The 72089-nt window shown below is 45.9% G+C and overlaps 2 protein-coding genes across 4 annotated transcripts; both read right to left on the reverse strand.

Annotated features, from left to right (window-relative positions):
- Positions 1–19161: 19161 nt before the first annotated feature.
- Positions 19162–25564, reverse strand: LOC123087625 (uncharacterized). Of its 2 annotated transcripts, XM_044509665.1 has the most exons (6): positions 25213–25564; positions 24937–25131; positions 23921–24082; positions 23685–23819; positions 19890–23008; positions 19162–19614 (listed from the first exon to the last, which is right to left on the reverse strand). In XM_044509665.1, exons 4-6 carry the CDS (start codon positions 23712–23714, stop codon positions 19611–19613), a joined length of 3153 nt encoding a protein of 1050 aa, XP_044365600.1. In that variant the 5' UTR covers positions 23715–23819; positions 23921–24082; positions 24937–25131; positions 25213–25564; the 3' UTR covers positions 19162–19610. The 2 variants fall into 2 exon arrangements, with proteins under 2 accessions (XP_044365600.1, XP_044365601.1); XM_044509666.1 differs by lacking the exon at positions 23921–24082.
- A 1624-nt stretch (positions 25565–27188) lies between these two features.
- Positions 27189–33352, reverse strand: LOC123087626 (CTD small phosphatase-like protein 2). 2 transcript variants are annotated; one of them, XM_044509667.1, is made up of 7 exons: positions 33049–33352; positions 31679–32001; positions 31062–31183; positions 30633–30726; positions 29560–29886; positions 28469–28806; positions 27189–27833 (listed from the first exon to the last, which is right to left on the reverse strand). In XM_044509667.1, the coding sequence occupies exons 2-7, from the start codon at positions 31830–31832 to the stop codon at positions 27615–27617; spliced, it is 1254 nt and encodes a 417-aa protein (XP_044365602.1). In that variant the 5' UTR covers positions 31833–32001; positions 33049–33352; the 3' UTR covers positions 27189–27614. The 2 variants fall into 2 exon arrangements, with proteins under 2 accessions (XP_044365602.1, XP_044365603.1); XM_044509668.1 differs by having other exon boundaries at positions 31679–31918; positions 33049–33322.
- Between the last annotated feature and the right edge of the window lie 38737 nt (positions 33353–72089).

Genomic DNA, 72089 nt, shown 5'->3' on the forward strand with positions numbered 1-72089 from the left:
AGATCACTAGTTTCAAGAAAAGGGCACAGGGAAGAAGGGGAACTTTAAGAAGAACGGCAAGCAAGTTGCTGCTCAAGTGAAAAAATCCAAGTCTGGTCCTAAGCCTGAGACTAAGTGTTTCTACTGCAAAGGGACTGGTCACTGGAAGCGGAACTACCCCAAGTGATTGGCAGATAAGAAGGATGGCAAAGTGAACATAAGTATATTTGATATACATGTTATTGATGTGTACTTTACTAGTGTTTATAGCAACCCCTCAGTATTTGATACTAGTTCAGTTGCTAAGATTAGTAACTCGAAACGGGAGTTGCAGAATAAACAGAGACTAGTTAAGGGTGAAGTGACTATGTGTGTTGGAAGTGGTTCCAAGATTGATATGATCATCATCGCACACTCCCCTATACTTTCGGGATTAGTGTTGAACCTGAATAAGTGTTATTTGGTGTTTGCGTTGAGCATGAATATGATTTGATCATGTTTATTGTAATACGGTTATTCATTTAAGTAAGAGAATAAATTGTTGTTCTGTTTACATGAATAAAACCTTATATGGTTACACACCCAATGAAAATAGTTCGTTGGATCTCGATCGTAGTGATACACATAATCATAATATTGAAACCAAAAGATGCAAAGTTAATAATGATAGTGCAACTTATTTGTGGCACTGCCGTTTAGGTCATATTGGTGTAAAGCGCATGAAGAAACTCCATGCTAATGGGTTTTTGGAATCACTTGATTATGAATCAGTTGATGCTTGCGAACCATGCCTCATGGGCAAGATGACTAAAACGCCGTTCTCCGGAACTATGGAGCGAGCAACTGACTTATTGGAAATAATACATACTGATGTATGAGATCCGATGAGTGTTAAGGCTCGTGGCGGGTATCATTATTTTCTGACCTTCACAGATGATTTGAGCAGATATGGGTATATCTACTTAATGAAACACAAGTCTGAAATATTTGAAAAGTTCAAAGAATTTCAGAGTGAAGTAGAGAATCATCGTAACAAGAAAATAAAAGTTTCTACGATATGATCGCAGAGGTAAAATATTTGAGTTACGAGTCTGGCCTTCAGTTAAAACAATGTGAAATAGTTTCACTACTCACGCCACCTGGAACACCACAGCATAATGGTGTGTCCGAACATCATAACCGTACTTTATTAGATATGGTGCGATCTATGATGTCTCTTACCGATCTACCACTATCGTTTTGGGGTTATGCATTAAAGACAGTTGCATTCACGTTTAAAAGGGCACCATCTAACTCCGTTGAGACGACACAATCTGAACTGTGGTTTGGCAAGAAACCAAAGTTGTCGTTTCTTAAAGTTTGGGATTGTGATGCTTATATGAAAAAGTTGCATCCTGATAAGCTCAAACCCAAATCGGAGACTATTGGGTACACCTTCTATCACAGATCCGAAGGCAAGACATTCGTTGCTAAGAATGGATCCTTTCTAGAGAAGGAGTTTCTCTTGAAAGAAGTGAGTGGGAGAAAAGTAGAACTTGATAAGGTAATTGTACCTTCTCCCTTATTGAAAAGTAGTTCATCGCAAGAAATCTGTTCCTGTGACTACTACACCAATTAGTGAGGAAGACTAATGATGATGATCATGTAACTTCAGATCAATTTAATACCGAATCTCGTAGGTAAACCAGAATGAGATCCGCACCAAAGTGGTACGGTAATCCTCTTCTGGAAGTCATGTTACTAGACCATGACGAACTTGCGAACTATGAGGAAGCGATGATGAGCCTAGATTCCGCGAAATGGCTTGAGGCCATGAAATCTGAGATGAGATCCATGTATGAGAACAAAGTATGGACTTTGATTGACTTGCCCAATGATCGGCGAGCCATTGAGATTAAATGGATCTTCAAGAGGAAGACGGACGCTGATAGTAGTGTTACTATCTACAAAGCTAGAATTGTCGCAAAAATGTTTTCGACAAGTTCAAGGTGTTGACTATGATGAGAGTTTCTCACTCGTATCTATGCTTAAGTCTGTCCGAATCATGTTAGCAATTGCCGCATTTTATGAAATCCAGCAAATGGATGTCAAAACTGCATTCCCGAATGGATTTCTGGAAGAAGAGTTGTATAAGATGCAGCCGGAAGGTTTTGTCGATCCAAAAGGAGCTAACAAAGTGTGCAAGCTCCAGCGATCCATTTATGGACTGGTGCAAGCCTCTCGGAGTTGGAATAAATGCTTTGATAGTATGATCAAATCAAAGCATATAGTTTTATACAGACTTGCGGTGAAGCCTGTATTTACAAGAAAGTGAGTGGGAGCACTACAACATTTCTGATAAGTATATGTGAATGATATATTGTTGATGATCGAAAATAATGTAGAATTATTCTACAAAGCATAAAGGAGTGTTTTTAAAGAAGTTTTTCAAAGAAAGACCTCGATGAAGCTGCTTACATATTAAGCATCAAAATCTATAGAGATAGATCAAGACGCTTGATAAGTTTTTTCAATGAGTACATACCTTGACAATATTTTGAAGTAGTTAAAAAATGGAACAGTCAAAGAAAGAGTTCTTGGCTGTGTTACAAGGTATGAAATTGAGTAAGACTCAAAGCCCGACCACGGCAGAAGATAGAAAGAGAATGAAAGTCATTCCCTATGCCTCAGCCATAGGTTCTATAAAGTATGCCATGATGTGTACCAGATCTATTGTATACCCTACACTGTGTTAAGCAAGGGAGTACAATAGTGATCTAAGAGTAGATCACTGGACATTGGTCAAAATTATCCTTTGTGGAATAAGGAAATATTTCTCGATTATGGAGGTGACAAAAGGTTCGTCGTAAAAAGTTACGTCGATGCAAGTTTTGACACAGATCTGGATGACTCTAAGTCTCGATCTAGATACATATTGAAAGTGGGAGCAATTAGCTAGAGTAGCTCCGTGCAGAGCATTGTAGACATAGAATTCGCAAAATACTTATGGATCTGTATGTGACAGACCCGTTGACTAAAATTATCTCACAAGCAAAACATGATCACACCTTAGTACTCTTTGGGTGTTAATCACATAAATGATGTGAACTAGATTATTGACTCTAGTAAACCCTTTGGGTATAGGTCACATGACGATGTGAACTATGGGTGTTAATCACATGGTGATATGAACTCTTAGTGTTGAATCACATGGCGATGTGAACTAGATTATTGACTCTAGTGCAAGTGGGAGACTGAAGTAAATATGCCCTAGAGGCAATACTAAAGTTATTATTTATTTCCTTATATCATGATAAATGCTTATTATTCATGCTAGAATTGTATTAACCGAAAACATAATACATGTGTGAATACATAGACAAACAGAGTGTCACTAGTATGCCTCTACTTGACTAGCTCGTTAATCGAAGATGGTTATGTTTCCTAACCATAAACAAAAGAGTTGTTATTTGAATAACGGGATCACATCATTAGGAGAATGATGTGATTGACATGACCCATTCCATTAGCTTAGCACCCAATCGTTTAGTATGTTGCTATTGCTTTCTTCATGACTTATACATGTTCCTATGACTATGATATTATGCAACTCCCGTTTGTCGGAGGAACACTTTATGTGCTACCAAACGTCACAACGTAACTGGGTGATTATAAAGGAGCTCTACAGGTGTCTCCAAAGGTACATGTTGGGTTGGCGTATTTCGAGATTAGGATTTGTCACTCTGATTGTCGGAGAGGTATCTTTGGGCCCTCTCGGTAGTGCACATCACATAAGCCTTGCAAATATTGCAAATAATGAGTTAGTTGTGAGATGATGTATTACGGAACGAGTAAAGAGACTTGCCGGTAACGAGATTGAACTATGTATTAAGATACCGAGGATCGAATCTCGGGCAAGTAACATACCGATGACAAAGGGAACAACGTATGTTGTTATGCGGTCTGACCGATAAAGATCTTCGTAGAATATGTGGTAGCCAATATGAGCATCCAGGTTCCGCTATTGGTTATTGACTGGAGACGTGTCTCGGTCATGTCTACATTGTTCTCGAACCCGTAGGGTCCGCACGCTTAAGGTTTTAATGACAGTTATATTATGAGTTTATGAGTTTTGATGTACCGAAGGAGTTCGAAGTCCCGGATGAGATCGGGGACATGACGAGGAGTCTCGAAATGGTCGAGACGTAAAGATCGATATATTGGACGACTATATTCGGACATCGGAAAGGATCCGAGTGATTCGGGTATTTTTCGGAGTACCGGAGAGTTACGGGAATACGTATTGGGGCTTATTGGGTCATACGGGAAAGAAGAAAAAGGGCCTCAAGGGTGGCCGCACCCCTCCCCTTGGTCTGGTCCGAATTGGACTAGGGAAGGGGGGCGCCCCCTTCCTTCCTTCTCCTTTTCCCTTCCTCTTTTCCTATTCCATATGGGAGGTGGAATCCTACTAGGACTAGGGAGTCCTAGTAGGACTCCACACTTGGCGCGCCCCCTCCTAGGGCCGGCCTCCTCCTCCCTTGCTTCTTTATATACGGGGGCAGGAGGGCACCTCTAGACACAAGTTGATCCACGTGATCATATTCTTAGCCGTGCGCGGTGCCCCCTTCCACCATAATCCTCGATAATATTGTAGCGGTGCTTAGGCGAAGCCCTGCGACGGTGTCACCACGCCGTCGTGCTGACGGAACTCCTCCCCGAAGCTTTGCTGGATCGGAGCCCGGGGAGCGTCATCGAGCTGAACGTGTGCCAAGAACTCGGAGGTGCCGGAGTAACGGTGCTTGGATCGGTCGGATCATGAAGACGTACGACTACATCAACCGCATTGTGCTAACGCTTCCGCAGTCGGTCTACAAGGGTACGTAGATCACACTCTCCCCTCTCATTGCTATACATCACCATGATCTTGCGTGTGCGTAGGAAATTTTTTGAAATTACTACGAAACCCAACACGGATAACCATTGATCTCAATCTACGGCCGGTGTGACACAGCGACCGTGCATTAACAATAATGCCAAACATACAAAGGTTTACATGCTTTTACACGCTGACTAGGATCTTTTTAAACTATCTAACTTCCCTCCCCCTGTTTTTTATGAGGGTGGGCACCTTCTTCCCTTTAATCTTCAATCAAAACCCACATTTATGTAAAAGCATGTGTCCTTTTGTACGTGTAGCATTATTCGTGGATTAATTCCATCATCAACACTTAAACCGAAACTTTGTTGGATAGAAATAATAGATACATCTACAATGAGGTTCCTCCAGCCAATCAAAAGAGAAAATTTAGCCAACAACCTAGCCAGCTCATGTGCTAGTTATTTGCTTCTCAATTATAAGGTTTGCATCTAGAAATAGAAAAATCACACCAAAAATAATAATAGACGCCAAAAAACCGCAGCCGCCGTGCCCGCAAAACATCCTTCGCTCTTTATGGTGTCGATGACTTTCGGGTTGTCTGAGTAAATGACAAGATGATTACACCCCGGCTTTGTGCAAGAGACAAACCGAACCTGAGGACCAAAGCTTAAACTGTCAGGACATCCACGCACCAGTCTATCCTTCTATTCCCCGTGCAATGAATTTGCCCTTTTTTCATTCTTAAAAACCGCCCTGACTGCGCCGCTAAGTTGATCATGGTCAAAGGATGTATCAGTATTGAGTTTTACAAAAAAAACCCGTGGGACGATTTCAGCCCCCTTTTTTTATCGTCGCTCTTGGGGATGAACCAATAGCAAAGTTTGTTGTAAGGTCACGAATCCCCATAGAGATCTGGGATGCACTTTGTATTGCTTCATCATGAACCAGTTTACGTCTTTCCCACCACACATACCCGGTAGTATGTGACGCCCCGAGACCAAGTATCATACATATGATACTAGTGTATGATACTACCTTTATAGTGCATAGTATCATAGAGTAATATCATAGATGATCATATTTATTGTCATGCATGACACGAATTAGCATCATTAACATGATACAGTATCTACCTATGTTACTCTAACCCTCTCTATCTTCTTTAATTCTTTGCCCCAGCAGCATACTTGCTATTTCTGAGTGCATGATACCGGTTATGATACCACCACTATGGCTAGCCTTAATCTGGTGGTTGGGCACTTCCAGATCAAAACACATTGGACGGCTGGTCAACCGACTAAGGCCCTGCTTGGAATCGGTGTATCCTTTTACAACTGTATTTATTCTACACATGTATTTCACCGGATGTATGTAATTTTCAACGAAGAATGAAAACGACGGATGGAGGTGTGTATCGTGTGTAAAGCGCTGGAAAACAACAATCCAATCAGGGCCTAAGTTTTATCTAACATCAGTCGTTGACGCCTAGCATCAGACTTTTCTAAGGCAAAGTCAGAGACACCCTCCTAAGTGACCGCTTCTCCTCTGTTCTCTCGGGTGTTAAAATTAGGGACGCAAAAAAGGTCCAAAATAAGCAAGGGAAAAGACCTGCATCCATGCCCTAGCACACGGCGATGAACTAAAAGGATAGAATGTGCCCCGACCCAGGCCCAGTCCACGGCGATGAGAAGAAGAAAAGGACAGAACACCGAAATCACTAGTTGAGGAGTACTTGTTGTAAAGATCACTCCAACCTCCTCCGGTTGGGACCACTTGTCGCAACCTAGGAGTTTTTTCTTTTTTCGCAGATCCGTTTATTCAAAACATTTTATCTCTTAAACCGTGCGTCCAAATCTCGAACCGCTTTCACCGTTGGATTTCTTGCGTCGAGACCTTCAAAACTAAATCTCATGTTGATAGGTTTTGAGGAACTTTTTTTTATGAAAAATGCGGACAAAAAAACCAAACCGGGAACATGGGGTTTTTCCCTTTCCGAAAGAGGCACGTCCGTGCATCTCACGAAATCACAATCATGCCTCTCGCAAAAGCAAAACCGTGACTTTCGCGAAAAAAAAAGATAAAACGTGTTTTGTTTCATTCCCGAGGAGGCATGATCGTGACTCGCAAAACGCACTGTAAGTGCATCTAGTGCCCCTTAGTGATTTTGGTGTATTGAAGACTTATAGGTTAAGGGCCTAATATGTTTGTGAATGTACACAGGCTCTATAAGTCGATGAGGAGTTCGATACTTACGATGAAAGTCGACCCCCAAAAATCTATGTCTTCAGTTGAAGACTTTGGTTCTCCTGAAGATTTTGAAAGTGAAGAAATTGGTGTGACCTTGAAGACTTGGATATTCTTGCGAGGATTATGAAGCGTGAAGACTTGTGTTTTCGTAGTTTCTTTTTCTCTGTTTTGAGTCATAGGAAACATCGTATTGTTAAAGGGGGTCGAGGTAATACTAAGAAAAGTGATTTTCAAGTGATGCTCATCTCAAAATCCTACACCTACCCAATCCTTTCGAGTGAAGCCATTGGAAATCTCATATTAGTTCAGTCAATTTCTTCAGTGACAGAGACGAAGATCTTCTGGTCTCTGGGGAATTTGTTCTGACTGAGGAGTTAGGAATTCGCCAGTGCAAATTGCCTACACAGTGAGGAACATGATAGCCCCAAGGAATTTGAACCTCAAATATCCGACCGTTACTGTGCTATGCGCCAGCTGTCCCAAAATAGCTACCCACCTAACGGTCATATCATTGAAGGGTATTTATGTCTTATCATGTCAGACTGTTCATTAGGCTATAAATAGCCGCCTCCTACAACCACTAGTTGGTTGGCTGCTCCGAGAGAAATTGACAATTGTCATTGAGAGCATCCCATCCTCCGAGGACTTTGAGCGAAAATCATCAAGGAAAACCCAAACCCAAACACCTACAAATTCAAAGTGATTGAGCATCACTGAAGAGATTGTTCCTGTGTGGAACCGACGCTTGTTACCTTTGAGGACTATGTATCCTCCAGACAGTTAGGCGCCATGGTCTAAGCATCCAAGAGAAATTATGAATCGCCGAGTGACCGAGTCTGTGAAGGTTTGGAAGTCACCTGAAGAGTTATCACGAGTGATTGGGCGAGGTCTGTATGACTTTAGCTCAAAGAGAATACGGTGAGGACTGTGTGTCCTCGGGTTTAAATACGCAGCCGCTCCAACCAGACGTACAACTGTCACAGTAGTTGGAACTGGTCTACTAAATCATTGTCTTCACCAAGCCAATTGGTTCTATTTTCTCGACCCTTCCATTTTCTCATTAATGTGTTGATGAATTTGATCATTACTGCGTGAAGACTTTGACTGAAGATTTTCTCTATTTCCTCAATACTAATTCTTCAGTCACATAGTCTTTAGTTTACTTATCCTGTTTTCACGCTATCTGTACTCTGTGCTTGTTTTTATTTTATCATGATGACTATGATGTTGCTCTGTTATGCTTATACTTGAGTACTTATTCCGCTGCTAGTGTGTCATTGCTTAGGAATTTCTTCACCTAGAAATTTCTCAGTGATGAATTTGTAAAAATCGCCTATTCACCCCCCTCTAGTCGATATAACGCACTTTCACACACCCGTGCCTCTCACGGAAGCAAAACCATGACTCTCGCGAAAGGAGAAAAAACAGAAAATGCGTTTTTTTTTCGTTTCCAAGAGGCACAGCCGTGACTCTCGCTAAAGCATAACCGTGTCTCTCGTGAAAGAAAAAAAACAGAAAACGTGTTTTTTTCCATTTCCAAGAGACACGGCCGTGACTCTCGCGAAAGAAAAACCATGCCTCTCACGGAAGCAAAATTGTGACTCTCACGAAAGAAAAAAACACGTTTTTTCACGCAATTTTTATTTTGAAATTTTATTTGATCGAAAATCTAAGGAAGACCGGTGAAAATCAAAATGTCGAAAAAACCCGAAACAAACCGTTTAAAAAGCCGAAAACACGTGCGGAAAAATTAAAAAAAAATTCGAAAAGAGCGTCCAGAACGCAACACATGACAAATGACTGAGAGCGCGCCAAATGACGCTGATCGTTGCGAGACTTCCGAAGAAGCGCTCGTTAACTAATTGCTATCACAGAACGCACCCCTACTTGCTATCACAGAACGCACCCCTACTCCAGCCCATCCAAGAACTAATAGAAACAAACTAACTAACTAACTAACTAACGGGCTGGTAACGCTTCTTAACGGGTTGAAACGAAACAAAACACTCAGCTGGACGAATCTTAAAGCGTCGAATGATTTAATGTACGCCATGTCGAATGAGACGTCGTTAAAAATATATTGCTCCAATAGTCCGTCGGAAATATAAAGAAGTATGTAAGGAAATATTCAATAGAATGCCACATTAAGGGTCAGTTTTTTTGGCGGCTTAAAAAATAAGCCGCCTCCTCCCTAGCTTTTGTCATAAACCCCCTCCCTTATTTATTGGGGCTTCTGAACTAGTTATGGGATTACTAATCTAGAAGTCTTCATGAATTTTAAGAGCGGCTTATTTTTAAGCTAGGGGAAAGGCAGCTTATTTTTTTAAGCCGTCCAAAAGAACTGGCCCTAAAGCCCGGAGCCGAGGATTTAAACATGAAAATTCATTGCCAACTGAACTACGTCGAATACATCCATTTCAGCAAAAACTAGTTAATTCCGGTCGGATTAGTATACAGCAAGAATTCATCCAACGAACAAACGCTAGCTGTGTGCTAATTACATCCAGAACGCTTGAGCCTCAAAATTCTTGTTGTGCCTGTACAGCTTGTAACAGCGAGGTGGCCATCGAACCGTGGCCACCGGCTCGCCGTCCTCACCACGCTTGACACGGAAGCTGGTGAGCCGCAAGAGACACTCCTCCTCCTCCTCCTCCTCTTCCTTATCGTACCAATGGTTGACCCCGTTGATGAACACCACCTTCTTCTCCTTCTCCTTCTCCTTCTCTTTCTTGTGTCGTAGGCGCTCCATGATGCAGTATTCGCTGCCACCATCACTCGCCACCATGGGCACGAGCTTCGCATCAGCGTGCCTCCAGCCTGCCGCGGCATCCTCATCCAGGCGGAACAGCTGCTCCCTGCCGACCTCCCACTCGGCCGGGTGGGAAGTGACGTCGCCGATACAGAGGCGCCCGTCCGTTACGCGGGGGCAATACATGTCGCCTTCGTCGTTGACGGCGTGGAGCCCGAGCCACGCTCCTAGCTCGCCGTCGTAGTGGGCGTGGCCATGGGCCGGCAGCTGCCAGTTGCCGCGCTGCGTCCACTCGCGGGTCGCCGTGCTGAAAGAGAAGGTGCCGACGCCTAGACGGCCCATCAGAGGGTACTTGCTCCTGTTCGTGGATCTCACGGACACGAATATCTCGTGCCGCCCCGGCGGCTGCCCGTGCGCCGCGTACGCCATGATGTTGTCGGTACAGAACGGGAGCGTCAGAGGAGTCGGGGAGGACAGGAGGGTCCGAGGAGTCGCGTCGGCTTTCCAGCACCACCGCGGGTAGTTGGACAGTGGCTGCCAACCGGTCCACCCGCCAACGTCGTCGTCGTGGCCGTCGTCGTCGCCGTCGCGCAGGCAGTGCAGGTACCCGACGCTGTTCCACACGGCGGACTTGGCCTCGAGCATGTACAGCCTGTTTCCGACGGCCATGGCTGCCTTGTTGTAAGACAATAGGCTTTGGGGGGAACCGGCACAACCCTCTAGGGGTGGCCTATCACATATATATATAATTAGGTGGTATACAACGTTACAATATACACATGTAAATACAGTCTAACACCCTCCCTCAATCTTAGCCACTTTCTAATGAATCTAGAAGGGTAAGATTGCGCCTGCAAGTCTCAAACTGTGGCAAAGGCAATGGCTTGGTGAAGATGTCAGCAAGTTGATCCTTGGAAGAAATAAACTTGATCTGTAGTTTCTTCTGAGAGACACGTTCACGCACAAAGTGATAGTCAACTTCAATGTGTTTCGTTCGGGCATGGAATACCGGATTTGCAGAAAGGTATGTAGCACCGATGTTATCACACCAAAGAACAGGAGGCTGTGATTGGGGTATACTTAACTCCTGAAGCAAGGACTGTACCCAGATAATCTCTGATGTGGCATTGGCCACAGCCTTATACTCAGCCTCAGTACTGCTACGCGAGACAGTAGCCTGTTTCCGAGCACTCCAGGCAATCAGGTTAGAGCCAAAGAAGACAGCATAACCCCCCGTGGATCGCCTGTCATCCGGATTGCTAGCCCAGTCTGCATCAGAATATGTTGAAAGACAACCAGAGTCAGACGGCCGAATATGCAAACCATGAGCCACCGTGAAACGAATATAGCGCAAAATCCGCTTAACAGCAGACCAATGAGTGTCACGGGGTGACTGCAGATACTGGCAGACTAGGTTAACAGCATAGGAAATGTCTGGTCGCGTGATCGTCAAGTACTGGAGCCCACCAACAATACTCCGGTACTCGGTCGCATCAGAAGAAGAAAGAAGCTCACCATCAACAGCATTGAGCTTATCAGTGGTAGACATGGGTGTAGTCGTCGGTTTGCACTTAAGCATCCCAGCTCGCTGCAACAAATCCAGAGAGTACTTCTTCTGCGTCATAACAAGGCCAGCAGGACGAGAAGTAACCTCCACACCAAGAAAGTAATGAAGCTTCCCAAGGTCCTTGACCGCAAAATCAGCACCAAGTGAGCGAACAAGCGCAGTACCAGCCGACTGAGAGGAGCTGGCCAAAATGATATTATCTACATAGACCAACAAGTACATAGTAACCTCAGGCCTTTGAAGAAGAAACAATGAGGAGTCAGCAGTTGATGATGCAAAACCATGAGCACGAAGAGCCATTGCAAGACGAGCATGCCAAGCACGAGGAGCCTGCTTCAGACCATAAATTGCCTTGGACAGACGACAGAGATGATCAGGGCGATCCGGATCAGAGAAACCCGGAGGCTGGCGCATGTAAACCTCCTCCGCCAAGACACCATGAAGAAAAGCATTTTGAACATCAAGCTGACGAAGAAACCAACCTCGAGTAACAGCCAGAGAGAGAAGAAGTCTGATGGTAGTAGGCTTGACCACTGGACTGAAGGTGTCTTCATAGTCAAGTCCAAAACGCTGTCGAAAACCACGAGCAACCAGACGAGCCTTATAGCGCACAATGGACCCATCAGAATGCCTCTTCACTTTGAAAACCCATTTGGAATCAATGACATTTACCCGTGATTGTGGAGGAACAAGAGTCCATGTCTGATTGCGAAGAAGCGCTTGATACTCCTGCTCCATGGCCTCTCTCCAATGAGGAATGTGCATAGCAGCTTGATACGTGCATGGCTCAGAGGATGGATCTGCGAGAGCAGCAGACATGCACGCCGCTAACCAAGCAACTGTGCCATCGTGACGTTGCTTAGGCTGAAAAATGCCACTCCGACTGCGCGTATGTGGACGTAGAGCAGCAGCAGGAGCCGGCGGAGGCGAAGGTGACGGAGACGTGACGGTCGCCGGAGATGCAGGAATCACCTCAGGCGAGCTCGGGACAGACGACTCCGGGCTGCATGGCGAAGACTGGCCCGACAACAGGGGCTCAGAGGCCATGGGCGAACCGAGGGTGGGCGAGGCCAGCTCCGGTGACACTGGCCCAGACGGTCTTGGCGAGGCGAGAGCAGGCGAGGCCGGCCCTGGTGAGAAGGGACCAGACACCCTGGGTGAGGCAGGGCGGGCGAGGCCAGGCCTGGTGATGACTGCCCCGACGCCCTGGGCGAGACGGGGACCGAGGAGGTCGGCCCAGTCGGCGGGGTTGCAGGGCGCGACGATGGCAAAGGCAGCCCAGAAGCCAGAGGCGACCGGGCCAGGACGTCGATCGGCCGTGCATGAGCACGGAAACCGAGGCCATGCAGGGGCGCCATGTGCTCCTCATGCACAACAGAAGGTGCCGAGGATGAAGGCGATGGCGACGAAGAGGAAGATGGCGCTTCCAGAATCTCCAAACGAGCCCCACGACCAGTGCCTGCACCATGGTTAGGCAACAATAGAGGAGAATATGCAACATCATCAAATTGGTCAGAAGCAACAGAGGATGAATGCATGACAGGTGGCTCGGTAGTGGACACAGGGAGTTTGGCAAAGGGAAAAACATGCTCATCAAACACAACATCCCGAGAGATGTAGACACGATTAGTGGGAACATGAAGACATTTGTATCCTTTATGAAGAGAGCTATAACCAAGAAAAACACACTTCTTGGAACGAAACTCGAGCTTACGCTTGTTATATGGACGGAGATGGGGCCAGCAAGCACACCCAAACACCTTGAGAAAGGTGTAGTCCGGTTGTTCATTAAGGAGAACTTCAATGGGAGTCTTCATATTCAAAACACGAGTGGGAGTACGATTGATGAGAAAACATGCAGTGGTGAAAGCATCACTCCAAAAACGAAACGGAACAGATGCATGGGCCAAAAGAGTCAGACCAGCTTCAACAATGTGACGATGCTTACGTTCTACTGAACCATTCTGCTAATGTGTATGTGGACATGCTAAACGGTGAGTGATCCCAAGCGACTGAAAGAAGGAGTTGAGGTTGCGATACTCGCCACCCCAGTCCGACTGAACATGAACAATTTTGTGCTTGAGAAGGCGTTCAACATGTTTTTGGAACTGAACAAAAATGTCAAACACATCAGATTTACGTTTGATAAGATAAAGCCAGGTAAAGCGGCTGTAAGCATCAACAAAACTGATATAATAATTATGACCACTAACAGAAGTCTGAGCAGGACCCCATACATCTGAAAACACAAGTTCTAAAGGATGTTTCACCTCACGACTGGACTCCGAAAAAGGAAGTTGATGACTCTTCCCCTGCTGACAAGCATCACACACTGCTACATCTTTATTACTAGACACACTAGGAAGCTCATGACGACGCAAAACATGCCGGACAATAGGTGTGGCCGGGTGACCAAGACGAGCATGCCACTGTGACGGAGATACCCGAACTCCACTGAAGAAGCGAGCGACGCCAGGATGCTCCAGACGATAGAGACCTTGGCAGAGCCGCCCACTAAGAAGAATGTCCCTCGTGCCCCGATCCTTAATAAAAAGATCAAAAGGATGAAATTCACAAAGCATATTATTATCACGAGTGAGTTTAGGAACTGAAAGAAGATTACGTGTCACAGATGGAACTCGAAGAACATTGCGAAGTTGAAGACTCCTATTGGCATGTCTAGTGAGAAGTGATGCTTGACCAATATGAGAGATGTGCATACCTGCTCCATTGGCGGTGTGGATCTTATCGGAGCCATGGTAGGGTTCACGAGTGTGAAGCTTCCCCATCTCACTGGTCAGGTGCTCTGTCGCCCCAGAGTCCATGTACCAGTGGGGATCAATGGAGTAGGACTGAGTGTGTCCCTGTGGCTTCTGCGGCGGCGGACGATCAGCCATGGCGACCTGACGAGCAAAGTTGCGTGTATCCTTCCCGTCATTGCCAAGACCAAAAAAACCCCGCTGGAAGCGCTTGTGACACTTCGAGGCCCAGTGCCCATCGCGACCACAAAGCTGGCACACACGTGGACCGCCAGCCCCTGGTAGCGTCGCAATAGGAGGAGGGGCCGAGGCGGGTGGTGGTGACTGCCCCGAAGGAGCCCTGGATGAAGCAGAGGAGCGACCACCCTTGGTGGCAGCGTTTGCCGAGAGGGCGTCGTTGCCCCTGGATCGGCGCGTCTCGACTCGTTGCTCAGTAAGCAGGAGGCGTGAAAAGACCTCGTGTGCTGGCATGGGCGTGGAGTTGCCCCTCTCATTGATGATCTCGACTAGGGCGTCATACTCCTCATCAAGACCATTGACAATAAACGAGTTGAACTCGGAGTCGGTGAGGGGTTGTTCAATGGAGGCCAGCGTGTCGGCGAGACTCTTGACTTTGTTGTAGAACTCAGTGGCGGTGGAGTCAAGCTTCTGACACTCCCCAAGTTGGCGACGGAGCCCAGATACACGAGCCTGCGACTGTGCCGCAAACGAGCGCTCAAGAATAGTCCATGCCTCGTGGGACGTCTTGGCGAAGACAACAAGCCCAGCAACGGCCGGAGAGAGCGACCCCTGGATGGAGGAGAGGTTCGCCTGATCCTGCCCTGTCCAGACACGGTGAGCCGGATTATAGACCGGACCATGCACGCTGTCAACCAGCGCAGGAGGGCAAGAGAGAGAGCCGTCGACATAGCCAAGCAGGTAGTGACTCCCAAGAAGCGGAAGAACCTGCGCGCGCCAGAAGATGTAATTGTCCGACGACAACTTGATGGTGATGAGATGGCCGAAGTGAAACGGCGGCGGCGGCTGCGATCCCATCGAGGAGACTGGCTGAGGTGAGAACACCGTGGAGACAGTCGGAGGGGCAGCCGGCGCGGTGACAGAGGGCGCGATGGCCGCGGTTGACGCCGCGAAGCCTGCCAGCGCGACGTCCTTCGCCACCAGCGGTGCAGTGGCCGAGGGCGCGACAGCCGCGGTTGACGGGGCGGCGGTGGTGTGGGCCACAAGCGCCTGCCCGGACGAAGTAGCAGCCGGCGGGAGTGCGAAGAGGGAGCCGACGCTCCGTGTCCCAATCGGCGCCTGAAGGGAGGCGGCATCCAGCGGCCTCGAGAGAAGTGCCGCGAGGGAGGCCGGCAGAAAACCGGTGGCGGTGGAGCCGGACGCAGCGGCGGACATCATAGCAGTCGGGCGACGGTGGCGGCGGGCGCGGCGGCGGCGGCGGCGGCGGCGGCGGCGGTTTAGGATTTTTAGGCGGAAGCGGACGTAACCTAGCGTGATACCATGTAAGACAATAGGCTTTGGGGGAACCGGCACAACCCTCTAGGGGTGCCCTATCACATATATATATAATGAGGTGGTATACAACGTTACAATATACACATGTAAATACAGTCTAACACTTGTGGCCAAGTTCTAGGAAGCCCCTTGGGACCTGAGGCGAGACGGCCATCGCCGCCGTTTGGTGTCGTAGATGAGGAGGACGCCGAACTGGCCGGGCCAACAGCTGTAGCGCAAAGGGGTGCCTATGGCGACGATGCTGCTGCCTACGGCGGCGAACTGCGCGCGCTCTCGGACGGTTTTAAGCACCACGCGCAGGAGCGGAGGGTCCGGAAGGGGCCGCGCACCGCCGCCGTCCAGATCGTCCTCGGCGCCAAGGTCTAGTTTGTGGCGTCGAGCACCACGTAGAGATGCCGCTTCGTCGCGACCTCGGCATGCGAGTCACCATCGGAGTTGGAGTTGGAGGCATAACCTCGTGAGCCGATCGGGCCATCTCGGCCAAGAACGGCGATGGGGCGGCGGACTGGCCGGAGACGGGAGATGAGGAGGGGGTGAGATCGAGCGAGGAACGGTCGCCACGCCCATGACATTGTGCGCCGGCCGGATCGGAGACTAGGGTTTGATTTGGGAGAGCAAGGTAGAAAATGGATTGACTACTCGATCGTGGATCTCAATCTGCGGCCGGCCGCCGCTCCCGCTACACATGGACCGCAGATTAAGTAATTCCGTCAATCATGTTCTGAAAAAGAAAAAGGAAAACCGGTCACATCTCCTCGTTCGTTGGATTTTCCCACCAGGCTGTTCACGGTAGTTACATACATACAGTAAAACAGAGAGAACAAAGTATTTGGTCAAATAAACACCGGAATTAGTTGTCGCTAAAATGATGTATCTAGAAGTGAAGGGAGTAACTTGGGGAACGTTTGGATCCCTCGCCAGATTGCCTCGCTAGGCAAAGCCAGCCTTGCCGACGGAGGCGAGCTCCAACACGGAAAAAGCTAGAAACCGCTGGCAACGAGGCAGGCTTGCCCAGCAGTAACCAAATACTTCGCTTCCTTGCTGGGCCGGGCTAAGCAAGCGCTAGCACGAGAACCAAATTAAATGCTCCCTTGCAGTGAACACAACAAATCTCAATCTAAGCTCTCAGGACACACAAGAGCGGTTTAATTTCACATGATACATACTACATGGGTACAATTGCTTTGCCCTATCCAATGAGTTGTAGGCGATTCACATGAGGTTGACCAGCTAAGCTAACCAAATGATTATTTATTTATTTATTTTGATAGAAAGGGTTTCCCCTAATTTAATTTCATTAATAGAAACCAAAAGTATTTATCCACCCTAAGAGCATCTCCAACAGTCGCGCCGCAAAATCCCCCCCTTTTAGCGCGCGCAACCGGAAGAGCTGCTCCCGCGGGCGCGCGAAAACCGCGCGCGCGGCATACGTAATCCAGCGCGCGGGCCGAAACGCAATCGCGCGCCGCTTATTTGCTGCGCCCGCTCCCGCGCACTGGACTCTCGCGCGCTCGCTCGCACCTCCCAACCCCCCTCCAGCCGCGCCGCCGCCGCCGACCGCGCCACCCGGCGATCGTTCCGGCGCTTCCCCGGCCTATCCCCGCCCCGCGCGTGCTTTCTCCGGCCCCCCTCTAGGCCCGCCGCCCCGCGCGCGTGCTGGTCCCCCGACGAACAGCGCCCGCGCGCTCGCTGCCGCTCGGCGCCCGCTAGGTGTTCGACAAAACGCCTAGAAGGTATGTATTGCTCAAAAGCCATGAATTTCGTGCATGTTGATTGTAGTTTTTTATTTATAGCATAGTATTTGAACATTGTAGATGAGTTCGTCGTATGATTCTTCCGAAGAAGAATTTGATATGGAAGAGGAGGAGGATCTTGCAATGATCCTAGCTATGCATATTAATAAAAAACCGAAACACGGTGGTTCGGTTATGGGTCGGCAAAAAATTTGGAGGGATAGGATCGATGCCCACAATAGATTGATCAGGCATTATTTTGCGGAGAATCCCACATACCCAGAGTCATATTTTCGTCGCCGGTTTAGGATGAGCACCGAGTTGTTCAGGTGCATTGCAGAGAAACTAGCGAGCCATGACCGCTTTTTCAGCAAAGGAGGAATGCTGCCGGAGAGCTCGGGCATAGCACCTTTCAGAAGGTGACAGCCGCTTTGCGTATGTTGGCATACGGTATACCGGCTGATCTAGTTGATGATCACTTGGCTATGGGTGAGAGCCAAGCTATCATGTGTGTCAAGCGCTTCGCAGTCGGAATTCTGCAAGTGTTTGGCGAGGAGTATTTGAGATCTCCCACCGCTGAAGACGTCGCAAGGCTTTTGGCGATGAACAAAGCTCGCGGCTTTCCTGGCATGCTTGGCTCAATAGATTGCATGCATTGGAGTTGGAAGAATTGTCCAAAGGCATGGCATGGGCAATTCCACGGCCAAAAAAAGGGTTCCACTATAATCCTTGAAGCGGTGGCCGATCAAGAGACTTGGATTTGGCATGCATTCTTTGGAATGCCTGGATCTTTGAATGACATCAATGTTGTCAACCAGTCACCACTGATGAGTAAGATTGCAAATGGAGAGTTGTCACCGGTGCAGTTTGTAGCAAATAGTCGTACATACAACTATGGTTATTATCTAGCGGATGGCATCTATCTAAAGTGGCAAACCTTTGTCAAGCCGTTGAAAAAGCCAGAAGGTAAGAAAAATCTTGATTTCCACAATGCTCAGGCGGCGGCTAGAAAAGATGTGGAGAGAGCTTTTGGGATTTTGCAAGCCCAATTTGCTATTGTGAGAGGACCGGCTAGATTTTGGGATCAAAAGATGCTTTGGTACATAATGCACGCTTGTGTGATCATGCACAACATGATCATCGAGAATGAGCATGGCCAAGATGTAGACTACTCTCAGTATGAGCTCTTGGGATATCCCGTGCGAGTGCGACGGAGGGCTGAAAGGGTGGCCCGTTTTGTTGCCTCCTATCATGACATTCGACGTCCTGCAACGCATAATGATCTTCAGAAGGATCTCATTGAGGAGTGGTGGGCATGGAATGAACGACAAAGAGTATCATGATTTGTGCGTTCGTTATTGTATTGTTGAACTATTTGTTGTGTTTAATTGCACTATTTGTTGTATTGAACGATAAACTGTTTGTTTGAGTTGTAATAAACGAAATTGAACTATTTATTTTTGTTTGTTTTTGATTTTTTTGCTTTTGTTTTTGAATGCATATGTTGTTTGTGCGAGTCGCGCGCGCTGCATTTTTGCGCGGCTGCTGGAGCCAGTGCTGCGCGCCGCGCCAAACCAGACGATGCGCGCGCGGCATACGTGTTTTTTGCGCGCGACGCGACCGGCGCCTGTTGGAGATGCTCTAAGATGCACACCCAGAAAGTTAGGCAGCCACAGCCAGATTACAAACCAGAAGCCTCATCTTACACCACCTTCATGTATACAGCAGTTAGGTCGATGACAGCACCATCACATCTCTTCCACTACAAAAACCCGTGCAATTGGAAACCAGGCGACAACTCATCACAACAACATTGTCATGTATATGATCAAATACAAGCTGAATTTGTGGTTCATCAATCGGTCACACAGCGCACTGGGTTGGCGCACACAGCACATGCACAGCCTCATCTTATTACAAGCAAATCACGAATCAACACAAATTAACCAGCTAGGTGCGAACACCACACCAAAGCTGGAGAAAGCCCAGCACCCAAAGTGCATCACACAACAATCCAATCCAAGCATACTCAAAATCAGAGAGTTTGGTGGCTGAAAACACACCCTTTATTCTTCCTTGTGCATAGCAACGTATGTGCGTAACCTGCACGCCAACGCACCACACTTGAAACACAGAAACATGTAGCCTGACCTCCCTTGGTTGTATCTTATAGACCAAGCTAGACATGGCAGAGGGGTGGAACACATCACCTACGAATCGAACAACAAAAGTCAAACGGATACCTTAATCAATACTCCCTCCGTTCCTAAATATTTGTCTTTCTAAATATTTTAACAAGTGGCTACATACGGAGCAGAATAAGTGAATCTAGGCTCTAAAATATGTCTATATACATCCATATGTGGTAGTCCATTTGAATCTCTAAAAAAAATATTTAGGAACGGAGGGAGTAGATGGCAAATTCTGTGACAGATGCATGCTCAGTCTAGATATGTGTATGCAGCCCATGGGGTCGAGGACGAACCTTAGAACGGAGACCCTTGGGAGCGCCTCCTTGTAGTAAGCTGAGTGAAGCGTTTCGAAGAGCGACGGGTGGTGCCCGGCCTCCAGGCCGTCCCACTGGAGCTTGCCCCACCAATCCTTCTCACAGTCCACAACCGGCTTAGGACCTTGGCGCGCACCGACGGCCGGTATCCGCCTCAGAGCCCAGCAGTCCCTGAGGCTGATTGTCTCCAGTGCCGGCACGGTCAGTCTGGCCTTGCATATCTGCTTCAGCCGGTGGAGGTGGTGTAGCTTGATGTGCTTCAGCTTCTGGAATGTGACACCGGATGCTATTTCTGGAGGGTACTTGTTGTCCAGCGGGAAAACATATTGGAGGTTGCTGCAGTATGCGATGTGGATGGTCTCCAGGTTTGGCAAGGTGAAGGAAATTGGGAGGACAAACACCAGCCTAGGGCAATTGTGTAGGTATATGTGATGTAGGGCTGTGAAGGCACTGTATAGGTATATGCAGTCTCGAGGGTTTTCAGGATTTTTGGTCTTAACCCAGATGCAGTAGGCCATCGGGAGATCAGACGCGGAAAATGTCCTCAAAGAATTGAAGTTGTTAAATCCAGGCAGACAAGAAAAGAGAGACTGTAGCTTTGGGCATCTCTCAACATGACACCATGTTAGTCTAGACCAAGTTCGTGGACCCCTTGGAGGGATAGCCGTGATTGAGGAATTGTCATGCACATGCAATGACTGAACACATTCCCAAACAAACCAGATGAAAGCAGGTCGTCCGTCCTCCTCTATTCTCTCTAAGTTGTGGCCTTCATCACCAATCTCCATATGCACATCAAGAGGTTGAAGTTGCCGCTGGTCACACACAATGGATAAACATGCTACATCCGTCAGAAGGATAATATCTTTATAAGGTAACGATCGCCCTGTAGGAATAAAACCCTCCTGGCTAGGGCCAATCCCCTCGATACTTTTAGTCATGTTGATTTGGCTATGAATGGTAGAAGAGATGTGGAGGTGCACCTTGTCCCTTCTGTATATGTTTATCGACCGATAAAGTCCTCCAATGCACCCCCAAAGAATCCTTGCATCTATAACGGTAATGCATGCCTCAAAAGTAAAGAAACTCTCACTCACTTGCGCACAACAGACAGCTAAACTTTTCTTCTCCTGAGTGTCTACATGTAGCACTTCCAATCCAAGCGGCTCACTAACAGTGCAGAGTAGGCTACAGAGTTGTCGGCAACCCACTAATAATAACTTCCTAAGTTTTGGGACAGCCATGGCACTGAGGTCAAGCATTTTGATGGCCGTACCAGAGAGGTCCAACTCCTCCAGATTGACCAGTCCACGCAAGAATACGCTATGCAATTGACCACAGCCCATCAGGGAGATTTTTTTCACCTTGGCTTCTTTGGTTGAAGTTGCACGAGACTTTGGCCGAAATTCCTTTTTCGGCAGTTTTGTGGGATGTGCCCAGTCCTCTGTTGGGCCATAACCATCAAAGCTAAAAGTCTCGAGTAGTGGAAGATGCCCTTCAAGTGCAATGGTCTCCAAGTTGGAACAACCATCAAGAACAAGCATCTTCAGGCTTGCCGCTGATGACACTGCAGGCAATGATGCCATGCAGGTATTGCCGGACAAGTCAAAGAGCTCCAGATTGATCATATCCAAGGAAGAGCAATTGTCCACTGTGATCACATCTGAAGATTTGGTTAGTCGGAGCCTGTGAACATTTTGTAATGTTTTCCATGCATGACTTATATTCCTCCATGAGACTCCTTTTGTATTTATCTCCCTTAGATTGGTCATCCGTTCAATCATCTGCTGCTGCAAGGCATAATCTGTGTAACGCAGATCAAGCACTATAAGGTTTGGAAAACTTGTCCCCCCACCTTGCTCCTTCACAGTGTTTGCACAATGGTCAAGCCAAAGGAACCTTAGGTTCTTGCAGGATTTGAAAGGAGGAAATGCAAAATCAAAGCTGCACTTGCAGAGTTTTAGCACACGGAGGTTACTGGCTAGTTGAAACAAACCATCATTTGGTAGTTCTAATAGACCATCTCCCTTAAAAAAATAGATATTTTCTAAAAAATGTAGACAATGTCCCTTAAATGTTAAGAAATATGAGGATGCATCAACTGGAATGGCAGAGATACTCTGTGCTCCTCTATTGTTTGCAATTGATTTCCAGCCTCGGTAGGGTTTTATTTGTTGGTCGAAGTATCCCACTAGATCTTCCGTTGCATGTGAAGAACGGCACAACTGCCCTATCACTCCATATAATGCACTGCCAACCTCCCAAGCTCTTTCCCTTTGAATAATTCCGTCACATATCCAGTAGTTGCAAGCATGAGTAGCCCAGTCATAGTCACCACTGCCAGAGAATCCACGTAGTTTTTCTATCAGGAACAATGAGTACAAGAAGCAATCCACAACTGTTGCTGGGTTGATGTCATCCATTCCGGTGTACCTAATCACCTCAATAGCTTCTTTGTGCAACAAAGAATGCAGTTGTTGCTGGATATCACTGTATTTCATTTGAAGCACAGGGAAATACATTCGTATATTAACAAAATTTGATGTCAACAACTTGTGTTGTTTTCGTGAGAACAGAAATCTTCCATGATTGGTCCATAAAAGCTTGCCTTTACCAAAACGTCCAAGTAAAGGAACACCGGACTCCTCCAGATCAATATCTGCATCTCCCCCATAATGCAAAATTAGAAGAAATTTGGTATTGATCAGAGATTCATGGATCTCACTTGCTATGCTTGTTATCTCTGCTCTAGAACTGTCATCTACTCCTCTGAAATCATCGTCCTCGTCTTGCTTATCAAAAATAGGCATTAAATGCCCAAGGCTCAGTTCTGCCGCTATTTGACGCTGCATGGTCCTTCTATTTTTCCACAAAGAGCAGTCGACTTGCACAATTTTATCAAATTGCAGTTTCGTGTCTGGATCACTTGTTTTGGACTTGAGGTGTTCTGCTGTAGCTCTAAGAACGGCGGATGCTCCCAGACCCTCGCCGAACCAGCCGTTAAACAAGAATGCTTTTATTTTGCCTTCTGCAATACTATCGCCATGATGCAGAAGATCAATCAGTTGCTCAACAGCGTCATCGAAATCTTTTACCCACTGTAGTAATTAACGTATGACTGTTAGATATGACTACCAAATAAGTACACATACTGACACTATTAGCAATTTTGCTAAATTAATAAGCTAAAACAACAAATGTTGCAATCTTAATTAATAAATCAAGACATGTGCCCAGTTTAATTAGAAGTTCTACTAGTGTGAAACTAACATAGTAATGAAGAAAATAACCTTATTGCAACATGTTGTTTTCCACACAAAATGTATACTCCCTCGTCCTCAAATAAGTGTACATTTAGCAATCAAAATTTGTCCACAAGAGTGTACTTCTATCTCCTCAATGCACTTTAAAGTAGAAAAAAAAATGATTCTCTCATCACACAAAAAACGTTCAACACATGGTCTCCTCAATTTCTACACTCACTTAGCTCATTGGAGGTGGGGGTAATTAAAGAGAAGAGAGATGGTGGCTTGCACCTTCCCAATGCATTTGGTACTCCACTTCATAATTTGTCTTAAAATTTCTATATGCACACTTATTTGAGGACGGAGAACTATATCCTTTATTGGTAATGGTATCTCATGGGCTGTGGCAGTCCAGAACTGTTCAAGCAGGAGCAGGACCATGATTCGTTCATGCAGACTAGATTTTCGTTAAGGTTAAAGGATGTAAAACAACAACATCGTGAGGTTATTAAGGAGAAGAGGTACCAACCAGAGTACGTTCAGGTGGTTCAGCAGCCATTCTGAAGCTCCACAGCAAAACCAATAATTAGTTAATTACCCTCAGCAGAAGAAAACCATGACTGAATGCTTTAACCCATTGGCTGCAGATTAATCTCTTCACTACCTACAAGAGTTAGAAGCTCGTCAAACTCACGATCTGGCATCAGGGAAATACATATGACAAAACAAGCTTGTATATGTACATACGAGATGCAACTGTAGTACCTAATGATTAAGTAAAGGAGGAAGAGCCAAGAAGATTTGAGGAGAAAAGAAAAGTGGTCTAAAAGAAATCCAGTCCCAGGTGAAGAAATATCACTTGAAATGGAAAAGTAAGCCAACTTGGTCTTCTTAGATGGTGAAAGAGCTCACGAACAGAAGAATGAACTGCAAGATTGAGCAGTGATATCAGTCGATAATCAGGTGTATGATGATGGTGGGAGCTTTTGGCATCGTCCCACGTCGCAGATTTTTGTGGCCTTTCTTTAGAGCAGGGTTTGTCTCTTCCTCCTTTAAGCATGCATACACGCCAAGAGACTATTATCTTGCAACATGTTTAACTTTAAAAAAAGAACTGCTAGCACATACACACGGTTGCAACAAAGAAATCACAAAAAGGTGCATCGCTTATTTATATTTCGTTTTTTCATCAAAAAAATTGAAAAAAAAATCTATTTCAAGCTCTGTATTTCTAGACATTCAGGGGAAGGCTATACAGACGCCAGAAAGAAAACTGGAATTTTGGAATATTTCCTTTTTTCATCGATATTTTAAAAAAAATCTGTTTCAAGCTCTATATTTCTAGATATTCATGGGGGCAGCTATACAGACGCCAGAAAGAAAACTAGAATTTTGGATTTGAATTTCCTAATCTGGTAGTTTTTTCCAAAAGAAAAACACACAGATCTGGCTGAGGTTATAACATGTAACATCTCTTGATCTGCGAAGCAGATTAAACACAGACAAAACTTATGGCAAGACGATCTGTTATGTCTACACACAATATGCATTGTTCTTCCTCCAGTATAAAAAAAGCTGATGTTGAAGCAAATTGTAGAAAGTATTACACCAGAATTACTGAGTTGTGGAGTTACTTCCTCTGTCCCATAATATAAGAGCATTTTTGTCAAAAATGCTCTTATATTATGGGACGGAGGGAGTAGTATGGAGAATAATTATATCTGTATGTGAAATCATGTCTAAAACATCAACTTTTCTGATGCCGGAGAGAGTAATAATACCTCTAGAGCCGTAGGCAGATCAATTCAACGAGTAAGAAGAGTTGCACGTACAAATACAAATATCTCAAAAAAAAATTCCACTCCAGATGCAGATCACCCGACCATCTTCCTCCAATCAAAACTAACACCACAGAAGTATAAGAAATCCATGCGAAGAACATATCTAACCCATTGGCCGCAGATTTTGCGCACTCGCTGCAAAAATAACAAAAGCTGATCAGATGCTTAAATTTCTGGATGTGACGCTGCAAAAACTTACGAGGGAAACAAACTTACATATGTCTATGTGTGCACAAGATGCAGCCGTACTTAGTCCAAGGTGGAGATGTATCACTCAATCATGTGGCTTGCTGGAGTTGAAAGAAGTTTTCGCTTGCCTGCAGCTGGCAGAGCTTGGGAACAGAGTGTAGTGCAAGATGGGGCAATTAGCATATGTTTTGGTAGATGGGTGCAGTGGTGATGCATGGTATGAGCTTTTTGTTTTGCCCCACTTTCGCTTCCGTGTTTTCCCAAAGCATTTGTTCCTTGCTTGCAGTTGCAGATAATGTGACTCATTCCTGATCTGTTTTGTGGGCTTCTCTTTTAGTTCTTTCAAGCACTTTGCTTTGCTTTCCCTAAAGAAAAGGCATTGCCTTCTGCCCTCTTCAAGCATAGATGCAGAGAGACTATTTTGCAAGTTGGAGTGTGTTTGACAGTTGGGCATTGGAGACTATATCCGCTACATCTTTAGGGTCACCCGTACAGAAGAAAAGAAAAGAGAAGAAAAGAAGCATAGCTAGATACAGCACATGAATGTGTGCATTTGATCTATTCGGTTCAGTAAATACGGGATATCGGTTTATACGGTATCAATACTTTTGTTTATCACTAGTGTGTCGTGTACTACTCGTAGAGTTAATAAAACACTAGAGGCATAAAAGTTAACAGAAGAACCGACAGTGGCTATGCAATCCGCGGTTCCGCGCGACATAACTCTAGAGAAAACACAAGTAGAACCAACGTCTACTGCTAGTATCGTGCCTCTTCACCTTTGTTGCCAATGTGGGTGTTAGGGTTCTCAGGAATCTGAATCTCATGCATTTCGAAACCTTGGTTACATGGTGGAAGGGTACGGCCATCTGATGATCTCAACAAGTGAGAACACAAAATAATCAGAGTGTGTACTGTGCAGCACTAGCAGAGGAGCGGCAGGCAATTTTATTCTCACCTGCAGGCAGGTCGCCCAGCAGCACCCACCCCGAGGGAGGGGAGGCGGCGAGTTTGGTGGAGCGGCGGCGGAGGAGCGAGGGGCTAGCGGCCTAGCGCGCCGCCGATCCTGGTTTTTTTTTTGAGGGGCAAAAGGGATTTTATTCATTAATAACATAGTGCGGAATACAGACGATATTGGGTGTAATCCCTAACCACAAGTGGCGCCCGACTGCCAGAGAAGTAGCAGCCTTAACCAAAGCATGAGCTTCATAGTTCGATTCACGAAATTCGAAAGAAAACTTAACAAACTCAAGATCATTCACCCGATCCTTTATCTCGTGCAAGACCGGACCATACACAGGCGCTCCACCCTTGTTGATGTTGTTCAAAACCTCTAGGCAGTCCGAGGCCACCTGAACTCTCCGCAAATTCAGATCTTTGGCTAGCGCTAAAGCTTCATTGCATGCTTGTGCTTCCAGACTTGGTGGATCCACTAGGCCATCAAAAACAATTGCAGAAGCTCCCAAAAAAGCTCCCGCTTCATCTCCCATTCCTCGAGACCCCACCATCTACATTCATCTTCGCGTTAGTGGCCGGTTTTAGCCATCTGCTTGTCCTCTTGGTGCGCTCTGTGGTCGAAGCTGCGTTCCTCCCGCGCCGCCGACCCTGGTGCTTGGCGGCGGCTCACCACCGCCAGCTCTCCGTGAGCGTGTGGTGGGCTGGTTTTTTTTTTTTTTTGAGGGGAGAGTGTGGTGGGCTGGTGGACTGTACAACAGCACCAGCAGCGGTTTACAGTGGGCCGGGCTGTGCTTTCCTCCAATCGATAATTTCTGTTCACCCGGTAATTGTCAATAAAAATCGAAATCACCCCTCAAAAAAATCGAAATAACCAAGCAATAAAAAAGAGAACAAAATCAATTTTATACCCAAGAAACCCGACCATTGTATGATCTTTATATAGATTCTATATATACACCATACTGTAAACCATGAACCCCGAAAAAAGATACTAGCTTTGGTTTTTCTTGGCATGTTTTTTTTTGTTCGGTTTTAAAATGCACAGATTCAAGCACAGCAGACGAAAGCTATATTACCACCGGGATATAAAAGCTAAAATGCTCAATTGGCAGCTAAAATCCTCACTGACTTGCGTACTCTACTTGGAAACTACATGCTGCAACACAACTTTAGCGAGCACAACAAATTCCGACAAATGTCTGCTGACCTATTACAATGCTGGGCAGTTCTGCGCATCCATCGCGCAACATGGTCACTGACTGACAACCCTTCTGGGTCCTGGCTACTGCTTGTACAAGGTTCCCTAAAGATTACCGGTGTTTAGAAACATACAACAGCCCAAATTATACATCCGTCTGTCTGGCGGTTCAAAATTAAATGACACATGATTGTACCACGACAACAAAGGATTCTGAATTTCAGATATCCTTACGAGCACTTGATTGCCTGTTTTTGTTTTCTGTCGGAGCGCTTCAGTTGGCACGCTCCGCATTAGGAAAGAAGTGCATCGCGAGGGAAGTCGCGCTGGCCACCTTCTGGCGGAGGTTGAACTTAGTTGCGATGAATGGCCGGACATCTTCCACCCCAACCAGACTTTCCAAGAATGGCAGCAGTGCTAGCAGCTCCTTGTCGTTTGGGTCGTCGAACCAGCTCTCGATCGGTATGCCGTTGTCTAGTTGGAACCCAAAGGCCTGAAAGCAAGAATATATCATAAAAGACCTCTTGCTTCATCTGCTAACATGTGTGTTTGTAGTACTAGCAGAGAATAAAGGGGAAACTCGTTGCTACACAAAAACAGAATGAAGAAATAGTAACTTATGAGAATCTCATTGCACAGCAAGGAGGAATTAACTACACCCATGATACTGCTGCTTACTACTGAGGAGCCACAACAGGAACGCTGCTCAGCAAAGGGATGATCAAGTTTCTTCCTGGGGCAATCAATCCCAGTGAAAAAGTAAAGTGGAAGGTTATATTCCAACTGAAAATGCTTCACAAGTAATAGTAAGGTGAAAGGTTCAAAACTGAAGGAAACTAGTTAAGGCACTAGCCAGTAAGATAGGTTTTACGGATAGATCATTCATGTTGCTATTTCGGAACAACCAAGAAGAGTCAGACCCAAACATCATGACCATAAACCAGGATAAAATTGAGCTGTAGCAGTGGGGTTTTTACCCTACTGTTTATAGTAAAAAAAATAGCTGTAATGAAGACCAGTGCTAATAAAATCATTAAGACTAGATTGGCTCCAATAGCATTCCAGAAAAATTCGAACAGGAGAAAGAACTAATCCATGAATAACTAACGTGTATGGTTTAACAAATACCTGCGGAGAATTGTCAACTATGACAACACGAGACAAGTCACGCCCAAGAACAGATAGATCCTTTAAATAGTTGCCCTCCACATAGACACAAGACTCACGATAAACTCGATGACGGAACAACCTTCTTTTGGGATCAAGAACATTAAGTAGTTGTTCTGCATAGATACTTTGACTAGCTGTGAAGATGATTATCTCAAACATGCTGGCTACTCTCTCCAGGAAATCTTTCAGATATGGACGGCACCGTACATAGATTGTGTGATCTCTGAGATTAAAATGAACTGGGAAAGTGAAATCAGAATCTTCACACGGCTCAAGAGTAGAATGCACCAGTGTCTCTGCATGACATTATGGAAATAGCTTCAGGTTAGGTTAACACTGAATACATAATGAACGTAAAACACCATGGTTACAAATAAGAACTAACACCAAATATAATTCCATTTGATAGAACAAGTAGAAAGACGTAACCAAAAAGACCAGAGATTGGTGCACAGCCACAAAATCCCACTTGGCTAACATTAAGTAACAAGTTCATAGTTATGTGAATAGTACATAAACAAATAAATAATGAACATAGTACATAAATAATGATGATCATGTTGCAGTACCCATAAGACTAACAAACATGTGAAATCATGTTCACTTTTTTTCATCTGCCATTACTATTCGTTTTACTACCTCTGACAAATTTACCACAATTGTTTCATTTGGCACCCTTGCCTTAACTGGATGCATGTAATTGATGTTCTCTCTTGTACTCCCTCCGTCTCAAAATTCTTGTCTTAAATTTGTCTAAATACGGATGTATCAAGTAACGTTTTAGTATTAGATACATCCGTATCTAGACGACTCTAAGACAAGAATTTTGAGGCGGAGGGAGTACTAAAGATATTGATCATATTAATCATTGCTTTAACGACTTGAATGGCTCATAACAGGAAAAGAGGGGGTAATGTAGAGAAGTGGTAATATTTACTTCATTATTCACAGAAGAAACATCTTTAAAATAGTTATTCCATCAAGATATTTCGTCAATACTCAAGAGCATATATCAGAGATAAAAATATTCACCCAAACAATCATCTTACCATCCAGATCAAGGACAAGGGTGGTTCGAGGGCAGCTCCGAGTTTGCTTTGGAAGAAGAACGGGTCGAAACTTGGGTACAACCATAGATAACTCAGGCAAATCCTTTATGAAGGTATAAGGGTCAAACTCATCAAGCTCCTCAGTCTCATCAGGATCAGCACACCCGCCATCTGTTGAGATAGAATCTTGACTTTGTTCATCAATACACTCCAGCTTAGAGTGCTGCATTGCAAGATATATAGCAGACACCTCGGGAGAAAGACTACCCAATTCACTGTACTCATCATCTGCGCGCTTTGTATTACCACATGTTGATTGCACAGGAACTGCAATAAGAGTGTCAAGCCACTTACAAAGGAATACTTATTATTGATTATATGCATGGATGTGAAAATTCAAATATGGATCTGAAAATTGCTAATGTACATGAATTACACGGTGTTGTGTTGGCATAAATAATCACATTTTTCACAGTACAGGATGCAAATAAAAAATAACTAATTTACATACTCCCTCCGATCCATATCAATTGTCGCAGATTTAGTACAATCCTGCGACAATTGATATGGATCGGAGGGCGTACTTTAATTTTTTATCTACCAAGTTCTTAAAATACCACTGCAGCCATACAATAAAACAAATAAGACAGAAAAATTGCATGCAGTCTAGATTAGTCAGGGAAAGGCAAAGCAAATACAGTGACTAAGGACTTTGAAACTTTTACTTGTTACGACTCATAAAGGAGTGTCAGAAATTACATATCTGCTTCATAAAAGAGCTTGATAATGTTAATATAAATCAAATATTCCACAAAGGTGAGGTTACATTGACTATGGGACAGATCTAAGTACATATTGACCTATACATTTATAAATTAGGGAAAGGATGTGGTGCTATGCGCATATATACCTTATAGATACGCAAGACATCGAGGAAAATAAGAAGCCATACCAGCCAAGTTACTAGATACTAACGGCTTACGCATTAATGTAGCACACTGATACATCATAAGATGGCAAAATATTCAAACAGCATCGTTTAGAGGGAATCTCAATGTTCTAATTGTGTGTACCTTTGCTCAAGCCATCACTGCCGTCTTCATTATGATGGTGGAATGGTTGAGAAAATATGTTCTCACATGGTTCATCATCATTTCCGTGAGACAGCTAGAAAAAAAAAGACCAAATAGATGTATAAGAATGTAAAGTAAAGAACAGAGACAGAATTAATTGATTGCTGCACAATGAGGTTCATAGTTGTAGTCTTGGAGATGAGAAAAATAGACCTACAGCATACACATATCTCAGGTATAGCTTATTAAGGACTTAAATATTTTGTTTTTACATCCCAAAATGTTGCTGTGCAGAAAAAGAATATTTAAAAGAGACGGTATTCAGTTTTCAGCTCATTTTATCATCTTTGCTGGACTGCACTGCATGATAACAACGGCAGACAAAGCCAGATCGTATATATAACTCACTTAAACCAGAATGAGCCATACCTTGTGATCAAGCATACTACTACTTGGCACATCAGCAACTCCATTTTCAGTATCAGAATCACATAGAGATGTTAATTTTCTTCCACCACTGAGAACTTGGTTCTTCTTCAGAGGGTCTTCGGCTGCGGAGTCAACAATTAGAGCAATGTTAGCGTAAAACTAAGACACCTCCAGTAGATACCAGGTAGCCAACCTCCTAAAAGTTCATAATATTACATTCTCCCAAACCAACTCCAGCCAATTGAAGGAATAATCACACAAAGAACATTTGCCAAAAGTGAAGTGAAGTCATCAGGTTCAACAAAGAAGTAAGCTTGCTAAGGGGTATATTACCTTTTCATGCTCAAGAAAGGAGAGATAAATCTTGCTTCACTAAACTGAATTGTGCATAAGATGGTGTGTCAAAGATACTTATACATAAAAAAAATAGTTTGGACAACAAGAGAACTGACAAATGGCAGTATATGACAAGTTGGATAGTGACCATAAATATATTTTATCTTTGCCCTCTGTCCAATTTTCTATCAACTAATGTCATATGGGATACTGTACTAGAGATGAAGTTGCACCATAACACAGAACAGTAAGAGGGGGGATGAAAGGTGGGGGAACTTTACCAGGTTTCTGCTTTTTGGAGGAAGAAGTAATTAGATCATTGACTTTCTTATCAGGAGCTGCCGACTGAGTGGATCTTCCAGGTTGTCTACTAGTTTTCGTATTAACATGCTCAACAGTTGCATTTCTTGCAGGTCCTTTTTTTCTTGTCGGCATCCCTCAATCAAGAAGACTTCTTGCCCACAGTTGGCTCGTATACGAGAAGAGAAACACAAGACCTCACAAGCACACTTCTGCCAAGTCTGTTCAGGGTAATTGCACAAACCCTGTCAAAGTGACCCGCAGAGCTTTCAACGCAAATGGAAGTAACTCTCAGAGTACAGACCTGATGAAAATTGATGAAGAGAATCAGCTACCAGAAGGTATAGTAAAGCCCAGCTCAAATCTCTGTAGGTCAAATCACTATGAAGAGACGTCGGGACTAAAACGAGAGGACTTTGCAGGATAACATGACAGCAATGAGGGTGTTGCAGGGTAACATAACAGAGACTGTTAAATTTGCAACATAAAGTTGATTACAATGACAGTATTCAAATTCAGCAAGTCTGTGTGCCAATGCGCTAATCTTACAGAAACAAGAAGTTTAGTCTCAGAGACACAAAATTCCTGGAGTCTGCATTCCAAGAAACACAGGTGCTTATCAATTTAAAATATTCCAACGCTCCAGGCACTCCTTCCTTTACCAAAATAGGGGTTAGCCCCACTCCTTTCTGTCATTCTTCTATTTGGAGTAAATTCGAACATCCCTAAATCATCCAGCAATTCGATTTTGAAACCGCATGCCCTAATTATAACCAGAAATCATTGGCTGTCACAAACTGCACATGTTTTTGCTACATAAAGTTGATTACAATGACAGTATTCAAATTCAGCAAGTCTGTGTGCCAATGCGCTAATCTTACGGAAACAAGAAGTTTAGTCTAAGAGACGCAAAATTCCTGGAGTCTACATTCCACGAAACACAGGTGTTTATCAATTTAAAATATTCCAACGCTCCAGGCACTCCTTCCTTTACCAAAATAAGGGTTAGCCCCACCCCTTCCTGCCATTCTTCTATTTGGAGTAAATTCGAACATCCCTAATCATCCAACAATTCGAATTTGAAACCGCATACCCTAAATACAATTATAAATCATTGGTTGTCAGAAATTGCACACGCTTTGTTTGTCAGGAAGGGCAATTAGCAGCTAGAGAGTCAGAGCATTGCTTCGGCAGAACCGCTACCGCACTACTCGCAATCGAACGGGGCAAATCCCAGCCAGGCGCCCGCCGAGGGCCTCCTATCTGTGGGGGACCAATCTACGGGTCACTTGCTCCGAGCTGAATATTATACGGAAGTTAGTCGGCGGCGAGTTGGAGAGGGAGGTCTAACCTGGGCGGAGGCGAGCTGGAGGCCGGGGACGAGCTGGGCGGCGGCGAGTCGGGGCGGACGGGCCCGGCGGCGTCGATCTGCTGGCGCGGGAGCTCGGTGGAAGCAGCCGGCGGCAGAGGACGCGGTCGGCGGAGGGGCGAGGAACGGCGGCGGGGATGGTATGCGGGAGGCGGGAGGCAAGGACGGCGACGGCGGAGCGGGGGTGGGAGGGCGAAACCCTAGCCGCTTGTCGCGCACGGGGGAGAGGGGGAGAGAGAGAGAGAGGCTAGCCGCAGCGCAACGCTTCGGGGGAGTGATGAGGAGGAGAACCCTGCGGCTGCGGGCGGCCGGGGGTTTGGGGGGCACGCGGTGGCAGTCCTAGGTAATTACTTCCAAAACCGGGGTGCGTTTCTATGGAGGGGCTACCGATGGACTAAAATTCAAATTCAAACCAACAGTGCGTGGTGAAACTACGGAACTTCGAATTGTTTATAAAATACTCATGCATGTTACGCTGTACTCCCTCCATCTCAGTTTAGTCGTTAATTTGACCAACTTACTAACATGCATACATTACAAAAAATATATCATTAGAAACTTTAGATATTCTTTTTCCTAATGATATAAATTTTTATGTTAAACAATTTATTTTATATAAGTTAAATTGACAATCTAGATACACGTGCAAGCCTAGTAAACTGAGATGAAGGGAGTAGAACATAAAATATCATACACGTAATTCAGATACATTATAACTGAGCACTTTTCTAGCCCTCTCAAACCATTAGCATTTATATCCGTTGGATCATTGATTTTGAGCATTTTTGGCCGTCGGATTTGCTGTGAATCGTTACAAATCACTCGCTATCAATGATCGCATCCCGTCCTGGGCCGCTGCTCTAGTGGCTTTTTTGGGCGTCTCGGGTTAATTGGGCCGAATGAGCCCGTTGCAGCCTCCAGTATGTGGTGAAGCCATCGTTCGCCTCCCACCCTTCCCCTCGTGTGGCGGCTCTTCCTATGGACGGCCGACCTGGGTCGTGAGTAAAGTCGGAGTTACGGATCCCATGGCGACTGCACTAGGTTCGGACAGGGCCTCGCCGGGCGGCGGCGCGGGGTCGTCTCAATTGCCTCGTCCGGTTCAGTTGCACAGTGATACGTCCATTAGCATTTATATTCATCGAATCATCGATTTTGAGCATTTTTGCCCGTTAGATTTGCTGCGAATCATTATAAATCACTCGCTATCAACGATCACGTCCCGCCCTGGGCCGCTGCTCTGGTGGCTTTTTTGGGCGTCTCGGGTTAATTGGACCTGATGTCGCTTGAAGCTACGTCGGTATTTCCCCAAAGAGGAAGGGATGATGTAGCACAATGGCAGTAGGTATTTCCCTCAGATACGAAACCAAAGTTATCGAACCAGTAGGAGAACCAAGCAATACAACGTAAATAGCACCTGCACATAAATAACAACTTCTCCCAACCCAACGTGTTAAAGGGGTTGCCAATCCCTTTCGGGGTACAGCGCCTCAAGGTAGGCAAACAGACGTGGGGTAAATTTGTAGTAGATTGATAGATCGAACGCCAAATAAAATAAGTAAAAATAAATTACAGCAAGGTATTTTTGGGTTTTTGGTTTAATAGATCTGAAAATAAATGCAAAGGAAAAATAGATCGCAAAGGCAAATATATGAGAAAGAGACCCGGGGGCCGTAGGTTTCACTAGTGGATTTTCTCGAGAAAAATAGCAAACAGTGGGTGAACAAATTACTGTTGGGCAATTGATAGAACTTTGAATACTCATGATGATATCTAGACAATGATCATTACATAGACATCACGTACAAAATTAGTAGACCGACTCCTGCCTGCATCTATTACTATTACTCCACACATCGACCGCTATCCAGCATGCATCTAGTGTATTAAATTCATGAAGAAACGAAGTAATGCAATAAGAATTGTGTCATGATGTAGACAACATCTATCTATGTAGAGATAGACCGCATCGTTTTATCCTTAGTAGCAACAATACATACGTGTTGATTCCCCTTCTGTCACTGGGATCAAGTATCGTAAGATCAAGTACCATAAGATCGAACACACTACAAAGCACCTCTTCTCGTTGCAAGATAAATAAATCAAGTTGGTCAAACAAAACCTAAATACCGGAAAAGAAATACGAGGCTATAAGCAATCATGCATAAAAGAGACCAAAGAAACTCAAATACTTTCATCTATACCAATATAAAAAGGCCCAAAGGGACAGATCCAATTAATCTCGGCCATCAAATTATGTCAATCCAACTACCTAGACTGCTTCAATGCCAAGCGCTCAACACGTTTAGCGTGCAGTTAATTTCATGCCAAATATAATGATAATCACATAATAACACACAAATAAATAATATCATACTTAATATCCGCATGCACTTAATATACTTCCAAATTAATGTGCGGTTAATTTCATTCGAAATAGCGTTAATCACATTATAACACGCAGATAATATCCTACTTAATATTCGCATGCATTTAATATACTTCTAAATTAACGTGCATTGCACGTACACATTGACTAGTGGATATAAAAAGATAAATCTGATCATAAACTCAAAGTTCAACGGATCCCAACAAACACACCGCAAAAGAGTTACAACATATGGATCTCCAAGAGACCATTGTATTGAGAATTAAGAGAGAGAGGAAGCCATCTAGCTACTAACTACGGATCCGAAGGTCTACAAAGAACTACTCACACATCATCGGAGAGGCACCAATGAAGGTGGTGAACCCCATCCGAGATGGTGTCTAGATTGGATCTGGTGGTTCTGGACCCTGCAGCGGCTGGATCAATATTTCGTCGACTCCCCTAGGGTTTCTGGAATATTGGGGTATTTATAGAGCAAAAAGGCGGTCCGGGGGGCACCCGAGGTGGGCACAACCCACCAGGGCACGCCTGGGTCTCCTGGTGCGCCCTGGTGGGTTGTGCTCTCCTCAGAGCAACCCCCCTAGGCGCAGCCAGGGCCCATTATGTTCCTTCTGATTCAAAAAAATCTTCGTAAAGTTTTGTTGCGTTTGGACTCCGTTTGGTATTGATTTTTTGCGATGTAAAAAATAACAACTGGCACTTGGCACTATGTCAATAGGTTAGTACCAAAACAATGATTATAAAATGATCATAAAACATCCAAGATTGATAATATAACAGCATGAAATAATCAAAAATTATAGATACGTTAGAGACGTATCAGCATCCCCAAGCTTAACTCCTACTCGTCCTTGAGTAGGTAAGTGATAAAAATAGAATTTTTGACATGGAATGCTGCATAACATGTCATATCATATTCTTTTCTTTATAGCATGGACATTTGGATTTGGACTTTTATATTGTTCAAAGCAATAGTCTAGTTTTGACATGATAATTTAAATAATCAAGCATATCAACAAGCAACCATGTCTTTCAAAATAGCAACGCTAAAATAAGTTATCCCTAGCCCATCATGCTCAATCATTGATCCATTCATGAAACACACTCGCATATTAGCTACACCCAATACTCAAGTACGATCATATTGCCTCCTAGTTGGTGCTTTTATAAGAGAAGATGGAGACTCAAATTCAAAAATAAAAATTGCATAAAGTAAAAGAAAGGCCCTTCACAAAGGGAAGTGGGAATTTGTAGAGGTGCCAGAGCTCAAAGCGAAAAACTTAGAGATAAAAACATTTTGGGAGGTGTATCCATCCCACCAACGAAAACGACTTAGAGTTCTCAATACTTTCCATGCTTAGATATATCATAGGCGGTTCCCAAACAGAAAATAAAGTTTATTCCTTTTTTCAACCATACTTTCATTTTCCATGGCTAGCCGTATCCATGATTGCCCTCTATACCAACAATTTCCAAGGAATTTATTATTTGCCAACATAAACTAAATTCATTTTTCATTTCGTGACTGGGCATCCCTAACACCTTTGCCTTACTCTCGTGCAATGACAAGTGAATAAACACACATCTTGAGAATAACATATGTAGCATGGAAAATATTAGCCATCCCTCACCGCTCCGCGAGCGAAACAAACACACAAAAGAGAAGTTTATTTTGAAAATTAGAGATGACACATGCAAATTTGCTTAAAACGGCAAAAGAATACCGCATATAGGTTGATGTAGTGGGCTCATGTGGCAAAACTAGTTTAAAGGTTTTTGGATGCACAAGTAGAGATCATACTTAGTGCAAAATGAAGGCTAGCAAAAGATTGAGAAGCGACCAACCAAGAAACAGATGATCTCATACGCAAGCATTAAGCATAATTAACACCGAATAATGCACCATAAGTAGGATATAATTTCATTGCATGACTATTGACTTCCGTGCTTGCATAGGGAATCACAAACCTTAACACCAATATTCTTACTAAAGCATAATTACTCATCAAGATGACTCACATATCACATCATCATATCTCAAAACTATTACTAAGAATCAAGTTTATTTTGTCCAATGATCTTCATGAAATTTTTTATTATATCCTTCTTGGATATCTATCACTTTGGTACTAATTTTCATATGTTGCTTTTCATAAGCTCAAACAAATATAAGTGACGATCATGATCATAATATTTCTTTCTCTCAAAATAATTTAAGTGAAGCAAAAGAGAATTTCTTAAAAAAATTACTAACTCTCAAATAAATCTAAGTGAAGTAGAGAGCATTTCTTCAAAAATACTAAGCACACCGTGCTCAAAAAGATATAAGTGGAGCACTAGAGCAAGTCCATAGCTCATAAAAGATTTAAGTGAAGCAAAGAGAGCAATTCTAACAAGTCATGACATAATTTTGGCTCTCTCAAATAGGTGTGTCCAGTAAGGGATCAAGACTTAAAACACAAAATAAAACAAGAAAAGATTCATATCATACAAGACACTCCAAGCAAAACACATAGTATGTGACGAATAAAAACATAGCTTCGAGTAAAATACCGATGGTCGTTAGAAGAAAGAGGGGGTGCCACTCGGGGGCATCCCCAAGCTTAGTTGGTTGCTCATTTTTGGATAATAGCCTGGGATGCCGGGGCATCCCCAAGCTTGGGCTCTTCTACTCCTTACTCCTTCATCCATCATAAGATAACCCAAGACTTGAAAACTTTAATCACACAAAACTCAACAAAACCTTCATGAGATTCATTAGTATAAGAAAGTAAATCACTACTATAAGTGTTGTATCAAACCAATTCATATTTTGTTCTTGCATTATATCTACTGTATTCCAACTTTTCTATGGCAAAAACTCATCAAAGAAAACCATAGAGTCATCAAAATAAGCACACAACGCAAAGAAAACAGAATCTATCAAAAAAGAACAGTCTATAGCAATCTGACTATTTCGAATACTTATGTAACTCCAAAAAATCTGAAAATTTAGGATGACCTGAGAAAATTGTATATTGATCTACTGCAAGTGGAATGAGTATTTTATCGCTCTCTGGTAAAAAACGAAAATTATTTTCGCAAGCGCAAAGGTTTCTGTTTTTCAGCAAGATCAAACAACTAGCACCCAAGAAGATCCTAAAGGCTTTACTTGGCACAAACACTAATTAAAACATAAAAACACAATCATAACAGTAGCATAATTGTGCTAACACTCAAAAATAAGAAGCAAAAACCAGAAATAAATTTTATTCATTGGGTTGCCTCCCAACAAGCGCTAGTTTTACGCCCTTAGCTAGGCATAAATCAAGGATCTAAGTTTTGTCACCCTTCTTCTTAATTCCCTTGGAGGTTTTTCATCATGGGTGTCGGTGTCAAAATCGGCGGATCTCGGGTAGGGGGTCCCGAACTGTTTGTCTAAGGCGGATGGTAACAGAAGGCATGGGACATGATGTTTTACCCAGGTTCGGGCCCTCTTGATGGAGGTAAAACCCTACGTCCTGCTTGATTTATTCTTGATGATATGAGTATTACAAGAGTTGATCTACCACGAGATTGGAGAGGCTAAACCCTAGAAGCTAGCCTATGGTATGATTGTGATTGTATGTCGTCCTACGGACTAAAACCCTCCGGTTTATATAGACACCGGAGGGGGCTAGGGTTACACAAGGTCGGTTACAAAGGAGGAGATATACATATCTGTATTGCCTAGCTTGCCTTCGACGCCAAGTAGAGTCCCATCCAGACACGAGACGAAGTCTTCAATATTGTATCTTCATAGTCCAACAGTTCGGCCAAAGGATATAGTCCGACTGTCCGGAGACCCCCTAATCCAGGACTCCCACAGTAGCCCCTGAACCAGGCTTCAATGACGATGAGTCTGGCGTGCAGTGTTGTCTTCGGCATTGCAAGGCGGGTTCCTCCTCCGAATATACCAGGAAGAATTTGAATACAAGGATAGTGTCCGACCCTGCAAAATAAGTTCCACATACCACCGTAGAGAAAATAATATTTCCACAAATCTAATCTGCTGACATGTTTTGGCAACATGACACCATGCCGTGCCCCGATGATTATTCAAACCGTTTCTTTTAACTAGCCCCGCATATAACGCGAGGCAGTTTCTTGACATGTCTTGTCAAAGCAGAGATCGTGTCCCCCTTATTATGGGATTCTCATCAATACGAGCATGGGTAACCCAACCGCGCTATCAATTATAGCGCTTGGGGGATAAGCGAGTTTTACCAGGCTAGTGGGGGCGCATAGTTTCGGACGCCCTTATAAGGGGATAAGGTTTAACCTTTCTCTACCCACGCCTTCATCCTCCTTGCTCATCCATTCTTGCGCACTCGAGCTCCAACGCCCAAGTCCACATCCTTCCCTCAACCTTCTCCAAACATGTCCGGAGCGGGAGGCAAATGGATGGCTTCCTCCGTTACGGAGGGACACATCAAGAAGCTGCGCGGAGCCGGATACTTAGCCGCGAATATCGCGCATCGGCTGCTCGCTGCGGGGCAGATTGTTCCTACCCCAGAACCTCACGAGAGGGTAGTTTTCCTCCACCACTTCCTTCGCGGACTGGGGTTTCCCCTCCATCCATTCGTCCATGGTCTTATGTTCTACTACGGGCTGGACTTTCATGATATAGCCCCGAACTTCATCCTCAACATTTCGGCGTTCATCATTGTGTGTGAGGCTTTCCTCCGCATCCGGCCCCACTTCGGCCTGTGGCTGAAGACCTTCAATATCAAGCTGAAGGTGGTGGGAGGCCAACAAGCAGAATGCGTCGGAGCCATGGTGGGCAAGATGCCCAATGTTATATGGCTTGAAGGCTCCTTCGTGGAGACCATAAAGGGGTGGCAATCGGCGTGGTTCTACATCACCGAGTCGCGCAACACCAACTGGGTGGCGACCCCCGAGTTTCGATCCGGAATCCCCACGCGGCTCACCTCCTGGAAAGGGAAGGGCCTATCCTGGGGTTCATCGGTGGAGCTGGACGAACTCCAGAAATGTATCTGGAATATGGTAAGCAAGAAGCTCAAGCTTGTCAACATAGTCCAGGTCATGCTCTTCCGCCGGATCCTCCCGTGTCAACAACATGATTTCAACTTGTGGGAGTTCGACCCGGCCCAGCATCAAACTCTGAGCGAGCTCTTCGACACGACGCACAAGGACGTCTGGAGGGTGCTGTTCAAGGGTGCCGAGGTCCCTCCCTCTCTTACCGAGGACCGCGGGCTAAGCGCGAAGCGCCCTACGAATCCGGTAAGTTTTGTACATCGTGTAGGATTTTTACTTCCCATAGCTTAACCACGTGCGGGGTCTGAGCTCCCATGCCTTTGACAGGACTGGGTGGGGGCATCGAAGAAGATCGACTGTCCGGCCCCTCTGCCCAAAGACACCGCAGATGCTCTCCTGACGGAGATGCTGACTCCGGCTCCATACAAGGTGTCGGAGAAGACCAAGAAGAAGGCCAAGGGAACCCGAAAGAGTTCCCGGCGCCAGGTGATACCGGGCTCATCGTCCGATGACTCTGCGACGCACTCCTCCCCCGAAGACGAGGAGGAAGATGAAGATGCTCCCCCTTCAGCCGGGGGAGACAAGAAAAGGAAGGCCGCCCCAACCAGGGGGGCCGAAGGGTCCAAGAAGGGAAGGACTCTCCTTCTGGACTACTCCACCACCGTCGCCGAAGATGAAGACGAGTGGCTGCTCAGGGCCAAGCCCCTGGCGAAGTCGTAAGTATTCGGATACCAGAGTAACTCATAGCATACCTTTGACGCACTACTTCTCCTAACGTCGAATATGATTATGCAGACCGCCCCAAGCCCGTATCGACGTATCTTCGTGGGGCGGCTCCTTGGACTCGTCGGATATGGATAACGATCAACTTCCGACCGCCACTGTAGGATCGAAAGTATGTCTAGAGGGGGGTGATTAGACTACTTGACCAAATAAAAACTTAACCTTTTCCCAATTTTAGTTCTTGGCAGATTTTAGCTATTGTAGGACAAGTCAAGCAATCATCACACAATTCAAGCAAGCATGCAAAGAGTATATTGGCAGCGGAAAGTAAAGCATGCAACTTGCAAGAATGTAAAGTGAAGGGTTTGGAGAAATCAAACGCAATTGGAGACACGGATGTTTTTCCTGTGGTTCGGATAGGTGGTGCTATCCTACATCCACGTTGATGGAGACTTCAACCCACAAAGGGTAACGGTTGCGCGAGTACACGGAGGGCTCCACCCACAAAGGGTAACGGTTGCGCGAGTCCACGAAGGGCTCCACCCATAAAGGGTCCACGAAGAAGCAACCACCCACAAAGGGTCCACGAAGAAGCAACCTTGTCTATCCCACCATGGCCATCGCCCACACAGGACTTGCCTCACTAGCGGTAGATCTTCACGAAGTAGGCGATCTCCTTGCCCTTACAAACTCCTTGGTTCAACTCCACAATCTTGTCGGAGGCTCCCAAGTGACACCTAGCCAATCTAGGAGACACCACTCTCCAAGAAGTAACAAATGGTGTGTAGGTAATGAACTCCTTGCTCTTGTGCTTCAAATGATAGTCTCCCCAACACTCAACTCTCTCTCATAGGATTTGGATTTTTTGGAAAGAAGATTTGAGTGGAAAGCAACTTGGGGAAGGCTAGAGATCAAGATTCATATGGTAGGAATGGAATATCTTGGTCTCAACACATGAGTAGGTGGTTCTCTCTCAGAACATATGAGTTGGAATTGTGTATGTGTTCTGATGGTTCTCTCCCACGAGTGAAGAGGAGGTGGAGGGGTATATATAGCCTCCACACAAAATCCAACCATTACACACAGTTTTTCAATCTCGGTGGCACCGAATCAACAAACTCGGTCGGACCGAAAAGGTAAACCTAGTGACCGTTAGAGATTTTCGGTGGGACTGACATGCAACTCGGTAGGACCGATATGGTTAGGGTTTGGGCATAATGTAATCTCGATGAGACCTATTACACAAACTCAGTGAGACCGATTTTGGTAATTAGCTAACCAGAGAGTTGGTTAGGCAAACTCGGTGGGACCGATTTGCTCTTTCGGTGAGACCGAAAAGTTACAAAAAGGAAACACTGAATTTACATTGCAATCTCGGTGGGACCGATTCGCTCTTTCGGTGAGACTGAAAAGTTACGAAAGGGAAACAGAGAGTTTGCAATCCCATCTCGGTGAGACCGAGATCCCTATCGGTAGAACCGAATTGCTAGGGTTTGGCAGTGGCTTATGACAAGTGAAACTCAGTGGCGCCGGATAGAAAGAATCGGTAGGACCGAGTTTGGCTTTGGGTTTAGGTCATATGTGGATATGGGAAAGTAGTTGAGGGTTTTGGAGCATATCACTAAGCACATGAAGCAAGAGGCTCATTAAGCAACACCTCATCCCTCCTTGATAGTATTGGCTTTTCCTAAAGACTCAATGTGATCTTGGATCACTAAAAAATGAAGAGTCTTGAGCTTTTGAGCTTGAGCCAATCCTTTGTCCTTAGCATTTTGAGGGTTCCACTTTCACATCCATGCCATGCCAATCATTGAGCTTTCCTGAAATAGTCATCTTGGAATAGCATTAGCTCAATGAGCTATATGTTGTTATGAATTACCAAAACCACCTAGGTATAGTTGCACTTTCAATCTCCCCCTTTTTGGTAATTGATGACAACATATAGATCAAAGCTTCGACAAATGATAATAAGCATGAAATATATCGTCGCTTTGAGAAGTATGTGATAAGTAAGAGCTCCCCCTAAATTTGTGCATATTTAAAATTTGCTTTGGACTGCAAATGCACAAAGAGTTAGAGTCATGGGTTACTCTTCCATGTCACATACATCTTGGTGGAGCGCTTAAAATGATAAGAATGAAATACATGCACTCATCACCAAGAAAAGTGAATGATCACATAAGATAGATAAGATAATAGCATTAAGCAAACATTAAGTGTAGCTTATGATCAAACACATGATCATCAATGTCTCACAAGCAATGACATAGTATCTCAAGCACTCAAAAGCAAACAAGGTTCGAAAAACCACCAAATAAAGCAAGAGAGAAAAAAGCAACACACACTCTCTCTCTCTCGAAGCCTATGATCTATACCTTTTTCTCCCCCTTTGGCAACAAGTTACCAAAAAGTTCCTAGAAAATGCATAGTGCTAGATCGACGCCCAGGCTTGATCTTCAGGTGGTGGTGGAGTCCGGATCACTCCAAGGATGAAGGCTTCTGTAGACGCTGAAGTAGACGCTGGAGTTGGAACTGAAGTAGACGCTGGAGCAGGTTGGGCTGGTGCTACGACTGGAGCTGAGGCAGTTGCTCTTGTGTCAGGAACTGGCACTGCAGATGACCTCGGACCTCATGGCACTCTGTCAAAGGCATCTGTGGTTGTCTTCCCTTTCCTCTCCTGCATATCATCTTGGAGCTGCTCCACTGCAGTCTGAATCTCTGTCACCTTGACATCCAAGTCATAGAACTTTTGTTCCATAATTCTCTCTAGGCTTGCCTGGTTCTGAGTTAGGGTGGCTAGTCCTTTCTCAATCCGCAGGGTGGATGCAATTAGGTAACCAAGCTGCTCTTGTTTAGTTTTCAAGAAATATTCAGATGCCTCCTCTTGAGTTGGCATCTTGGCAGCTTTCTCCTTCCTTGCCTTCTCCTTCTTTGCTTGTGCTTGTGCTGATGATGGTTCATTCTCAGTCATAACAACTTGATTATCTTCAAAATCTGGATGGATGGGCAGGTGTTCCTTGTCCAATAAGTATATGCCCGTGCCCATCTTGGAGTTGATGAGCTCCTGAATCTATGGGGCATATCCACAGCTCCTCTTCTGGTCTGCTGCTGTCCTCTTGATTGTCTCTACTATGAGGCTCATGACCTTGAATTTCTGAGGTACATCAAATACATGAAGCAAATTGATTGCATGGCCTCAGATCATCTTGTGATCTCCAGATTTGGGCAATAAGGTGTGCCTCAAGATCCAATTGATAGTTGGCAGCCCTGACAGAAGATAATGCACTGAGCCAAATTTGAAAGTTTCAAGAGCTTCATTTGGAATTTCCTTGTACATATTGGACATTGAGTTATGATCCATCTTTTTCTTGGCATAAATGTCCAAGTCATCTGCTTGCTCCTCTGGGGCATTGATCAACTTTGCCCATTCCTCAACAGTTGATTGGTACCTCGTACCTTCAGACATCCATGTGATCCTTCCATCTGGGTAGAAGTGTGTTGTGGAGTAGAATTGCATGATCAGTTCCTCGTTCCACTTTGTGAGCTTCTGCCCAACAAAGTCTGCAACTCCACAAGCACTAAAGCTATCATACACTCCAGGGTAGTGTTCCTCATTTTCCTTCATGTAGGTCCAGTCGACCCATCTCATGTCACATACAATGGGCTTCTTGTCAAGCAGTACTGTCTCATAGAAATCTTGCTGTTCCTTGGTGTGAAATCTGTAATGTAGTCCTTCTCCTTGAAGCATACGGATCTGTTTCTCTCCACTTCCTGAGCCCTGAGTCTCTCCTGAGCTTCATATCCTCAGCCACAGGATGAGCATCGTTGTGGTCTGGGATCTTGGGCTTGAGTTTTTTGAGAACTTGCTCTTCATCCTCTTCTTCAGCAGCTTCAGGCACTGGGGCCTTGTTCTTCTCAGCAGCAGGTATGCTCCTTGTATTTCTCTTTGGTGCTGTCTTGACCTTTGATGCAGCCTTGGGCTTAGATGCAGTAGCCCCTGATTTGATAGCATCACCCATTAGCTTGGGTGCCTTAGGTGCTGGTGCAGCAACCTCTTCTTCCTCTTCCTCTTCCATGATGGAAGCCTTTCCAAGCACTCTGGCTACGGTCTTCTTGACCCTTTCCTTCCTCTTCTTGCTTTCAGCAGCAACTGGCTCTTTGGGTGCAGGCTTTTCAGTTGAAGCTCTAGCCTTTGACATAGGCTGCCTGCCTGCTGGCCTTTTGATCTTTAAGCCTGGCTTTGTGCCCTGTGCTGGCTCAACTCTCTTTGATGTGGCCTCTTCCTCTGCCACATAATCTTCATCTTCAGAATCTGAAGTTTTCTTTTTCCTCTGTCTAGTGGTAGCTTTTGGCAAATTGCTTGGGGTACTTCTGCTGCCATCATCTGAAGAGCTGGAGGGACTAGTGCCCTCACTCATGTGCACTTGCTGTTCTGACACATTCTGGCTGTCACTCTGGTCTGACATGTTGCAAACTCTGTCTGCCGACCCTATGAATAGTTTATAGATGAGGTAGAATAGATGAGCATCACAAAATGCAGAGATTTTTGCAAAAGAATGATCCAAAAACTTAGTTTTAGTTTCCCACTGAAATCATCTCGGATCTACCGATTTTTAAACTCGGTGATACCGAAGCAGTTTTGGAACCTAAACTAGTGAACTCAGTTGGACCGAGTCACAGTTCGGTGGCACCGAGACTGCTAGGGTTTCACAAAGTTCCAAAATCGGTCACACCGATAAGTAATTCTCGGCCAGACCGAGTCTCACTTGTGCAATGGCATAAGCCAAATCGGTGGGACCGAGTTTTTCAACTCGGTGGGTCCGAGATGGTTTCGGTGGAAACCTAAACCTAGAATTTTTGAATCAAACCTAATCTATGAGTGCATTGACTGGATAGGAGTGTTTCAATCGTGGCAAGAATCATGATGATCACAATGTGCTAAGAATCAGATTGGAGAATAGCACAAAGATCGAGTCCATACCCTAGTTCGGCAGAGACTCGCTACGGCGGCAACGGCGGGGTAGAATTCCCGTTGACGGCGATGGAGACCAGCGACTGGAGGCGGCTGGCGGCGAGAAGACGATTCGGAGACCACGTTGGCAGAGCAGGCTATCGCGCGGGCGAAGGGGTTTGGAGAAATTTCCAAATTTTTGCCCGTGACTATATATAGCCCGACCCCCTGTCGGTGTGACCGAGTGGATCGACTCGGTGGCACCGAGATTCATAACTGCAAGTAGTTACTGAAACTCGGTGTGACCGAAAGGTTCAAATCGGTTGCACCGAGATCGAAAACCTAGATCAACTTAATGATCTCGGTAGAACCGAAAGTGGGGTATCAGTCAGACCAAGAATCATAAAGAGGTTTTGGAAGTTTAAGTCTATGACGAATCGGGGACTCCGAGCGCTCCTCACACAGAGTGGTTCGAATCTGAGTTGATCAAATTTTGTGATGTAGCATGAATAGAGTTTGAGACGAGAAAAGCATAGATAGCTAGAGGAGGTTCTTAGGCATTCTTGTACATCCACTTGGCAAAAGGAAATAAAACCAAACAATCAAAACAACAAGTGGATGTCCTCGAATGAGTAAAATATGCGACCAGCATGCTCACACAATAAGATGGCAAATGAAATATGTGACAAGACATGCACAACCAATTCTAGCATCTACCAAGCAATTTGCGATGACAAGGTCATCTATATATGAGTATATTGACTTAGGAGTCAAGTGAGAACACTTGATCATAGGTCATACTCATCGTTTAAGCTCAAGTGGGGTTACCACTTTTACATAAAGCATTGTTGTGTTCACATCTTTAGAGTTGCTTTAGCTCAAGTCTTAGAGTAAAGCTCCCCCTAGATGTGATACCCCCCCTTAGAGGGATGAACTAACCTCGGGTTTTGTCGATGATGACTTCATGTAGATGTTGAAGATGTGGATGCTCAATGTTGATGTAGATCACTTGGAGCTATCCATTTGAGTGAATTGCACTTTCAATACCTACATGGGTTAGTCCCACAAGGAACAAACAAGGATATCCATAGACATAGAGTGACGCACACACAAGATGATGTCCATGAAAACTTTTAGGTTACCTTGTCCCTTGTCTTACCAACAAGAGGGTTTGTGACTCCTTGAACTAGTGCAAGATGTGGAAGTTGATTGCACTTGTTCTTGCCAAAATGATAAGAGTGAAGTATGTTGGCGGAGTCACCCTCAAGAACTCTCTAGTTCTTCTTCTTTTGGATCCACACCATCTTGATGGGAATCCTTGGAGTTGTAGTCGTACTTGATGAAGTGGAACTTGAAGTAGTCTTGGGAATCCACTTGACTAAGGTCTTAGGAGCTTCTTCAAATGCATCAATTTCCTCTTGAAGCTTGTCCTTGCATTTTTGCTTGTAGTCTTGTGGTGGAAGATCATCTTGAGCTTGTGTCCCCTTGAAATAAGTATCATACTTCTCTTGTTGAGGAACAAACTTTGTCTTGGGGTATTGATCTTCTTCCCACTCAACTCCATTGGCATTGAACTTTCGTTCAAAACCAACACCTTGATTCTTCTGGTGCATTCCTTGCTTGCGCACAATTTCCTCGAATTGCTTACTCCCGGCAAGGCTTTTGTACACTCCTTTCTCTATAATTCCCTTCAATAAGCTATTTTCTTGCTCAAGTGTAACTTGGCTAAGAGAATCATTAGTGGAATCAAGAGAACTACTAGAAGCAACAATATTGGATTTAGCATGATCATTGTTACTGCTAGAAGAAGAATCTTTCTTGTTCTTGTTACTAGACTTGACTTGAGGCATGTAAGTGGATAAGAGTAAACGCTTGGCAATGTAAGAAGAACTTTTCTTGCGGAGATCATCATTGATTGCTTTTAAGAACTCATGCTCTTGCTCAAGATTGAGCTTTTCAAAGCGTAATTTCTCATGAGCTCTTAAAAGTTCTCGATGATCTTCGAAGATAGTTTCATGAGCTAACTTAAGAGTGTTTAGTTCTTTAGTTAGAGCCTCAATCTTCTCCTTATCATTGTCATTCGTTTTATCTTGATTAGCATGATTAATTGACGTTTCATCATAGTATTCATCACTAGAGTTGTCAACAAGCAAATCATCACCTAACAAGTCATCTTCATCACTATTGAAATCAACATACTCGGGTTGTGTTACCTTAGGACCTTTGGCCATGAAGCATCTTCCAATTCCTTCATTTGGTGAGTCAAATATGTCGTAGGAGTTGGTTGACACAAGTGCTAGACCGGCAACACCTTCATCTTGAGTATCTTCGGAGTCGGAGTGATAACTTCTCTCGGAGTGGCTGTCGGAGTCGGAGCCGGATACCCATTCACCAACATGAGCTTGATGTCTTCGTTTTGTGTAGCTCCTTGATGATTTTTCCTTCCTTTCCGAATCCTTGCTTCTCCGTGAGTATCTTCATTCATAACGATCATCTGTACTCCTTCTCTCTCTTGGTGGTGATTCTTTGCTTCTTCTTTTTGGAGAATCTTCTCTTCTCTTGTAGGGAGCCGTACACTCATTGGAATAGTGTCCGGGTCTTCCACAACTGTAGCAATTTCGCTCTCGACTAGAAGATCTTTTGTCACTATAGGACCTTGACTTGAAGCTTCTATCTTTGCTTCTACTCTTGTAGAACTTGTTGAAGTTCTTCACCATTAAGCTCAGTTCTTCATTGAAGTTTTGTTTCTCACTTGATGATGTAGGGGCTTCACATGAGGCTTTGTAGGCACCACTTGATTTGTTGTGAAGTTTCTCTTTATCCTTAAGTGACATCTCATGAGCAACAATTCTTCCAATCACCTCCGTTGGCTTGAGATCTTTGTAATTGGGCATCATTTGGATCAATGTGCACACGGTGTCATATTTTCCATCCAAGGCTCTTAGAATCTTCTTGATGATGAATCTATCGGTCATCTCTTCACTTCCTAAGCCGGCAATCTCATTTGTGATGAGAGCAAGCCTAGAGTACATTTCAGCGACACCTTCACCATCCTTCATTTTGAACTTGTCAAGTTGACTTTGAAGCACATCCAACTTGGATTCCTTGACGGAGTCGGTACCTTCGTGCATATCAATCAAAGTGTCCCAAATTTCCTTTGCATTCTCAAGACGGCTAATTTTGTTGAATACTTCGGGGCACAATCCGTTGAAGAGAATATCACAAGCTTGAGCATTGTATTGCAACATCTTCAACTCATCCGCGGTAGCTTCACGGTTTGGTTCTTTCCCATCAAAGAAGTCACCTTGCAAACCAACACACACAATAGCCCAAACGACGGGGTTATGTCCAAGAATATGCATTTTCATTTTATGCTTCCAACTAGCAAAATTAGTACTATCAAAGTAAGGACCTCTACGGTGATAATTTCTCTCGCTAGACGCCATACTCTCCTAGGTTGTGAAACCAAGGCTATGACCACCAAAAGCTTGGAGATCAAAGCAAATGGAGACCAAAGCTCTGATACCACTTGTAGGATCGAAAGTATGTCTAGAGGGGGGTGATTAGACTACTTGACCAAATAAAAACTTAACCTTTTCCCAATTTTAGTTCTTGGCAGATTTTAGCTATTGTAGGACAAGTCAAGCAATCATCACACAATTCAAGCAAGCATGCAAAGAGTATATTGGCAGCGGAAAGTAAAGCATGCAACTTGAAAGAATGTAAAGGGAAGGGTTTGGAGAAATCAAACGCAATTGGAGACACGGATGTTTTTCCCGTGGTTCGGATAGGTGGTGCTATCCTACATCCACGTTGATGGAGACTTCAACCCACAAAGGGTAACGGTTGCGCGAGTCCACGGAGGGCTCCACCCACAAAGGGTAACGGTTGCGCGAGTCCACAAAGGGCTCCACCCACAAAGGGTCCACGAAGAAGCAACCACCCACAAAGGGTCCACGAAGAAGCAACCTTGTCTATCCCACCATGGCCATCGCCCACACAGGACTTGCCTCACTACCGGTAGATCTTCACGAAGTAGGCGATCTCCTTGCCCTTACAAACTCCTTGGTTCAACTCCACAATCTTGTCGGAGGCTCCCAAGTGACACCTAGCCAATCTAGGAGACACCACTCTCCAAGAAGTAACAAATGGTGTGTAGGTAATGAACTCCTTGCTCTTGTGCTTCAAATGATAGACTCCCCAACACTCAACTCTCTCTCATAGGGTTTGGATTTTGTGGAAAGAAGATTTGAGTGGAAAGCAACTTGGGGAAGGCTAGAGATCAAGATTCATATGGTAGGAATGGAATATCTTGGTCTCAACACATGAGTAGGTGGTTCTCTCTTAGAACATATGAGACCGAAAAGTTACAAAAAGGAAACACTGAATTTACATTGCAATCTCGGTGGGACCGATTCGCTCTTTCAGTGAGACCGAAAAGTTACGAAAGGGAAACAGAGAGTTTGCAATCCCATCTCGGTGAGACCGAGATCCCTATCGGTAGAACCGAATTGCTAGGGTTTGGCAGTGGCTTATGACAAGTGAAACTCGGTGGCGCCGGATAGAAATAATCGGTAGGACCGAGTTTGGCTTTGGGTTTAGGTCATATGTGGATATGGGAAAGTAGTTGAGGGTTTTGGAGCATATCACTAAGCACATGAAGCAAGAGGCTCATTAAGCAACACCTCATCCCTCCTTGATAGTATTGGCTTTTCCTAAAGACTCAATGTGATCTTGGATCACTAAAATATAAAATGAAGAGTCTTGAGCTTTTGAGCTTGAGCCAATCCTTTGTCCTTAGCATTTTGAGGGTTCCACTTTCACATCCATGCCATGTCAATCATTGAGCTTTCCTGAAATAGTCATCTTGGAATAGCATTAGCTCAATGAGCTATATGTTGTTATGAATTACCAAAACCACCTAGGGATAGTTGCACTTTCAGCCACCTCAGCTTGCCCTACGGACAATGCCGAGGTGCTATCTCGAGAGGCACCGGATCGAGGGGAGAAAGTCCCGAAGGCACCTCAAGGCGACCTTTCGGACTCCGGGAGCAGAGGGGGTAAGGCTCCCGAGGGCTCCGAGTTCGGCCTTCAGCCGAACACTACGCCGGAACCCCCAGTGGTTCCAGATTCAGGCAGGCGACCTCCTTCCAAAAGGGGCAAGACGCCCATGCCGGTGACCTCTGTCCATCCAGAGGCACCGGCCAATCTACTGGGAGCGCTTTGCAGCGCTTCCATCGACAAAGAGCACCACACTATTATGAGTGCGGTGATCCAGAAGGTTCAGTCCGCCAAGAGCGAACTGACTGAAGCCTGTGCCAGCCTTCTAATAGGCTTTGAGGTAAGTATTTGAAATATAGAAAAAATATTACCGCATAGATAGTAGCCCCTGATGCTCTGTTTGGTGTTCAAAAAGAAAAGCCGAATAGAGGATGAACTAATATCTGTAGGAGTCTAATATAAGTATGTCTATATGCGTATGCAGGCTTCACTGCTGGCCTCTGCCGCACTGACTGCGGAGGTCGCCGTACTGAAGCAGGACCTTGAAGGGTCCAAGAAAGAGCTCGGCCTTGCCAAGAGGCAGCTCGAGGAGAACAAAGGTAAGTAATACCTAGTCTGTAGATATGTATATATATAAAAGTGATGTGATTGCAAAATGACAGGATCATCTTTAATCTGCCAGGGGCCACGACCGAAGTGGCAACCCTGAAGCAAGCGCTATCCGAGGCCGAAAACAAAGCGGCCCAGGAGCGCACCGAGCGGGAAAAACAAGAGGCACGGGTGGGCAAGGTGCAGCAAGAGCTCCACGCTCTCGTGACGAAGCACGAGGCGTTGGAGCTTGACTTGAAGACGCAAGAGTCCGAGCTTGCCGCGACCCTTGAGAGTGCAAAGAGTGCCAAGGCTGAAGCCCAAAAGGCTCTCCAGGAGATTGATGCGATGAAGAAGATAGCGGCGGGTAAGGCATTCTATATGCAAAGCAAGCATGTGAAAGTAAATTACTTGTTACTTTCCCGAATCCGGAGCTCTCCAGGAGCATTCGCAGATTTGCCCCGCAGCGTGTCGGACGCCGCACAGTTTTACCAGGCCGAGGAGGGAAGCTCAATGGAGAAGCTGTTCTGGTCTCAGTATACTAAGACCGAACACCCGATGCTTCTGAGCGACCAGCTGAAGCAACTGGTCAAGCTGAACAAGGCGGCCGAACAGGCCATGAAGGGCTTTATAGTCCGGATGTGGCCTGGTGACGCCCTTCCTAACAGCTACTTCGGCCTGGTGAGGCGGCTTGTGGATGCCTGCCCACAGCTGGAAGTCATCAAGCGGTCCGTCTGCATCGAAGGTGCACGTCGGGCTTTCGCTCGTGCGAAGGTGCACTGGGCCAAGATGGACACCGTGAAGCTGGTGAAGGAAGGGCCACCGCAGGGCAAGGAGCATCGCCACCCCGAGATGTACTATGAGGGTGTCCTGAAGGGTGCCCGTCTTGTAGCGGACGAGTGTGCGAAAGATGTAATATTTGAGTAAACTTGCTCGTGTAATCATGTATTATGAAAACTTGTTCATATACGCTATGCAACGCTTGTTTGAATTTAAAATATTGCCTTCTGTTCGGCTGTTTATCCAATCTGAGAGATGGCTAGTCGTCGGCTTCTGCCCCCACGCCACGAGTGCTGGGGTGTTCGGGATAAACCTGAGCACTCTTGTTCCCATTGTTGGGGTCCTTCGAGGGAGGTGCTCAGCACAACGAACAAGGCAATCAGACTATAATGCGTTATCACTCTCACTTAGCCATAGAATTCTATAATTTTAAGTTTCGGCGAAGCCCCTAGTATTTGGAAGGCCGAATTCGGGGCGCAATACGCGCCTTAAGCCGGACAGGGCCGACTCCTCGCTCTAAGCGGCATAAGTCTTTAGGGACTTGAAACCTCTCGAACAACGACCAGTCTCTCGCCTTATCATGACAGTCAGTTTTAGCTTTCTCTACTGAGGTTCTTAGCCCAACAGAACCGGGGCACAATCGCAGTAGTTCTCCCTGTGCTACCTTAGCCGATATAGCGAAACGTAAGGTACCAAAACATGGGAGCCGGGAAAACCCAACTATTGACCCAAGACATGATTCGGAGCTGATGCATATAATGCTATAAGTTCGGGGTGCCGCACTATCGAAAGTGTTCGGACTTCTCACGCTGCATTAAGCCCCTGGCGTATTGGCCGTACCAGAGTGTACGGGTGCTAGATGTCATGAATGAACATATATATGTAAAGGAAGAATGCAATAATAGTCTTAATGCTATGTATTGTTTTATTCAAAAAGGTGCATTAGAGCAGAATGATACAAGTAGTGCGATAAGCAAAAAGTAGGACTATTTGACATGTCCCTTCCAAGGGCGAGCTGAGGAATAGTATTAAAGCAAGTATTTCACTCGTTATCATAATCCACCTGGGAGTTCCGTAGTGTGACGTAGCTCTCTGCCTCCTTGTTTGCTGCATCATGTGTTCGGCAATCATGCTGCCATACAGGGTTTCCAGAGATTAAAGTCCTGAAAGAGAAAAATAACAAAGTGGGAAGCCCCTAGTGCGGTTTAAGCCGCGTCTTGGGGCGTGCCGTAGTTGTGCCCCCCTCCCCACCTGTGCCCATGGTATTTTTAATGCGTAATTATGTACACGTGGCACGGATTTCGCCGTTTGGCTGGGACCGGGGTGGGGGCCGTATTGCTATGCGAGCTCGGAACGTGCCAGGCAGTCCAGTTGCCGATTATTCCAGGCGCGCTTGAAGGTGTCCGGGTCCTTAATCGACGAACTAGTGGATTGCCTTGAGAGGCTGCTTTGCGCTTCTGCTGTGAGGGCCGCAGTGTGTTCCTCCGTGCGGAGAGAGCGCTCTGTGTTTCCATTGACTGTTATGACCCCCCGAGGTCCTGGCATCTTGAGCTTGAGATATGCATAATGCGGTACCGCATTGAATCTCGCAAATGCGGTTCGCCCGAGCAGTGCATGGTAGCCACTGCGGAACGGGACTATGTCGAAGATTAACTCTTCGCTTCGAAAGTCATCCGGGGATCCAAAGACCACTTTCAGTGTGACTGAGCCTGTGCAATGGGCCTCTACACCTGGTATGACACCTTTAATGGTCGTTTTTGTGGGTTTGATCCTTGAGGGGTCTATACCCATTTTGCGCACTATGTCCTGATAAAGCAGGTTCAGGCTGCTGCCGCCATCCATGAGGACTCGAGTGAGGTGAAATCCATCAATGATTGGGTCTAGGACCAGTGCGGCGAATCCGCCATGACGGATACTAGTGGGGTGGTCTCTGCGATCGAAGGTGATCGGACAGGAGGACCATGGGTTGAACTTTGGGGCGACTGGCTCCAACGCATATACGTCCCTGAGCGCACGCTTCTGATCCCTCTTGGGGATGTGGGCTGCGTATATCATGTTCACTGTCCGCACTTGTGGGGGGGGGGGAACCTCTTCTGTCCTCTGGTGTTCGGCTGCCGGGGCTCCTCCTCGTCATTGCTATGTGACCCCTTATCTTTGTTTTCGGCATTTAACTTGCCGGCCTGCTTGAACACCCAACAATCCCTGTTGGTGTGGTTGGCTGGCTTGTCGGGGGTGCCGTGTATTTGACACGAGCGATCGAGTATACGGTCCAAACTGGACGGGCCCAGAGTGCTTCTTTTGAATGCCTTTTTCCGCTGACTAGGTTTAGAGCCTTTGAATCCGGCATTGACTGCCGTATCCTCGGTATTGTCGTTGTTAATGCGGCGCTTATGTTTGTTGCGACGTGACCTACCGATGCCGTCCTCGGTATCCGAAGTACCATGGTTCTTTGATATGTTATTGCTGCGAGCCAACCAGCTGTCCTCTCACGCACAGAAGCGGGTCATGAGTGTCGTGAGGGCTGCCATAGATTTTGGCTTTTCCTGGCCAAGGTGCCGGGCGAGCCATTCGTCGCGGATGTTGTGCTTGAAAGCTGCTAGGGCCTCTGCATCCGGACAGTCGACGATTTGATTTTTCTTTGTTAGGAACCTTGTCCAGAATTGCCTGGCCGATTCCTCTGGCTGCTGAATTATGTGGCTCAAGTCATCGACATCTGGTGGTCGCACATAAGTGCCATGAAAGTTGTCGAGGAATGCGGATTTTAGATCTTCCCAACAGCCAATGGACTCTGCTGGCAAGCTGTTGAGCCAATGCCGAGCTGGTCCTTTGAGTTTGAGTGGGAGGTATTTGATGGCGTGTAGGTCATCACCGCGGGCCATGTGGATGTGGAGGAGGAAATCCCCGATCCATACCGCAGGATCTGTTGTGCCGTCGTATGATTCTATATTTACGGGTTTGAAACCCTCTGGGATTTGATGATCCATTACTTTGTCTATGAAGCATAAGGGGTGTGCGCGCCTCTGTACTGGGCTATATCGCGACACAGCTCAAATGAGTCTTGCCCGCTATGTTCGGCCCGGCCGGACTTACTTTTACTGTATCCGGCGTGACGATTATCGTCTCGCACAGTGGCGCGCCCTTGTTATCCGTTGATCGATCTTGCGTGTTTTGCTTTGTCCTCCAATACGTCTCGCAGGTCTGGCGTATTTCCCCATACCTTTTTATTTGAATGGCGTCGGGGTGCGGGCTGAGTTTTTGGCTGGAATGCCTCTCTGTCGCGGCCATGAGGTGGCCGATCATCCGCGTCATACACCGGGGATGTGGCTTTCGGTGCTTCCTCCTCCAGTCGGGGTGGCAACCTGCACTTTGGGTAACTCTTGGAGGGGCGTTCGAGTTTATATTCCTCGGCCGCCAGGACTTCAGTCCATCTGTCAGCTAGCAAATCTTGATCAGCTTGAAGCTGCTGCTGCTTTTTCTTAAGGCTATTTGCCATGGCTATAAGCCGGCGCTTGAAGCGCTCTTGTTCGACGGGATCCTCTGGCACGATGAATTCGTCATCGTCGAGGCTTGCCTCGTCTTCGGAGGGAGGCATGTAATTATCATCCTCCGCCTCTCCATCTGCCGCTCTCTTAGGAGGGCTGGCTTCTCCATCCTCCTGCTCTAAATCTTGCTGGAGGGGATTGTTATTGCCTTCAGCACTGTCTGGAGTGCTATTATCTCCGGTGCCGGTATCAACGCTTTTGCCTTGGCGGGACTTAGAGTGGCGCCGCTGACGCTGGTGCTTGGGTTGCTTCTTGGAGGGGTCATCCTCCCCTGTCCCGTTGCCATTGCCTTCTTTGGGTGTGTCCACCATGTATATATCATATGATGAGGTGGCTGTCTAGTGCCCTGTGGGCAGTGGTTCCTCTTCATCTCCCGCATCGTCGTCCATACCGTCGATGTCTTCGGAGTCGAAGTCGAGCATGTCGGTTAAGTCGTCGACAGTGGCTACTAAGTGGGTGGTGGGTGGGCGGTGAATTTCTTCGTCATCCGCATCCCAATCCTGCCGGACATAGTTCGGCCAGGATCCTCCTGACAAGGAGAGAGACCTTAATGAGTTCAGTATGTCGCTGAAGGGAGAGTGCTAAAAAATATCCGTGGAGGTAGACTCCATGATCGGCGCCCAATCAGATTCGATAGGAACGGGCGCAGGCGGTTCGGAGTCCGTGGCCGGAGAAGGATCCGACAGTTTGGCAACACAACTCTCGTGAAGGGTAAGTTCGATATTCGGCTCGATCACCGCTGAGGATACGGCCTCCGTGATGGGGTCTATCCACCTGTCCATGGATGGCGCAACTGGCTCCGAATTGAGGCTCGGAGTGGCTGCCGGTGCGATCTCCTGAATACGGTCCGATGGTAGAGCTAAATCGTACTCATCGTGACCGCGTGGCGCACAAGGCAGGGGCTTAAATCCGTCGAAGATGAAGTCTCCGCGGATATCGGCCGTGTAATTTAAGCTTCCAAACCTGACCTGGTGGCCAGGGGCGTAACTTTTGATCTAATCCAGATGGCCAAGTGAGTTGGCCCGCAGTGCGAAGCCGCCGAACACAAAGATCTGTCCGGGGAGAAAAGTCTCACCCTGGACTGCATCGCTATCGATGATCATAGGAGCCATCAAGCCTAACGGCGATGACACAGAGGAACTCTCAATGAAAGCACCAATGTCGGTGTCAAAACCGGCGGATCTCGGGTAGGGGGTCCCGAACTATGCGTCTAAGGCGGATGGTAACAGGAGGCAGGGGATACGATATTTTACCCAGGTTCGGGCCCTCTTGATGGAGGTAAAACCCTACGTCCTGCTGGATTTATTCTTGATGATATGAGTATTACAAGAGTTGATCTACCACGAGATTGGAGAGGCTAAACCCTAGAAACTAGCCTATGGTATGATTGTATGTCGTCCTACGGACTAAAACCCTCCGGTTTATATAGACACCGGAGGGGGCTAGGGTTACACAAGGTCGGTTACAAAGGAGGAGATATACATACATATCCGTATTGCCTAGCTTGCCTTCCACGCCAAGTAGAGTCCCATCCGGACACGAGACGAAGTCTTCAATCTTGTATCTTCATAGTCCAACAGTCCGACCAAAGGATATAGTCCGGCTGTCCGGAGATCCCCTAATCCAGGACTCCCACAATGGGGTTTTGTAAAAACAACATAAAACATATTATCCATAGAAACCTTGGCATTATTAAGTTACCCATTATCATAACCACGTTGATTTCTGGCAACAATCCAAGAGTAATGCTAATTAACATTGTTGAAAACTTGTTGCATTATATCTAAAATGGGGACTTTCTTTTAAGATCCTCAACAAAGATTTTATTATCCCCAAGCAAATGTCTTAACACATAAACACTATAGTAAAGAATTTCATCTATCACGGGCTTTTCACAGTTCATACCATATAAATCAAAGATTTCCCTAGCTTCCCGTATGATATAGTCAAACTCATTCATAAGAACGAGAGTGGCCAACTTTTTAGCCTTAGGTTTCTTTATAATAGGGAGCTCAAAAAACGATAATCTCAACATAACGAGAGGAAATTTAATAACATGGAAATTTAATAACGAGAGGAATAAAACATCGATAATCTCAACATAACGAGAGGAAATTTAATAACATGAAAATTGCTAGAACCATATTTTCCTTCCTCATAATATTGCATGTGGGATCATATTCAAATTCAATAATATAGTTATCACATAACATATTCTCGACATGATCCACATGCATGCAAAGTTGACACTCTTCCAAAATAGTGAGATTATCATCAAATAAAGTCAAGACCTCTCCAAGCCCACTTTTATCAAAAATTTCATAAGAATGAACACTCTCCAAATATGTGGGATTATTTTTACCTAGAGTTGACACTCTTCCGAACCCACTTTTAATATTATTGCAAACATATTCATCATGAGGCATAAATAAATTTTCAAGATCATAATAATCATCACCCCAATCATGATCATTGCAACAAGTAGTGGACATAGAAAAATTAGCATCGCCAAGCTTTGGGGTTTTGCATATTATTAGCACAATTGGCATTAATAGAATTTATAGTAAAATCGTTGCAATCATGCTTTTCATTCAAGGAGCTATCATGAATCACTTCATAAATTTCTTCATCATAATTTTCAGATTCACGAATCTCAAGCAAAACTTCATAAAGATAATCTAGTGCACTCAACTCACTAGCAATTGGTTCGTCATGATTGGATCTTTAAAAAGATTAGCAAGGGGATGAGGATCCATATCAATAGGTTTTTAGCAAGCGAAGATGCAAGCAAATAGAAGACACATGGCAACACAAGCAAACATGAGATCTGACGAGAAAAAGTCAACCGGAAAAGAAGGCGATTAAAATGACATTTTTTTGTGAAGTGGGGGAGAGGAAAGCACGAGGCAAATGACAAATAATGTAAATTGCGAGGAGATGAGATTTGTGATTAGGAACCTGGTAGATGTAGATGATCCTCCCTGGCAACGGCGCCATAAATTCCTATTGGTGTCGCTTGAAGCTACGTCGGTATTTCCCCAAAGAGGAAGGGATGATGCAGCACAGCGGCGGTAGATATTTCCCTCAGATGTGAAACCAAAGTTATCGAACCAGTAGGAGAACTAAGCAACACAACGCAAACAACACCTGCACACAAATAACAACTTCTCGCAACCCGACGTGTTAAATGGGTTGTCAATCCCTTCCGGGGTACGACGCCTCAAGGTAGGCAAATGGACGTGAGGTAAATTTGTAGTAGATTGATAGATCAAACGCCAAATAAAATAAATAAGAATAAATTGCAGCAAGGTATTTTTGGGTTTTTGGTTTAATAGATCTGAAAATAAATGCAAAGGAAAAATAGGTCGCAAAGGCAAATAATATGAGAAAGAGACCCGAGGGCCGTAGGTTTCACTAATGGCTTCTCTCGAGAAAAATAGCAAACGTGGGTGAACAAATTACAGTTGGCAATTGATAGAACTTCAAATACTCATGATGATATCCAGACAATGATCATTACATAGGCATCACGTTCAAGATTAGTAGACCGACTCCTGTCTACATCTACTACTATTACTCCACACACTATAAAAAAAGACACATCCGTGACATTTTGGGCCGAACGAATTTTTTTTCTGTCATACATATGACACTTCTATGACGATAATTGTGACAAAACCCGGTACCATCATAGATGTGGTGGGCTCCTACTTCTATGACAAAAAATCATGACAGAAAATGGGCTTTTCATCCTGGGCGGGCCGGAGACGCAGCTGCATGACATTCTTTGGGCCGTCCATGAGGAAAAAACCATGGTAGAAGCGAGGGGGAGGAAAATTTCGGGGAGTTCCCGGTTACGGTGGGAGGTCGGGGGCCAAGCGATGTGCACTTCTCTCGTACACGTACGCGCGTGTGTGCGAGGCGTTGGCTCTAACTGAACCCGAGCGAGGCGTTGGGCTCTAACTGAACCCGAGCGATTGCACTGCAGGCTACGTGTTACTGAACCCGAGCGACCGATTGATGGCTGTTAACTGAACCCGATCGAGCGATTCCTTCGCTACTGCTGCTAACTGAAGCCGATCGATGAGATGAACAGTAAGCGTTGCGGGGGGGGGGGGGGGGTTGGATGAACAGTGAGCGGTGGTGTTGCCTCTGGATGAACAGGACCCCGTGGCGTGGTGGAGGGCTGGATGAACAGTAGACGGTGGAGGGGTGCCCGTGGAGGGGTGGATGAACAGGACCCCGTGGTGTGGAGTGCTGGATGAACAGTAGACGGTGGAGGGGTGGTTGAACAAGACCCCCATGGTGTGGAGGGCTGGATGAACAGTAGACGGTGGAGGGGTGCCTGTGGAGGGGTGGTTGAACAGGACCCCGTGGTGTAGAGGGCTGGATAAACAGTAGACGGTGGAGGGGTGGTTGAACAGTAGCCGGTGGAGTAGCGCGCGGTGGAGGCTGGATGAACAGGAGCCCGTGGATGAACAGTCGCAGGTGGAGGCTCGAGGAGGTCGACGGTGGATGAACAGTAGCTCGTGGAGGCTGGAGGGGGTCGACGGTGGAGATGAACAGTATCTCGTGGAGTCCCGTTTTGCGGTACGCCACACCCCTCCCGATGAATAGGACCCCCGTTTCGACCGTAGCGCTCCAACACAAGTCTGTTTCCTCCATTTTGCGGTACGCCACACCCCTCCCGATCAACAGGACCCCCATTTCGACCATAGGAGGTCCGTTTCCTCCGTTTTGCGGTACGCCAGACCCCTCCCGATGAACAGGATCCCGTTTCGAACCTGACCGGTCGAACACAAGGCCGTTCCCTCCGTTCTGCGGTACGCCAGGCCTCGTTTCCATCGCCTGTTCCGTCCAAGCCCCCCCGATGAACACGACGATTTCCGTTGCCTCCCCATGAACACGACGAAGATGCTGTTTGTCCGTTCCGACCCAGCAATGTACACGAGCCCTGGCCGTACGTATGCGTGAGTAGGCGTTCGAGACCCCGCCCGTATGTACACATACATGGCCGTATTTTCTTTCTTGCACCCTGGCCGCTGTACGTACGTGTACATGCTACATGCCGCCTCTACTACGACACATGCGTGCCTCTACTACGATACGTGCGCGCCTCTACATTGACCAGTATGTACGTACATGTTCGCGACCAGAATGACAACGGTATATATGCTTCGACCAGGTGGGTCCCGACTGTCAGGCACTTCCTTGCCTGCGAAGATGTAGCTGGTGGGTCCCAGCAGTCAGGGGGGCGAACTACGGTGGCCCGTCTGGTGGGTCCCCGCTGTCAGGTGGAGGAATAATTATTTTGCACGTAATAAGGAGGCACTTCCTTGTTGCGGCCGTGGACCCAGCTGTCAGCCTCTCCACGTACAGTCCACGTCCGATGGAAGCCGTTCCTTGACCATGTTGACCACGCCGCACCGAGAGCACCAGGGCAGTGGATGATGGCGAGGCCTAGGAAGGGGACGACGCAGAGCCGGGGAAGACACATCAGTGGATGCCCACGCGTAGAGGAGTACGAGGGCACTGGTTCGCTGCGGTGTGAGGCCGCTGTCGCCGCAGAGTAACAGGGGTGTGGGTGAGTAGAGGGATGGCCTGGCCAGCGGTGGGAGTAGTAGGGTGCGGTGAGGCCTCCGCCGCATCGCAGCCGGCCACGGGAGGCAGGAGCACGAGGCACGACCGGCACTGGTTTGGGCGGTTGGAGCAAGAAGACCAGAGGTTGAAGAAGCACTACGGCCGTTGGATGGACATCGTACGGTCACTAGAGCTAGAATCGTGCATATTAACTAAGTTGACAAAGCCCTCCGTCCCCGTCAACTTAGTAGGCCCACAAGTCAGCCTGCCACTATACTGGGTCCCAGCTAACAGGGGGAGTATTCATTTTTTTGTGCGTAATAAGGAGGCACTTCCTTGCGTGTGAAGATATAGCTGGTCGGTCCAAGCTGTCAGCGGCGGTAACGTTTTTTTCGGGAAATACAGAGGCCCTTTCGGTGGGTCCCTGATGTCAGGTGGAGGAATCATTATTTTGCGTGTAATAAGGAGGCATTTCCTTGCGTGCGACCGTGGACCCAGCTGTCGGCCTCTCCACGTACAGTCCACTTCAGATGCATGTCGGTCGTTGACCATGTTGACCAGGCCGCGCCGAGAGCACCAGGGCGGTGGACGACGGCGAGGCCTAGGAAGGGAACGACACGGAAGCAGGGAAGACTCGGCAGTTGTTTCCCACGCGGAGGGGAGTACGACTGTACGAGGGTTTACTGGTTCGTCTGCCATAGCCGGAGAATAACGACACGTGTGGGTGAGTAGAGGGATGGCTAGGCCAGCGATGGGAGTACGATTGGGCGGTGAGGCCTGCGCGGTAGCATAGCCGGCCACGGGGAGGAGGGAGCAGGCAGTCCCACCGGCCCTTGTTTGAGTGGCTGGAGCAGGAAGATCAGAGATTGAAGAAGCACGATGGCCGTTGGATGGACATCCGACAGTCACTGCTTGTGCGTCAACCTTTTTTTAGGAAAGCCTCAAATATGTGGAAAACATCATACAACCCATCTGCCATTATTTCTAATAATTTTCAGCCCATTTGCTAATTCTTAAGGTTTTTTTGGAGCCCATATTCTTTTTGTTAGCATTACAACCCAAATTGTGGCCACGGCTAAAAAATTATACGAAATTTTGCATATTTCGATGCGGTCCGAACTGTTTTTCATCCCAAAATTTCGACTCACATTCAAACTGATTTTAAAAACAAATGTATATCAATATAAAATCCAACAAATTCTCCATGCATAAAAATTAATGTAATTTAAAATCTTGAAATGAAAAAAAGATATTTGAAACTAATTGCCGGTTTGATGTGTTTTAAAAATGTACAGCCCATTTTTCATTACTGATGGGCCATTTTCTCGGCCAGCCGAATGAAAGCTCTCCTCGTCTTGAAAGATTTGCAGCCCAACAGGCCTGACAAAGCGACTTACTTGGCAAATCACAAAAAAACCGGGCTGTGGCCATGGACCCGGCTGTCAGCCTCTCCACGTACAGTACTCTTCTGATGGAAGTCCTTCCTTGACCACGTTGACCACGCCGCGCGGAGAGCACCACGGCGGTGGACGACGGCGAGGCCTAGGAAGGGGACGACGCGGAGCTGGGGAAGACGCGACAGTGGAAGCCCGTGCGGAGAGGAGTATGAGGGTTCACTGGTTCGGCTGCGGTATGAGGCTGCCGTCGCTGCAGGGCCTGGCCAGCGGTGGGAATAGTAGGAGGCGGTGAGGCCTCCGCGGCAGCACAGCCGGCCACAGGAAGCAGGAGCATGCGACACGACCGGCGCTGCTTTGGGCGGCTGGAGCAAGAAGACCAGAGGTTGAAGAAGCACTATGGCTGTTGGATGGACATCATACGGTCACTGGAGCTAGAATCGTTCATATTGACTAAGTTGACAAAGCCCTCCGTCCCCGTCAACTTTGTTGGCCCACAAGTCATCCTCCCACTATGGTGGGTCCCAGCTAGCAGGGGGTATTCATTTTTTTGTGCGTAATAAGGAGGCACTTCCTTGCGTGCGAAGATATAGCTGGTGGGTCCGACATGTCAGCGGGGGAAACATTTTTTTCGCAAAATACAGAGGCCCTTCCGATGGGTCCCAGTTGTCAGGTGGAGGAATCATTATTTTGCATGTACAGTCCACGGCCGATGGATGTCGTTCGTTGACCAAGTTGACCAAGCCGCATCGAGAGCACCATGGCGGTGGACGACGGCGAGGCCTAGGAAGGGAATGACACGGAGCCGGGGAAGACTCGGCAATGGTTGCCCATGCTGTGGGGAGTACAAGGGTTTACTGGTCTAGCTGCCGTCGCCGGAAAATAATAGGAGGTGTGGGTGAGTAGAGGAATGGCCTGGCCAGCAATGAAGTAGGGTGGGGCGGTGCGGCCTATGCGGCAGCATAGCCGGCCACGGGAGGCGGGAGCAGGCAGTCCCACCGGAGCTAGTTTGGGTGGCTGGAGCAAGAAGATCAGATATTGAAGAAGCAACACGGTCGTTGGATTAACATCCAACGGTCACTACTGCTAGAATCGTTTGTGGACTAAGTTGATAAAGCCAAAGTACACGTCAACCTAGTAGACCCACAAGTCAGCCTCCAAATCTGTCCCAAACAGCATACAGCCCGAAATTTCTAGCCAGATTCAAATTAATTTTAAATCTAAATATACCTTAATTTAAATTCAATGAAATTTTACCCGCACAAAAACAATGAAATTTAAAATATCAAAATCCGAAAGAAAACAGTATTTTGGAACTAATTGTCTATTTGCTGTATTTTTTCATTTTACAGCCCATTTATTATTACTTATAGCCCATTTCTTATTACTTATAGCCCATTTTCTGGGCAAAATGCATCCCTCCTCGTCTTGAAAGATTTCTGGCCCAGCAGGGCGTAAAAAGCAAGTAGGCCTACGTTGGTTATTCTGCAAAAAACAAAATAGCTGGCTAGCAATTTTCAGAAAGGAAAAAAACAAACTGGGCTAGCCATGTGCTAAACATATGAAATAAAAGCCTGGGCTAGACGGGCCACGGGTCCCGCACAACCCAGTTGATACCCTTCTCCGTCCCGAAAAAACAAAATTACTGCGCGCGCTGCTGGGTCCCCACTGTCATCCTCACCATGTACAGTCATCTCCTTATTCCTCTCGGTTGTTGACCATGTTGACAACACCGGAGGGTGGCGCCACGGCGAGCGAACCAAGGCGGAGGACGATGGTGAGGCCTCGGACGGGAACGAATAGGAGCCGGGGCAGATCACAGCCAGCCGTGGGAGGCGGGAGTAGGCGGTCCCGCCAGCGCTGGTTTGGCTTTGGCGGCTCGAGGAAGAAGAGACTGAAGAAACGCGACAGAATTTAAATGTCAATCCAACAGTCAAGGTTGGCACAATCATTTTGTTAACTAAGCGGACACCAAGTAGCATACTTTTTTATATATCGAAAGAAAAGTGCGAGGAAAATGCGTTCGTCTGCCGTCCTCCTCACAGGGAACGTTCGCCACATAAGTGACTAGCACCCTTGGTTTTCAACTGAGAGGTCTTGGGTTCGAGTCCCAGGAACTCTCAATTTTGTCCTCCTTCCTTCCTCGCAAAAAAGGGAAAGAAAATCAAAGACTTGGGAAGGCGTACAGAACAAGCTAGTGTACCAGTAATGAGACGTTGCCGAGTTTTAGAAAAAAGAAAGATGTGCTCCTGTAGCTGGTTCGAATCCAAACCTAGACTATGACTATATATGGTGCTATGCTACTCTGCAAGTAATGAAACTGACATATCCAACGTTCGCTTCTCCTCTTCTCTACTTACTCTACCTAGCATCAGAAGCTCTGGCCGCAGCAACCATGTCCGCTGGCTGCTCATCCACCTACTCTTCAGCAGGCAACAACCAGATATGCGCCAAGTCGCAACCCGTACCATCACCTGTGGGTCTCATCACACCCTCGCCGGCATGCGCACCGCAGCCAATTGCTCATCGCAACCCGCTGCCGTTAGTGTGGTGCCATTGCTGCAAATCACGTAGAGTCATCCATCGCGTCTCAACCACAATCCGCAGCCCTGGCCGAGTCTTCTACAAATTCCCGAATCATGGGGTAATAATATGTTTAAGTGTTGTTCCGCTGCTTTCAGTTGCTGATTTTTTAATAGTTTGGTTGATGATCTACCAATTTGATTCGTGCAGAAAAGGGAAGATTCATGTGATTTGTATTTCTGGGAAGTTGCTGATGTGGGGGAATGCAACTACGCTGATTATTTGGTTAGCCGAGGAATCCCAATACCAGCAGGTTGGGGTGTTGGACAAGTAACTGAAGGAACGAGAGAAGAGGAAGATGCAGAGCAGAAGCTTAAAGATGCAGTTCCTCTGATCATGGCCAAGCAACAGCTGCTGAACGGCCTTGATAGCAATGAGGAGATGAAAGAGCTTGTGAAGATAATGGGCAAAATCGATGTGCTCTGTAGGATGATTGTCTCTTTATTTGCAATGTATGTAGCACTCGTGATGTATTCAGTGGCTACGACATGAGAACTTTGCTGAAACTAGTAATGAATGAAACCTGTGTAGCAGGCTGGGCGTAGTGTTGTGAACATCTAATGATTTCTATTAACGGAAATCAGGGGGTATCCCCTTTTGCTCATATAAATAAATAAATAGAAGAGGCCCTGTCGGGTCAGCTTTGTTCTCATTCGAAGATGTTGAGCAAATTGCAGTCCAACAGCAAACTATGTCATCAAATTCAAGTTTCACAGCCAAATATGAGTACAACTAAACAACAATGTCATCATGTTTTAGTTGTCATACAATCACCAAACACAAATCAGCATACATAACAAGTGATGTTCTCACAGCAATATACTAAACAACATGTTCATCAGGTTTCAGTTGTCATAGCAAACACAATTTCACATAGTAGATAAAAAACGTCTTCTGACAGGCAAATACGACAAAAGCAATGTAATCATCATCCGCAGCAACAGCGTCAACATCTTCGCCATGTGTATCAGTCTGAATCATAATTCCCCACGGTGTCATCTTCTTCTTCGTCCTCAACGTCCTCGAACGTTGGCTTCTTCTGGATCAACTCTTGTATGTCCACAGCACGACAGGCAATCTTTTCGCCGGCGTCATTGACGTGATGGTTCTCAAAGATATTAGGAACATCTATGTTATCTTGTACATCCGGAGCAGTGTAAGCATTATCTTGTTGTGCAACTTCATTAAACGAAATCCTCTGCTCAAACCTTTGCAATACTCTGCAGTCATCGCTATGTGCAAATGTGTCTTCCAAGAAAAATATCTGTGTTGCTTGATTTGCCAAAATAAAAGGCTCGTTGGTCTGGTACGCCGCCTTGACATTGATGGATTTGAAATAATCATCAGCTCTGGGTTTTGTGATCCTGGAAAACAGGTTATACCAATGACATCACAACAGAACCACACGCCGATGATCCTCGAAACTAGAGATATACTGCAACTGAATAATGTCTGTTATGTTAGCATACATTTCAGTTGTCTCTTTGTCATACGTAGCTGTGCTCATGATGGCACTGTTTTCTGTCTTCCTGCCTTCGTCTCGTGCAAGGGTGTTGTAGCGCACATCTCCAACAATGCAAGATTCATAATATCTTACCCGAGTATCAGGACCCATTGCTAGTGAGTAAAGGGCATCATCAACTGCCTGCCCATCCTCCCGCATCTTCTTAACCTATGGTTAGAAAATAGACAAGCTGATCATCTTATGTACCCAATATATTAAAAAAACTGACAGTGCACTACAAAAGCTTACATGGTTCTTGAACCATTTCGCAAATCCTGCTATAACCAGTTTGTCAATGTTTCTTGGATTTTGCGGCAGTAACTCCTCTTTGTAGATGTTGCACAACATAGTGTTCACGTCAAACATCTAAATATATAAGAATGTGCTGCAAGTTTAGTAGATTACGATGTATAAGCTGCAGTACTGCACTTACTTGATATAAGGTAGTATCTCAGGACAGTTATTCAACACATACCAAACTATTTTGTCCAAATCTTTAGGTTTGTCCTCTTGTTGACTCTTCCCTGTAACTCGAACAGAATAATCAAAATCATTGAGCCCGGGATTGTCTTCACCCACCTCTTTGCTAAGCTGATCAGCTGTTCCAATGTATTTTGAGCAGAATATCAACGCTTCTGTAGCAATGTAGGCCTCTGCAATGGAACCCTCGGGTCTAGCTCTGTTCCTAACATAGCCCTTGAAAGTGCCTAGCCGCCTTTCAATAGGGTACATCCAGCCATACTGTACTGGACCTCTAAGTAGTGCCTCATTAGGTAGATGAACAGCCAAATGCACCATCACATCAAAGAAGGCTGGAGGATATATCTTCTCAAGGTCGCATAGGATAGTTGGTATCTTGTCTCTAAGACGCTCCAAAGCATCTATCGTGATATTCCTACTGCAGAGTTCCCTGAAGAATTGTCCCAACTCTGCAACTGCTCTGTATAAGTCAGGGCGGCCCAATCCTCTAAGGATAACAGGTAAAACCCTTTGAAGTAGGACGTGGCAGTCATGAGTTTTCAACCCTTGTACCTTGTTTCCATCTACACCGACTCTCCTTTCAGGGTTGGAAGCAAATCCATGTGGGAATCTCACATGTGACAAGACCTCGCATAATTCTTTTCTTTTTACCTTGTCCAAGACGTACACAGCTGGTGCCATATCCCGTGGTTTACCTTCATCTTGCACCTGCAAATCCTTTCTGATACCCAGGTGTGTCAAATCAATCCTAGATTTTAAGGTATCTTTCGTCTTGCCTTCAATATTAAGAAGTGTGCCGATAATGCTGTCACATATATTTTTCTCGATGTGCATCACATCAAGATTATGCCTTAGATCCAAATCTTTCCAATACTCCAAGTCCCACAAAGTGGACTTGCGGGTAAACAATAATCTCTCTTCTACCCTGCCACGCTTCCTTTTCCCGCTACCATTACCAGGATGGTTTCCTAGTGTAATATGCCTGACCTTCTCTAATTCCACTTGCAACTCATCGGCGCTGAGCCTCTTTGGCGCATCACGGTTTTCATGCTTTGCATTGAACACATGTCTTCGGTATTTTCTAGGATGCGGCTTGTCCTTGGCAAGGAAACGACGGTGTCTAATGTAACAGATCTTGCTAAGTATTGCATATGACAGCGGATTCCTGTCACAGCGAACACATGCATTGTAACCATGTGTCGTTCGCCCTGACATAGTGCCCAAAGCCGGATAATCATGGATGCACCAAATTATAACAACACACAGAAAGAAATCAGCTGGTGGGCTGCTATATAGGTCTCGAGTGAGAACACCCTTCCATAGCTGTTGAAGTTCCTCCACAAGAGGCTCCATGAACAAATCAAAATCCTTTCTAGGACTTTTTGGACCTGGGATGAGCAAGGCCATCATGTAGTTTGATTCTTCGGTGCAGACATTTGGAGGCATGTTGTAAGGGATAACAAGCACTGGTCACATGCTATATGTGGCGCTCTGGTGGCCAAATGGGTTAAATCCATCTGAAGCTAAGCCAAGTCTAATGTTTCTCGGGTCAGCAGCGAACTCTTTGTGTTTATCATTGAAGCTTTTCCAATCACTACCATGAGATGGATGGCTCATTACATTCTGATCTCTGTACTCCTAGTTCCTAGAATGCCACAGTACATCCTCTCTTGTTTCAGCATCATGAAACAACCTCTGCAATCTTGGTGTAATTGGAAAATGTCTCAGAACATTATGAGGAATCCTCTTCACAGCATCGCCATCTTTCCATCTTGATGATTTGCATTTCGGGCATTCACTTAAGTTGGCATAATCCTTCCGAAACAGAACACAATTATTCTTACAAACATGGATCATATCATATCCAATTCCAACTACATGAAGGAAATTCTTTATTTTACTGTAGGTGTGTGGCAGCTTAGACGCATCTGGGAAAGATTCGCGGAAAGCAGCCAACATCGCATCGAATGATTTGTTGGTCATCCGCTCAGATGTCTTCACCTGAAGAAAGGTGACCATAGCTGAGAATACTGACAGCTTATTTCCTGGGGTGACAGCAACGTTGCATTGTTCCAACATGCGGGCCCACCGTTTTTCTTCTGCAGGTGAAAGTTCACGGAATGCACGAGCATTTCGTAGCATTGTTGCAATGTTGGTCAAACTCACTGGCTCCGCCACCACCACCTCCTCTTCCTCTTCCACCTGAGCATCAGGCAGATCAAGATGGTGATCTGTTGCTTCCACGTAGTCAATAACATTGACGTTCATAGCTTCACCATGATGAACCCACCTAGTATATGTGACCGACATCTCATACAAGTGTAGATGATTTTGCACAGTTGACTGGGGTCTTATAACTGAATTCATACAACTGCTACACGGGCAGAGCACATCTGATTTCGGACCACCGTACTCAGCTCTGATAAAGTTCATGAAGTTTTCAACCCCCTCGACATATGCAGCGGAGAATCTTCGAGCAGAAGTAATCCAAGTCCTGTCCATCTGTTAGACATACAAATTAGTTCTTCTACTAGATATTACAGGAAAAACATATATGCTTTTTTATGAAGTCCAGAAACAAAATACCTAGGTCGATGTCTAAAGCTATGTCAAGATATTTGGACGAGCAGATCTAAGTAACGAAATATATGTAAAGCTAATCCAGCAAACAGATTTGAGTGCCAAATTATGGTAGGCTGTTTCAGCAGTCAATGAGGCCGAGCACACAGCCATCGAACTATCGAAGGCCATCGCAGCAACAAACATCGAGTATAAAATGGTGTAGAGCTATTTCAGCTAACAGATTGGCTACTAGACCATGGCAATCTACATCACAATAAATATATGGCAGGATATTTTAGCAACTAATCGGCCTTGGCATGCCATCTCAGCTAAGCAGATTGAGTGCAGAACAGGGCAAGGAAGCTTCTTGAGCAGAGCATATTGACAGTAAACTACTTCGGCAAACAGTGAGATTAACAGTGTCTATCAGCTAACATTCAGCGCTACACCGACGTGAATGGGGCCTCAGTCTAGAATGCGCGTACCGTGGGAGAAACTGATCGCCGTGCGTCTCCACACGAATGTCACCAGCGGTGGCGGCGCTGACCATCGTGCGCCTCCACAAGAACGTAGCCAGAGGTGGCGATGCGGCTAGAGGATGACAGTCTACGAGAGCGTACTGTGGGAGCGAGAGGATCGCCGAACCGCGGCGCTGGCGTATCGGCGCGGCGGGGAGGGCGTCTTTGGCGGAGCGAATGGAGCGGAGGGGGACAAGAGGGAGGGGGGTTTGGGGAATATTATTGGCTAGTTGGCCGAAGGGCGGTTGAATCGGATTTGGGGGGAATTTTTGGGTGTGTGTGTGGGGGGGGGGAAGGATTTTCGCGCGGTGGGCGGGGGGAGTTTGGTGCATGGTCGGTTTCTCCAAGTGCAGTCCCACGTGTCAGTGAAGAGGAAAGCCGAAGCGTGTTCCGTTTGCGTGAGCCGTGTGCAGGACCGAACGTGTGTGGGGTGCAATGCGACCGCGACAGGAGTGCTGTGAGTGTACCACATTTTTCCTTTTAAACTAGGTGCTTCGCCCCCTCAAAAAATCTGTTGCTTCACGTGATCCATCGATAAGCTTTTGTCACTCTAGCAACCCATCATCTACTTATTACTTCCCAATGCCTTCCTCTAGGCCCACATAATGGTGAAGTGTCATGTAGTCGACGTTCACATAACACCACTAGAGGAGAGACAACATACATCTCATCAAAATATCGAAAGAATACCAAATTCACATGACTACTAATAGCAAGACTTCTCCCATGTCTCAGGAACAAACGTAACTACTCACAAAGCATATTCATGTTCATAATCAGAGGGGTATTAATATGCATATAGGATCTGAACATATGATCTTCCACCAAATAAACCAACTAGCATCAACTACAAGGAGTAATTAACACTACTATCAACCCACAGGTACCAATCCCAGACTTAGAGACAAGAATTGGATACAAGAGATGAACTAGGGTTTGAGAGGAGATGGTGCTGGTGAAGATGTTGATGGAGATTGACCCCCTCCCGATGAGAAGATCATTGGTGATGACGATGGCGATGATTTCCCCCTCCCGGAGGGAAGTTTCCCCGGCAGAATAGCTCCGATAGAGCCCTAGATTGGTTCCGCCAAGGTTCCGCCTCGTGGCGGCGGAGTCTCGTCCCGAAAGCTTGCTTATAATTTTTTCCTCAATGAAAGACTCCATATAGCAGAAGCTGGGCATCGGCGGGCCACCAGGGGGCCCATGAGGCAGGGGGCGCGCCCAGGGGGGTAGGGCGCGCCCCCACCGTCGTGGCCAGGGTGTGGCCCCCCTGTGGAACTTCTTGCGCTCAGCATTTTTTATATATTCTAAAAATGACTTCCGTGAAGTTTCAGGACTTTTGGAGCTGTGCAGAACAGGTCTCTAATATTTGCTCCTTTTCCAGCCCAGAATCCTAGCTGTCGGCATTCTCCCTC

This window comes from Triticum aestivum, chromosome 4A (genome assembly GCF_018294505.1).
Source record: "Triticum aestivum cultivar Chinese Spring chromosome 4A, IWGSC CS RefSeq v2.1, whole genome shotgun sequence".
Taxonomy (NCBI): domain Eukaryota; kingdom Viridiplantae; phylum Streptophyta; class Magnoliopsida; order Poales; family Poaceae; genus Triticum; species Triticum aestivum.

Excerpts from the sequence above, each read along its gene's own strand:
- LOC123087625 (XM_044509666.1), bottom strand. The coding sequence starts at position 23,714 with ATGGCTGCTGAACCACCTGAACGTACTCTG. Across the intron at positions 23,009-23,684 it reads AACCACCTGAACGTACTCTG|TGGGTAAAAGATTTCGATGA; the intron begins GTTGGTACCTCT and ends TAATTACTACAG.
- LOC123087626 (XM_044509667.1), bottom strand. The coding sequence starts at position 31,832 with ATGCCGACAAGAAAAAAAGGACCTGCAAGAAATGCAACTGTTGAGCAT. Across the intron at positions 31,184-31,678 it reads CTCCAAAAAGCAGAAACCTG|CCGAAGACCCTCTGAAGAAG; the intron begins GTAAAGTTCCCC and ends TTGACTCCGCAG. Across the intron at positions 29,887-30,632 it reads CAGTGATGGCTTGAGCAAAG|TTCCTGTGCAATCAACATGT; the intron begins GTACACACAATT and ends CTCTTATTGCAG.